Source organism: Pinus tabuliformis, chromosome 9, assembly GCF_031772625.1.
Source record: "Pinus tabuliformis cultivar Carrire ecotype Pingquan chromosome 9, CPIR1, whole genome shotgun sequence".
NCBI classification, from domain to species: Eukaryota; Viridiplantae; Streptophyta; class Pinopsida; order Pinales; family Pinaceae; genus Pinus; species Pinus tabuliformis.
In genome coordinates, this window is record NC_142307.1 from 1,248,253,613 (window position 1) to 1,248,325,701 (window position 72,089).

The 72,089-nt window shown below is 37.2% G+C and overlaps 1 pseudogene; it reads right to left on the reverse strand.

The window, feature by feature from the left end:
- Positions 1-8,740: 8,740 nt before the first annotated feature.
- LOC149153096 (cysteine-rich receptor-like protein kinase 15) lies at positions 8,741-43,735 on the reverse strand (annotated as a pseudogene).
- Between the last annotated feature and the right edge of the window lie 28,354 nt (positions 43,736-72,089).

The following is a 72,089-nucleotide window of genomic DNA, read 5'->3' on the forward strand; positions in this document are numbered from 1 at the left end:
CATTGTTTTTTTAGAGCAGTCTCTAATTTCCAGGTCCAGATTGCTGATGGGGGGACAATGAAATGTGAAGGCCGTTGTGAAAATGTCAAACTTCAAATGGGGGATTATCACCTAAAGACCCACATGTTTTCCATCAACATGGGTGGGTGTGACATTGTCTTGGGTGCTGAATGGCTCCGCACACTCGGCCCAATCACAATGGATTTCTAGGAGTTATATATGAGCTTTAAGCAGAATAACCACACACATACCCTCTGTGGACTCCAGGCAGGTGCTCCTTCTATCATCAGCTCGCATAGGATGGAAAAATTGTTAAAAAAGGGCCACCATGGAGTTATAACCCAATTTAATGCCATCCAAGCCTTCGAACCCACTTCTCTTCATATTCATCCTGAGATGCAACAGGTCTTAAACAACCATATGTAGGTCTTTGACAAGCCTCATGAGCTTCCACCCTCAAGAGGGGACCATGATCGTAGCATTACATTGGTCCCAGGGGCACAACCACCAAATGTGTGCCCATATAGATATCCTTTCACCCAAAATAATGAAATTGAAAAAATCATCAAGGAACTCCTGGAAGCCGGTGTCATTCATCCTAGCATTAGTCCTTATTCATCACCTGTGGTCATGGTGCTCAAGAAAGATGGGGAATGACATATGTGTCTAGACTTCAGGGCCCTCAACAAGTTGACGGTCAAAGATAAATTTCCCATCCCAGTTGTTGATGATTTGCTGGATGAACTAAATGGGGCTCAATTCTTTACTAAGCTCGACCTTCACTCGGGCTATCACCAAATTCGCATGAAAGAAGTAGACATTCCAAAGACTGCTTTTCGAACTCATGAAGGCCATTATGAATTCCTGGTCATTCCATTTGGTCTTTGTAATGCCCCCTCCACTTTTCAGAGCCCCATGAATCACCTGCTCAAACCATATCTCATAAAATTTGTCCTTGTTTTCTTTGATGAAATCCTCATCTACAGCCTCACTTGGGAAGAACATCTTTAGCATGTAGATCTGCTCTTGCAACTACTCCGGAAGCATAAATTATCTGTCAAATTGTCCAAATGCTCTTTTGGCATGGAAGAAGTTGAGTATTTGGGCCAAATTGTGGGGCGTGAAGGTGTCAGGGTGGATCCCAAAAAGATCCAAGCAATGTAGGATTGGCCTCAGCCAAAGACCTTGAAGATTTTGAGAGGATTTTTGGGTCTCACTGGCTACTATCACAAATTTGTCTGCAATTGTGGTCGCATTGCTATACCCCTCACTCACCTTCTCAAGAAAAATTCATTCCTCTAGAATGATGAAGTGCAACAGGCATTTATAGCTCTCAAACATGCCATGTGTTCCACTCCCGTATTGGCACTACCCGACTTCACCAAATCATTTGTGATTGAATGTGATGCTTCAAGTACAAGTATTGGGGTTGTCTTAATGCAGGAAGGTTGACCCTTGGCCTTCACTAGCCAACAACTAAGTGGGACAAATCTGGGACAATCTACCTATGAGAAGGATATGATGGCCATCTTACAGGAAATGGATACTTGGCGACCATACTTATTGAGGCGGCGTTTCCAAATCTGCATAGACCATCAAAGCCTTAAATATTTTTGGGAGCAACGCCTTTCCTCGCCACAACAAAATAAATGGCTAGCCAAAATGTTGGGATATGATTATGAGATAATTCACAAGAAAGGGCGCCAAAATGTCATAGCGGATGCTTTATCACGCCAACTTGAGGAGGAAAGCACCCTGCTAGCAATCTCTCTTCCCATTCCAGAGTGGATTGAAGAGGCTCGCAAGGAATGGTTTTCACATCCTTCGCTCTCCCAACTCATTAATAAATTACAGGCAGATCCAAATTCCACAGCGGGCTACTCTTGGTAGGATGAGATTCTTTGCTACAAGGACAAAGTAGTGATATCACCAACATCCACCCTCAAAAGTTGCATTTTGGCAGAGTTGCACTCATCTCCCACTGCAGGCCATTCAGGCTTTCAGAAGACTTATGCTCGCACTCGACGTTCATTCTTTTGGACAAGCATGAAAAAGGACATTCTTACTTTTGTAGCTGAGTGTGATGTGTGTTAGCACCATAAAGGAGAAACAGTCAAATCCCTAGGCACATTACAGCCATTTCCCATCCATGCCTCAATCTGGACAGAGGTTTCTATGGATTTCATTACTGGTCTTCCGAAGTCAGGCAACAAGTCAGTCATCATGGTGGTTGTGGACAGACTTTCTAAGTATGCTCATTTTTGCGCCCTACCCCACCCTTTTACACCAGCTTTGGTGGCTCAATCTTTCATGGACCAGATCTTCAAATTGCATGGCATGCCCACTTCCATTGTGTCTGATCATGACCCAATCTTCACTAGTAACTTTTGGCAGGAACTCTTCAGGCTACAAGGTACCCAACTACAACTCAGTACTTCCTATCATCCCCAAACTGATGGTCAAACTGAAGCAGTCAACAAATGTTGGGAGACCTACCTCATGTGTCTCACTTCAGAAAAGCGACATCTATGGGTACAGTGGTTACCTCAAGCCGAGCGGTGGTATAATACTAACTATCATGCCACCACCAAAATGACTCCATATGAAGCCGTTTATGGTCAACTCCCTCCTTCACCTACTTCTTATATCCAGGGATGCTTGAAGGTACAAGTAGTGGATCAACTCTTACAGAACCGTGAAACCATGCTGGTCTACCTCAAAGAGAATCTCCATCAAGTTCAAAATCGCATGAAGCAACAGGCAGCCCAACATCGTTTAGAGTGAAAATTTCAAGAAGGGGATTAGGTATTCTTGAGGTTGCAACCATATAAGCAAACATCACTCAAATATAAGGGTTGTTAGAAATTATCTCCAAAATTCTACAGACCGTATCAAATACTTCAACACATCGGAGAAGTAGCCTACAAGCTAGCCTTGCCACCCACTGCAAAAATCCATCCCGTCTTCCATGTCTCATGCCTCAAGAAAGTGGTTGGGAACCATTGCAGAATTCAAACCAGTCTATCGGAATTGGATGAAGAAGGTTTAATCTGGCTCCAACCTGAATAGGTTCTTGACACACGAGAACAGCACCTACGCGGCCACACGATCAAGGAAGTCCTCATCAAGTGGAAAGACACCTCTCCAGAAGATGCGACCTGGGAACCAACCACTGTTCTTTAGTAGTTTCTGCAGCTTCAGCCTTGAGGACAAGGCTATTTTTATGGGGGAGGGCATGTTAGGGTCCAACCTTAACCCCCTTGTTTATGTAATAGGGTCGAGTCATAGTTATAGTTAGTTAAAGAGTCAATAAAGCCCATATTAATAATTGTAAGTGGTTGACTCGCATTTAAAGAAGGGACCACAATTAGTTTCAAATGGGCCATGGTATTAGATAGATGGTATTAATAAGAACCATGGTACTGACCCATGGTATTGCATGTATGAATCCTATATAAAGCATAGAGACTCCCCTTAAGGAGTGTCGTGTCTTATTTTGTAATTGAGCCCAGCACTATTGGAGGTTTCCCCCTCGAAGAGGCAAGTGAACATTGCTTTCCTTTCTGAATAATAAAATACATGCTGTTATTTCTTATTGTTCTGTGTTCTGGGTATATTTCTTCACATATTTGGTATTCTGGGATCTTCTCGCAGGTCAAGAGCATAACATTATGAACATATAAGCAAACAATCAAAATCTGTCCATGCTCATTTACCTTTGTGTACAAGGTAGGCTCAATGTTGCTTCTGCAAAATCCATTCTTAATCATGTAGGTGTCAATTCTACTATACCAAGCTCTAGGTGCTTGCTTCAGTCCATAGAGCACTTACTTCAACCTGTAAAAATTTTCTTCGTTACTTTCAACTTCATATCCTGGAGGCTGCTGCACATAATTTATTCTTCTAGAATTCCATTCAAGAAGGCTGATTTCACATACATCTGATGTACTTTCCACTAGTTCTGAGCTGTTGTGTCTAGAACTGCTCTTACAGTATCCAATCTCACTATCAGAGGAAACATTTCTCCAAATTCTATTCCCAGTTGCTGCGAGAATCCTTTTGCTACAAGTCTTGCTTTAAATCTGTCAATTTCACCTTTCTCATTCAACTTTGTCTTGTACACCCACTTCACACCAATGAGATTTTTTTCCTTTAGTAAATCAACCAAATCCCATGTGTCATTCTTTTCAATAGCTTCAATTTCTTCATCCATGGCTTGCACCCAATTTTGATCTTTGATTGCTTCTTCAAATGAAGAAGATTGGAATGACAACAATGCAAAATTTGAACCAACATCCAAATCATCATAAATATCTTTCAAACTTCTCATATTTCTCTTACCATGCTTGATTCATCACCTGATTGATTGTTGGGAGAATCTTGATCTGTTGATCTGCTTGAGGATCCATGCTGCTCTGAAAATCTTGGAGTCCTTGTTGGTGTGTCTATGTTTGGTGTCTTCACCTGTGATTCTTGCTACTCCTTTTCTGCTACATCATCTTCTTCCATCAGTGACACTTGTGCATCAACTATTTTGTCTATAGTTCCATTCCATGACTCTTGTTCCTTGAACACAACATCTCTACTAATTATGGTCTTCTTTGTGACAAGGTTATACAATTTGTAAGCTTTTGATTGCTCACTATAACCAATGAATATGCATTTTTCACTTTTATCATCCAATTTGCCTCTTCATTTCTTAGGCACATGTGCATAAGCTACACATCCAAATACTCTGAGATGAGATACACTGCAATACATACCTGACCATGCTTGTTCTAGTACTCTGTTCATCACACTCTTTGTAGGAGATTTGTTGATCACATAAATAACACATGCAACTGCTTCTGCCCAATACTCATTAGACAAGTTTTTGCCTTTCAACATGCTTCTTACCATGTTCATAATTGTCCTGTTCTTTCTCTCTGCTACACCATTCTATTGTAGTGTGTACTTGGTTGTAAACTGTCTTCTGATCCCATGTTGTTTGCAGTAATCATGGAATGCCTTTGAATCATATTCTCCACTATGATCTAACCTCAATACCTTGATCTATCAATCACTTTGGTTCTCTACGAAGGTTTTGAATTCTTTGAAATTTGCAAAAGTTTCAGACTTCTACATCAAAAAGTAAACCCAAGTGTTTCTGCTGTAGTCATCAATGAAAGTGAGGAAGTAGCAACTTCCACTAATCGACTGTGTCCTCATAGGTCCACACAAGTATGTATGCACTAGCTCAAGAGGTTGCTTTGCTCTGTATGAAACTCCCTTTGGAAAACTTTCATGGTGTTGTTTTCCCAAGATGCAACACTCACAAGTACTAGCAGGCTCTTTGATGGGAGGTAATCCTATGACCATTTGTTTCTGTTGCAACAATCTTAAACTAGAAAAGTGGAAGTGTCCAAATCAAAAGTGCCATAACCAATAATCATCAGAACATGCAACTGTAAAAGAACTCACCTGACCACTGTAATTCAAAATGAGAGGAAAGAGTCTGTTCCTCGTCATCTGCACCTTTGTTATCAGTTACTTGCTTGGGGGCTTGTCATATATAACAACTTCTTGACCTTGAAAGATAACTTTGTATCCTTTTTGTGTTAATTGACCAACACTTAACAAATTATGTTTGAGACTAGGAACATAATATACCTCTGAGATTGTCTTCGTCTCCCCCTGCTTGGTCAGAATGTTGACCACTCCTTTGCCATCTACTTCCATAGTCTTGTTAGTCCCCAACTTTACCTTTGTTTTCATAGATTGATCGAAATTTGCAACCAAATCCTTGTTGCTTGTCATGTGGTTACTGCAACCACTATCTAACAACCACACATTAGCAAAAGATTCATGCATGGTATGGCAAGCTAGGAACATAGAGTTAGTACTCTCTGTAGTGACATTAGCTCTCTGGTTCACTTGATCAACTATTTTCTTCCTCCAATCATGAGCAAAATGACCAAATTTATTGCAGTAATAAAATCTCACCTTTGATTTGTCAACTCTTTGATTATTGTTGAAGCTTTTGTAGTTTCTTCCATTTGCATGTTCATGATCTTCTCGATCATCGCTTTGACCACCATATCTTCTGCTTCATCCTCTGCCTCTCATTCTACTTCTGCCTCGACATTTGTCTCTTGAAATAGAAACCTGACTTTTAAAAGCGGTCTCTAAAGTGGAATCCTTATTTCTGTCTATCCTTGCCTCATGCGATAGAAGTAATCCCATAAGCTCATCAGTTGTCAATGATGTCAAATCCTTGGCTTCTTCTATGGTTGCTACCACAACATCAAATTTGGTAGACAAAGATCGAAGGACCTTCTCAACCACTCTTTGATCTTTTATATCTTCACCATAAATCTTTAATTGATTTACAACAGTTTTGACCCGATTCATTAAAGAATTGATGTTCTCTATCTCTTTCATCTGCAGACTTTCAAAATCTCTCCTAGTATTCTGTACTTAACAATATTGACTTTGGCCATACCTTTATAGTTTGTTGCCAAAGTATCCCATGCTACTTTTGCTGAAAACGTGGTCATAATCTTCTGGAACATTGCTAGGTCCACTCCCTGTTGAATAAGCTGCAAAGCATGTGCATTCTTCTTCTTGTCGTTCTTTCATTGTTCCCTCTCTGCATTAGTGAGAGCTTGTTCTTCTTTTTCATTCATAGGTTTTGAAAACCCAAACTTCACATAATCCCAAACATCATGTGCCTACAACGTGGTCGCCATCTTAATGGCCCACACATCATAATATTTCCCTGTAAACCGAGGGAATAGGGGCTGCAAATTTTAAAAAGCCATCTTTCTCCAAAAATTTCTCTTTTTAAAAAAATACCCTAAATTTCTCCTTTGTAAAACTCTTTTTCAAAAAAATAATACTTCTTTCCATAAAACCCTAAATTTTTTATTTAAAAAAACAAACTTAAAAAAAATTGTTTTCAAAAAACCCTTTTCAAAAACTCTTTATATTAATTTTTATATATATATATATATATAAAAAAAAAAAAAAAAAAAAAAAAAAAAAAAAAAAAAAAATCTTTACGGATCACCAGCGGGTTATTTCAGGTGGCGTGGTTTTCCTTGATAACAGTGATGTGTCAACTGACATTTGCGGATAGCAGCCAGAGATGGCTGTCCTCACTGTTGGTTTGACAAACTGAGTTTGATAGGTTTTTCCACCTTTTGAAAAAAAGAAAAAGAAAAAGAGTCAACCAAAAAACTTCAATTTTTAACGATTTCCACTCAATGTATTAAAAGAACTACCCACTCCACTTATAAAATTTAACGGACTTAGGTTTTTTCAAAAACTCTTGATATTAATTTATATATATAAAAAAAATAAAAATAAAAAATCTTTATATATAAAAAATCAACCAAAAAAAACTTCAATTTTTAACGATTCCCACTCAATGTATTATAAAAGAACTTCCCACTCCACTTATAAAATTTAACGGACTTGGCCTATTCAGCATTAAACGCCGTGAGCTTTTAAACAGGTTATACAAACCGCGTTAAAAATTCTGCTCTCGTCGTGAGGCCACGTGACCAGCAATAGTATTGACTTTTTCAAATTGCATTACCGTTTCAGCTGGCGGCGTTTAGGGCTGCGAACCTCTGATACCAAAATAATTCGGAGACTGATTTCTCAACAACCGACAAGCTACCGCTTATCGCTCAACAGGCGACCCTTGAATCTGGAGGCTGTCGTTACAGAATTTTTGATATCTATTTATTTGTTAGAAAGGAAAAAAAAAAAAAAAAAAAGACAAAACACAATTCACATATAAAATATATGAGTTGTTGTTATTTTATTGATCACACAAAATATAATTATTACAATGAATTTAGTGAAGAGTATTTAAATCTTTTCTAACTAGCTAATTGTCTAAAATATCTTGTCATACAACCATATGCAATTACACACTTAAAGTCATTTATCACTTAACTCAACACTCAAACACTCAATCATATAGTCACTCAGTTAATCAACTCTCTAATTTTATCTATAGTCACTCAATTAATCAACTCTCTAATTTTATCTAACTCCTCATACACGAGTACTTAAAAGGAGTACTTATCTTATTTTAAGAAACATTAATATAAAATTCAATGAACGAGCAATTCAGTCCAGACAAATATTCATTGAATATGACGGTTTAACTTAATAATTTAGTGCATAAGAAATTGATTAAAAAAATAAGATATTTGTAGATAAATATAACAGTTTTTGCAGAGCGATGATGGAAAGGCAATAGAGAATATTAATATAAAATTGAATGCACAAGCAATTCAGTCCATAAAAATATTTATTGAATATGACGGTTTAACTAAATAATTTAGTGCATAAGCAATTCATTAAAAAAATAAGATATTGGAAACCACGGTTCAACTTAGAAGTCATCTGCTTCTCCTACAGACCCACGCTAACAATTAACATATGAATGTGGTTTGTTTTTTTCTGGAGAAAAAGTGATGTTAAGTACGATACGTAGTACACGAGAAGATAAATAAGTTGCAGGATGTTCCAAAAATGAAGAACCATTGGTACGAAAAGGAAGGTCCAACTTAAACAAATTTAAACAAAGTTAATGTAATTTTCTTTTTACAAAGATACATGAAAGGAATGAACACTAATTTCATCTTTCCGTGGAAATTCAACCATCTTTAGATACTAAAGCTTCAAGGTTTAAAAGAATGCATATGAAGGTAGCTAAGGCCCACCTCAATTCTAACTCATAGCATTATCTGGGTTCCAACTCAGTAATTGAAGCGTCCGCTTTGGATGGAGGAGCCACCAAAGGAATGTGACATGACAGAGAAGAAGATGTGATCGCAGATGAAAGCGACAAGCCAGAGCCGGTGGAATTGGCGCTCTGGGAAGCATGAGACCTCACAAAAGCAGGCTTTGTTGGATCCAGTAGCGTCACAGAATGAGATGAAAGCATCAAATTCACCATGAACATCTGTGGTCGAAGTGGAGGGTCGGCTTGCGTACACAAAAGACCAACATGAATGCATCTGCACGCTTGCTCCTCATTGCACCTTTCAATTATCAATAGATCGACCATATGCAGAATATCACCTTGTTTGTATAATCTCCATGCCTGCATATCACAACGGATTGTCATATACTTACATTGCAGAGATCGTTCATATCAGTTTCTCTTCAATTGTATCGTGAACAAGTTGAGAAGAGAATAGATATAAGAACTTCACATAAAAATGGATAAGTAATAAAAATCCTACAATCATACTTAGCTAAACTGTTTACAGCTGAACTAAATAATATGCGGTTTACAGATGCACTAAATAAGATGGCAAGGATAACATAGAACACTGGTAACACTAGTAAGATTTATAACCATTCTTGCAAATCGATTTCAAATATTAAAACTTTAAAAGCCAGAGTTGGTGATGGGACTTGCTTTCTTATTGCTTGTATCTTCCTACACTACATGCTTATGGATAAAGTCTCCAGAAATTTGAAAATCAGTAAATTTTTTGCAAATCTATTCCAAACACCAAGATTCCAGAAACTGAAATTGGTGATGGAACTTGCTTTCTAATTGGTGATGGAACTTGCTTTCTTTAGTGATAAGACATAAAGCATTTAGAAATACAATGAGAAAATTATCATGAGTATCTCACCCATCCTAAAAGCATTTGCATTTCAGGTGCCAAGTTCTAATCCACGTTCTTTCTTCCTTTGATAAGTTCCAGAAGAACAACACCAAAGCTATAGACATCAACCTTTACAGATAACTGTCCCTGCAAAGCATATTCTGGTGCCATATACTCGCTGCGCCATATCCAAATTACAATGCCAAAGATTATATAGTGTAGCAAAAAGTAAGAATTCAATAATGATAAATTGAATGCTTTCTGCAAAGGAAACTTAATGCAGGATCCTAGAATTGTCATAAAGTGAAAGATTTCCGCGAAGGAAACTTAATCCTGGATTGCCGTTACACCAAAACCCACAGGTGTCAGTAAATAAACACATCACTAGTGTTAAGCACATGCCACGAAACACACGAGAGCATTGGATCAACACCACCATTAACGGGGAGCGCAAAAATCCCCTCCCTCAACGTGAGTCAGGTGTGTTTCAAACTCAAGACCTTTAGCTTTGATACCACTTGTTGGAGTCACGATTGCCGTTACACCAAAACCCACAAGTGTTAGTACACAGACACATCGCTAGTGTTAAGCACATGCCATGAAACACACGGGAGCGTTGGATCAACACCACCATTAACGAGGAGCGCAATAGGTAAATACGCAAATGCATAGATTTTCAAAAACGAAAGCTATAATACTGTCATTCCTTTTGGAATCAGATGAGAATGAGCATAGAGTAAAACATAGACATCCTAGTTGTTAGTAGATTTTGATAGTGTGCCAGAGCGATGACAATAGTATTTTCGAAGCTTACTATGTTCCAGCAACTCCTGTGCTGACGTGACTTTCATCTTTAGGGAAAAGTCTTGCTAGGCCAAAATCTGCTATCTTAGGATTCAGTGGCTCGTCCAACAAAATATTGCTCACCTTAATATCCCGATGAATAATCCTCAGTCACGAATCCTCGTGCAAATAGAGAAGCCTGCGAGCCACCCCGAGTATGATGTTGTACCGCTTGTGCCAATCAAGATGGTTTTGTTTGTTTGGATCTGTATTCATGCATGGAAGATCCACTAACTAAATATGTACAAACAATGATGTTTTTCTATCGAGGATTGACACACGTAATAAAAATGGAAGTCATGACTCACCGAACAGCATTTTATGGAGGCTGTTATTTGGTAAGTACTCATAAAGCTGTTGGAACTACTACACACCTACATGCAGACTCTTAGTTAGAGCATGGGACTACATGCAAGATTCCTTCTGCATGATTTACTCCTTGATTTGCTCCTTCTTTAACTCCACAATTGGTTAGTTCTTCTGCATGATTTACTCCCTGATTTGCTCATTCTTTAACTTCGTAATTGGTTAGTTCTTCTGCATGATTTACTCCCTGATTTGCTCCTTCTTTCACTCTACAACTGGTTGGTTCTCTCTAGAACTTGTTGTAGGTGTTGAGTCTTCTCATTGATCACCACTATGGTGTCTTAATTTGGGATCTTCACCGAGTAATGCTATATCATGAGCATTGTAACCTATTTTCTAATGAATCATTCTTTTGTTCTTTCAATTTTCTTTTAGTGTTTTTTCTCTGCAAAGCTGTGTGTTCAACCTTTACTAGCTAGATTCATATTTGTAGGTTTTCTAACACATTTACATGGTATCAAAGCCCACAGGTTGCTAGATAAAAGGTGCACCAATACTTTATTTTGCACGTATTACAGCTTGGAGATCGAAGATCGACAGAAAATGGAGTTTCCCAAAGCATCGATCCTAACACCGTACAACTATCATGAATGGAAGGACCAAATGGCTCGATACCTTCATAAAAAAGGGTTGTACAATATTACCGTGGCTGCAGAAGTGGAACCCACTTCAGCCATAGAGAAATCCAAGTACCTCAACCGTATGGATGAGGCCCACGGATCCATATGCATGTGCATCTCTCCAGAGTTGCAGTTTCATCTATCTGCCTGCAATACTCCCAATGAGATTTGGAAAAATGTTGAAGAACTCTACGGGAAACAGGATGAGATGAAAGGACATTTGCTTGAAGTGGAGCTGATGTCATTGGATCCACGGAACTATGACAGAATTCAATATTTCTTCACCAAATATAATGATCTATTGTTGCAACTCAAGGGTTGTGGAATTGACAAATCCAAGGAGGAGAGTCACCAAATTCTCTCTATTATGTCAAAACTCGGACAGGAATACTCCTTCTTTGCATCTACATTTCATTCAGTAAGGCTCACAACAGGTAAATCCTACACTATGCCTTCTCTCAAGGAGTTCATGGAGTCCCTTACTTTTGAGCAAGATAAACTCATTGGCATGGGGAAAATCAAACCTCCAAAAGCACATGGACTTGCTGTGCATGATGGCAGCCATAATAAAAATCATAGATCTGATTCAAATCAGAAAAATAACCAACAAAAAGACAAGGGAAAAGCGCATTCCCATCCAAAAAAGGAAGGGTACACCAAGCCCTTCAATGATTCCTCCGGCTCAAGAAATGAGAAAGGGAAGAAAGGAAACAGATGCACCTGCTATCAAAGAGGATTCCATCCAGAATCCTCTTGCATGAAGAAAAAAATTGACCAAATGGCAGAATCCTTCAAAAGTGCAACCTTGGGGACCACATCCCTCAGGGCGCCAAGAAGAAAACTGAGGATCCGCCACACAGGAAAGGTAACAATTTTCATGCTTTAGTTGCAATTAATTCTTCCCCTGATGCATGGATTATAAATTATGGTGCATCACATCATATGGCTGCTGCAAAGGAAGTCTATTCCTCTTTGGATGCATGCAAAGGACCTCCCATCCTCATGGGAGATGGCTCACCTATAGAGGTCATCGGAAAAGGTAGAGTGAAACTTTTACATGGAAGTTTTGAAGATGTGCTTAATGTTCCAAAACTTTCGATAAACCTGCTTTCAGTTTATTAGATCACTCATTCCGGCACCGGAAAGAGAGTGGAATTCACTCCAGATGCAGTGAACATATATGACCTACATAGTAGCTCCAAAATTGCAACCGATGAGGTAAAAAATGGAGCCAGACTTTATACATTTTCTGAATTTATTGAATCTGAATCCTCCTTATTGCTTACACATGCTAATGATAGTAGTAGGCTTTGGCACGAGAGGTTTGGTTCCTTAAATTACAGGTATATGCAGCAGCTAAGCAAGCATGAGATGGTGGAAGGCTTGCCAAATATCAGTTTCTCTAAAGGAGTTTGTGAAGGGTGTGTCCTTGGCAAACATCCTAGAGAAAAGTTTGACACTGGCAAGACTCACAGAGCATCCTCTCCTCTAGATCTGATCCATAGTGATCTCATGGGGCCTTTTCCTCATCCTTCCATCAACAAAGCAAGGTATGTGCTTACATTTATTGATGATTTCTCACGATATACTTGGGTGTATCTTCTCAAGAACAAATCTAAAGTTTTTGCGCACTTTGAAGATTTCAAAGCACTAGTTGAGACACAGTCAGAGAGAAAGATCAAAGCCCTCCGTACAGACAATGGGGGGGAATATGTTAACACAACACTTTAGAACCTTTTCCTTCAGTCTGACATACAGTTGCAGTACACAGTTCCATACACTCTGTAGCAAAATGGAGTTGCTGAGAGAAAGAACTGATCTCTCAAAGAGATGGCTTCCTGCATGTTGCATGCTAAGTCACTACCTCATAAGCTATGGGCTGAAGCACTTAATTGTGCTAACTACATCTAGAACAGATCTCCTCATAGGTCTGTCAAGGATCAGACCCCCTTTGAGGCTTGGAGCGGCACTAAACCAGAGGTCACCCACTTCCGTGTTTTCGGCTCCCAAGCATGGGCCAGGATCCCCTCTGAAAAGAGGAAAGCTCTTGATCCACAGAGCATTGAGTGCATCTTTGTTGGATACCCTGATGGTGTGAAGGGATACCGACTCCTGATTTCCTCTACGGACAAGCTCATCATTGAGCGAAGTGTCAAATTTGAGGAAAGTCTCTCGCATGCACCTCAATTTCCGCATGCAAACACCTTTTATCTACCTCATGTCCGAGATGATGACTCAATACACTCAGATGCAGATACAGAGCATGCAGATGCTGCGATAGAGCATGCAGATTCAGAGACAGATTCTTCAGATACAAATCCAATGCATGCATATGATGATCCACATCCAAGCCCAGATCGAGCTTCTAGCAGTGAATCAAATTCCCCTGTCATAAATTAGAGAACAAGGAGTTTATGTGAGATATATGCACAAGACCACCTAGCTGCTAGAAATGGTCTTGTGGGGGATAATTCTGATCTGCAGAGGACTAGCTCAGAATTCATTGAGCCTCCTCTTGTCCTCACTGCCACTGAACCATCGCCATCCTGGCATTGTCATTTGGTTTAATCTTCTGATCCATAGTCTTAAGCTGAGGATGCTGGGCATCCATCTTGGGAGTCCGCCATGGAGGAGGAGTATAACTCCCTCCTTGAGAACCAGACTTGGGATCTGGTCCCCCTTCCTTCAGGAAGGAAACTTGTCTGATGCAAATGGGTCTACACGACCAAGAGTGCTGCAGATGGGCAAATCACCATATGGAAAGGAAGGCTAGTAGCTAAAGGCTTCCAACAAGCGCATGGCATTGATTATGATGAGACGTTTGCTCCAATAGCAAAGATGGATTCCATACGCCTTACACTTGCCATTGCGGCTGCCCAGGGATGGGAAGTACATCAGATGGATGTGAAGAATGCCTTTCTTCATGGAGACCTATCAGAGGAGATTTATATGGAGCAGCCACATGGTTTCATTTAGGATTCATTTTTGGTCTGCAGACTGAAGAAATCTCTCTACAGCCTTAAGTAGGCCCCGGGAGCTTGGTATGCGAAGATGGATTCTTTTCTCTTATCAGAAAAATTTGAAAGATGTAAGTCTAATCTGAATGTTTACATGCTCAGGACACATGATTCTCTTCTTATCTTAGTTTTGTATGTCGATGATCTCCTGATCACCAGCAGCTCGGCTTCAGCCATTGCTGCCGTCAAGAGGGCCTTGCATGATAAGTTCTTGATGACGGACATGGGTCCATTACACTTCTTTCTTGGTCTTTAGATTAGCCAAGATGCCACAAGCATCAAACTCTCTCAGGCTAAGTATGCACAGGATCTCCTCGAGAGATTTCACATGACTGACTGCAAGCCAACACCAACTCCTTTTCTTTCTGGGGTCTGCCTTGAGGATGGAGGTGACACTCCATTAGTTGACAACACTCTCTACTGACAGCTAGTGGGGTGCTTATTGTACCTCACCCACTCCAAACCAAATCTCTCATATGCAGTAGGGGCAGTTTCCGGATACATGCAGGAGCCACATTAGCTACACTGGAATGCTGCCAAGCACATCCTCCGATATGTGCAAGGCACCATCACCTTTGGGATTCACTATGCAGCAGGCATTGCATTGAATCTCCTTGGCTTCACTGATTCTGATTGGGTGGGTGACAGTATTGATCACAAGTCCACCTCTGGATATTCACTCAGTCTAGGGTCTGGCCCTATCTGTTGGTCGAGCAAGAAGCAGGTTGTTATTGCTCTCTCTTCAGCCGAGGCTGAGTACAGAGGAGTAGTCAACATCACCATTCAGGCTCTGTGGCTACAACACTTCCTCACTGAGTTGGGCGTCCAGTTCCACTAGCCCATTGTCATCTGGGCTGACAACCAGAGCACTCCCAATTTTGCAGGGATCCAGTACAGCGACAACGGACGAAGCACATAGAGATCCATATGCACTAAATCAGAGACTTAGTACATGATTGGGTCATTGATTTGCAGTTCTGTCCTTCAGCAGAACAAATTGCAGACATCTTCACCAAGACATTCATTGAGCAAAAGTTTCGCTCTCTGTGCAATCATCTTGGAGTGAAGGACACAGTTGCTTAGCAACTGTCTTTTCTTCCTCTTTTCTTTTGATTACATTGTATTTTGATGGGGGGGGGGGGGGGGTTCCCACGAGGTTTTCCATCTTTTCTCAATTTTAGTACAAGTTGCACTGTGTTTTGGGTGACCTTTGGCCTTCATTGCTAGGGCCCATTTTCCCACTATCTCTCTCTCTGATTGCACCCTATAGGAATCTCAGTTGGCCACTCAATTTTTTCCCTTTCAGGCTATTGATTTAATGGAAGAATTAAAATATTTGGGCTTTAGACTAAAACTAGATGGTTACAAGATTGAAAATTGGACCTGGCTCATCACAAAAGTGGAGAAGAGAATTAGCTGTTGGTGCCATAAGTTCCTGTCTAGGGTAGGCAGACTTGTCCTTATCAAAACAATCCTTGAAGCCACCCCGGTGTACTCGATGTCACTCACCTGGATTCCTAGAGGAATACTTCACAGAATTCAACAAATCTGTTGTAGATTCCTTTGGAATGGTAGCAAGGAGGGCATACCTTTTGCCTTGGTTAAATGGACAAGAATTGCTACTCCGAAGCAGTGGGGAGGCTAGGGACTAAAACTTCTTCCAGCATTTGTTCAAGCCTTGGCAGCCAAACAAAGTTGGCTCCTCCTCAAACAAAACAGCCTCTGGGCTGAGGTTGTTCAACATAAATACATCTGGCCGTTATCTATCATAGACTGGATCAGAAGCCCATCTTGGCACAGGAAAGGCATATCGGTGATTTGGAGAGCCATTCTGAATTCTATTTCTATCATTAAGGATGGCTTAATATGGAAGATTGGCAATGGTGCTTCTATCCGCATTGGCATTGATCCTTGGATTGGATGTGGTAACTCCCATATACTACCTGATGGACTGATCCAGCTCCTAAACAACAGAGGTATCAAGTATCTGGGACAGATTGGGGACCAGCATAATACCACTTTCCATACTCAAGCCTAGCTGACTGATCCGCACTAGCACATTCCAGATGATTGGAGTAGAATTTGGCATCACTACCTTCAGGCTCTCACAGAAACTCATGTTAGATTAAGAAATGCTGAAGATGAACTAATCTGGGCACGCTCTAAAACTGGGAAATACACACCAAAACAAGGGTATAACATAATCATAGCAGACAAGAAACTGGAGATCATCAGAAGCTGGTGGATTAATCTTTGGAAATTATAAGCTCCTCCACGTACCAGACTGCTGATGTGGAATATTTTAGAAGATAAGATCCCCACGGGCTCCTATCTGAAAAGGAGGGTGTTTATGGGGCCTACCCGATGTGTACTCTACGTCCAAGAAGAAGAAACAACCCAACAACTTTTTCTCACCTGCCCTACCACCAAAAGCATATGGACTCAAGTTCTTCTATCTCTAAATATGACTAGAAACTGGCAGGGGGTTGATATAATATCGGCTTGGGAGAACTGGTGGTGTACATCAGCTGTCACCAAATCAAGAAACCTGCCTCTCCTCGTTTCTTGGTATATTTGGCTCAAAAGAAATAAAAAGATTTTTGATGATATTTTGGTTAACTAGAATCTTCTCCCCCCACAGATATGTGCTGCATACGAAGAGCTTCCAAATGATGACAGCCAAAAAAGACAAAGAACTATACAACAGGAACAGATCAACAAAGCAATCTTGTGGGCCTATTATGATGGGGCTGCCCAAAAACATGGCTGTGGGGGCGGCATCTGCCTCTACCTTTCTGAAACACACTACTTCTAGATCTGTTTGGGCCTGGGACCCGGCACCAAAAATCATGCTGAATTGATTACACTCCGCCATTTGCTATACTTTGCTATCCTGAAACATTGCCGAAATATACAAATTTTTGGTGATTTAAAGATAGTGACTGATTGGTTTAACAATACAGCTGTTTGCACTGCATACACTCTGAGATCTATATTAGAAGAAATTGTTTTTTTCAAAACATTCTTTGATCAGATTTCTGTTTCTCACATATACAGGGAAAGAAATGAAAATGTTGATAGGCTATCGAAAGAAGAAATGCATCGTCCTCTAGGGGAGTGGATGATCGTAGAACATACTCCTGCAAGGATCTATCATTATTTCCATAGACCATACATAGAAGAAGAACTACTGAGGGGCAACAACCTCTAATTATACAGCTATATGAATCTGAACCTTTTTAGTTTTTGCTCTATACATAAAACGTATAGCTTATATGATTATCAACCCTTGCATGGGTTATACTTGGGTTTTATACATAGCGGATATGCATCAAAACAGTACACCCTCTGGGTTTCCTATATATTTATTTTTGATTTTTGACAGTGGACTTCATAGCCACGTTTACAGCATATGCCTTTAGGCATCCACAACATGTAATTTCTATTTATGAAATTATGAATTTTTCTTTCCCCAGAAAAAATAAAGTAACCTTAAAACATAAGTTACATGAAAAAGTAGCTCAAAAAAAAGGACTTGAACCGAAGACCTCTTTTCCCATAAAGTAACTTTGGACAAATGAGCTAGTTTAAAATGTTAGTAACTTCTGGAAAAAAGGAAGCAGTTTTTTTCATTTTGTTTTGTTTTGTTTGTTTTTTTTTTTATTCATTGAAGCTTTGGAGTGCGTGCTTACTAGAGAAATCCATTTCTGCCTACAAAACAAAAAACTACACAACCCAAAACGGACATGCAAAAAAAACCAAAACCTTACGGATTGAAGTTAGATTTCACCGTAAACTAAATATTTTCCTCAATGTTTATGATTTTCCGAGATCACACTAAGGCGCGGCAAAAAAGAGCATACACATGAAAAAAATCATTCCTTTTTGTTTCTGATTTTCCCAGATCACACATTGTTGCAAGACAAAGATCATACATAGAAATGAAAGGTATAGATCTAGTAATAAAAAACAAAGAGATAAATAACTAAAACTGCAAATAAATGTTGTATACCTCTAGATCTTAAAAATGACATATCCAGTGCTACAGGAAACCTCTTCGCGTGAAACGAAATGGGTTCCTAACTGGAACAGATGCTTCTAACACAATAGAGCAGTCATCTCGTCTCGAAAGTGGTTAGAAACAATAGATCTAGGAAACGAAAGTCGGATGCAATGCAGTTGTACCAACTTCAGATTTGGATCACCAATGGATGCGGCCATCAAATAGCTCTGATACCATGTAGGAATTTAAAGGGTAAGTTCCTTAGATAGAACACCAAGGGACACCACTCACAAAAAAATCACAGATCAGTACACCAGTATTCTTGACGTGGTTAAAACACTCAAAGAGGGAAATAGTCCACAGCCTGAGCCAACACGACTACTTCAGGAAATTTATTGATGTAAAAGAAAGAAAATTTACATAAGCTTATCTCGTGAACAATCACCTTACAAATGACCCTCCATGCTATTTAAATAGAGATCATGGACCAATCGGGTGTTAAGCCACGGATCAAGTGTCGGTAATACCGAGGAGAGAATGAACCGTCACATCACTTCATGCCTAAAACATATAGTGACTGTTAGATTTTAAGTTACAAAAGTACATAGTAAAGAAAAACACTTTACCTAACTCTACACCAGACCAAGTTATACTTAACTATTTCCTATGTGTCGGAATATCCTAACATATATATGCCAATAAATACTAAAACCACTCCATAAGTATTTAGATTGGTTGTCAGTTCATAATAAATATATCCAATACATAAATAATTAGAGTTCATGTGTGTGAATTAGCATTATACATAGTTAAATGAGAGGAAATTAATCATTCATTCAAGGAATCACAATGCAACACAAGATGTAATATATTATACTCAAAATGAGATTTACATGACATAGGTCATCGTAATGAATCTAGATATTATCTTTTTACATTAATAAAAATATTTTCCACTAACCATGTAGGTATGCACACATGCATCCCCAAAATCCTTTAGATTATAGGGAAAAAACTTAATTTTAATTCTTTGTAAATTTAATTCCTTAGATGATCCGTAAAGTGCCGTGGATATTCCACTAGACAGTTTGTCATAACAAATCTGATTATATTATATTAAAAATCTGTGATTCTACACTATTACATTTTCATTTAATTTCTAGATCGTAAAATTAACTATAATTAGTGCATGCATGTAAAAGTAAATCAATTGGAAAAGTAGAGAATGAAAAAATAAGCTCTCACACACATAATACACAAGATATTCTCTCTGGGAAACCCTTTCGGGATAAAGCCCAGCTAGAAGGTGAGGCCGCTTCATTCTCTTTCTTTGTCTGGAAATGTGGCTACAGATAAAAAGAATTAATGTATGTAGCCCGTGGGATGCTACAGTGCATAGATCCTCTCTGTGTTCTCTACCTCCTATCTCTCCTAACTATCTTTTCTCAACTATGGAACAAAATTCTCTTGAAAGAATGGAATGCCTCTTCCTTCTAGTGGCCTGATTATAACACAACCCGATAGCCTACTAGTGGTTAAGTTTTAGTACATCAACTCTTAACTAGAGTTACAAAATAGACTCTTCTATATTCTTTTACATCAAAAACACATGGCTAGCTCCTATTCCATGAATAATGGAGGTTGATGTGACATCCTCCTGAACTATAGGTGTGAAAATAGGAAGGCCAACTTCAGAGTGGCATAACTTTTGCATACAGACGTTGATTGATGCGATTCTTGCGCCGTTGGAAAGAATTTTATGTGTAGAATAAAATTAGAAGGTGAAAGAAAGAGGGGACAAAGTTTTACCCCAAAGAAACATTGTTTGATGCCTCAAAATGCTCCCAGAAGGTTTCAGACCCTGTTTCGCCAAATTGGGTCTCGTAGGTAAAAATGGTCTCGTGAGTTAATTCCTCCACTTTTTCCACTCCAAATGCATTGAGATGGATGAAAAGGAATATAATAATCCAATTTGGATCACACCTCCCCATTTTGGGTGGCTTTTGGTCCCCAAAAGCTTTTACTAAATGAGGTGAGGAATTTTTTCCTCCACCTTCTCTCTGATGTACCATTTAGCTTTGCTTGGAAGTTGTCCCTTCAACCTAATATGCCAAAGGTATTGTTTCCCTTGTCTTGTAGTTCTTGACCTTTTCTGCAAAAATGTATCTGTCAACTCTGCTTGAGTGTTAGGTGCCAAATTCTTCGTAGAAGGTAGGATCTGTTCCTCTTCCCGATCTAGCATGGAAGGCTCATAGAGTTTCAAATTCTCCACATTTACAACTGTTTAAATGCTCATATATGGTGGAAAATGAGTTGATAGGCATTATCACCCACCTTTTCTAGTATCTCAAAGGGACCATACCTTATAGCCTTAATTTTCTTACCAGACCCCTATAGCCTATCCTTGTTTAACTGTAGTCGTACTCTGTCTCCCACTTTGAATGATTTCTCTATTCTGTGCTAATCATGCCTAACCTTATACCTCACCTGCGACTTCTGTAGTGTTTCCTGTACCTATCAATGGATCTCCCTAATCTTCTCTGTAAATTTTTCATCCCTCAAAGCATCTCCTATAATGTATTCCTTCACTCCTCCTTGCTGCCCATATGCAATATCGAAAGGTGAAGGTGGAAAATATCCAAAAAAAGTTTCAAATGGGGACTTTCCTATAGAAGTGTGGACTGCCCTATTATAAAAATGTTGTATATATACTAGATTTTCATCCCAGGTCTTCAGATGATTCTGGTTGTAAGCCCTCAGAAGCTACACCAAATTCCTATTGAATACTTCTATCTACTCATTTGTCTGTGGATAGAATGTTATAGATCTCTTCAACTTCGTTTCCATATTCTCCTACAATGTAGTCTAGATTGCACTGAGAAATCTTGTATCCTTGTCTGAAATGATGCCCCATGGTATCCCAAAGTGTACCCAGACCTATCTAAAGAACAAGTTTGTTGCTTCTTGTCTGTTGATGGTATTTTTACATTGCATCAGAACACACATCTCATTGAACCTGTCAACTACCACGAACAGGTAGTCATGTCCCTTCCTATTTGTTGGTAAAACTCTCACAAATTCCATGGAAATTATTTCCCAAGGATGAGTAGGTATAGGTAAGGGATGATACAAACCTTTTTTGTTGTTTCTAGGCTTGTTGGTACAACAAAGCATGCATCCTTGTATGAACCTAGCTACTCATTCTTACAGCTTGGGCCAATACATATACCTCTGCAAGTTAGCCATGGTCTTCCCTACACCAAAGTTCCTTGCAACCTTGGAGGTGTGAGCCTATCTAATAAGCTGTAAACACTCACCTTTAGGAACACATAGATTATCCAGTCTGTAGAGTAACTCATCCCAGATATGATAGTCAATAGTGTTGCCACCATCGTGCACATGAATATGACTCTGCAACTTCTGATACACCTCCTTGAAGTCCTTATCTTCTGAATGTGCCTCTTTGTATCCATCATGGGTGAATGACTTGATTTGCATAAGAGTCCCCAAATTTGTAATCTTTTATGTGGGTGGCCTTGAAATCATATTGGCCAAATTGTTTGTGCTACCCTTATTATATTTGATCACCAAATGAAACTACTATAAAAGCCCCATCCACTTGTAATGCCTAGTCTGTTGTAGCTTATTCTCGGCATGCAGGTACTATAATGGCCGATAATCCATGTGGATTATTGTCTCTTTTCCCAGAAGACAATGCTTCCACTTCTTCATAACTTGCACAATGACATAGAGCTCCTTATCGTAGGTAGGGTAATTCAGAACTGCCCAATGAAATACTTCAGAATGGTAGAAAATCGGCCCTCCTCCTTGCATCAAGACAACTCCTATAGCATACCCACTCACATCTGTCTCCACTTCAAAGGGCCATTGCAAGTTTGGTAATGCCAAAAATGGTGCTTCACTAATATTCATCTTTAAATCATCGAAAGCCTTTTGTTGCCCTTTTCCCCACTAGAAACTCTTGCCACTTACTGTTATGGCGTGGAGCGGTGCTGCTACCACTGAAAACGAGGTTATGAATTTCCTTAGGTACTGTGTTGCTTCAATGGAACTATTAACCTCAACAAAAATAGTAGGCAACTGCCATTTCATGATGGCCTCCATCTTGGAAGGATCTATCTTCAAATCTCCTCCACTAATCACCTATCCAAAATACACCAACGACTATTGCACAAACTTGCACTTCTTAAGATTTGCTAGCAGTTGGTGCTTCTTCAATGTTTCCAGCACCTACGTCAAATGTGAAATATGCTCCTCCCAGGTAGCACTATATACCAATATATCATCCAAATAGACAATCACAAATGAATCTATAAAATGGAACATTACATCATTCATTAATATCATAAATGTAGTTGGTGCATGACTTAGGCCAAATGGAATAACTAACCATTCATACAAACCTTGTCTAGTTTTGAAGGCAGTCTTCCATGTATCTTCTTCTTTGACTCGAACCTGGTGATATCTAGACTTCAAGTCTAGCTTTTTGAAATACTTTTCTTGTTGCAACTAATCTAACAGATCTTCTATCCTGGGCAGGGGGTATCTGTTCTTGAGCGTGATTTTGTTCAATGCCCTGCAATCTATACAGATCTGCCAAGTCCCATCCTTCTTTGGCGCAATGGTGATGTGTGACCCACATGGTGATGTACTCGGTCGAATGACACCCTGTTCCAACAACTGCTACAACTATTTTTTTATCTCACTTGCTTCTATAACCAACTCCCTATACAACCCAATATTTGGTAATGGGGAGTCTGGCAATAGATAGATCTTGTGCTCCACTTCTCTCTTACGGGGTAAACCTCTAGGCTCTCAGAACGCGTCCGTGTATGCCTGTAAAAACTCCTCCAATTGTTGTTTTTGTTTCTTAGTACACCCCTCTAGGGATGCCTTGCCTCTTATTAACTCCTCTACAAATAGATTTTCTCTTAAAAACAATAAAACATACTTCTTGTTGGAACTGATCTATTTCTTAGCTTGGTTGGCACTTATCACTGAAATTTTCGACTTTCCTTTGTGCACGTTGATGATGAATGATTTTCCATCCTTGATGAGTTGGTACTGGTTAGCTCTCCTCATGAATATTGCATCACACATGTACATGTATGGGCTCCCAAATGTGACTCTCCATACATCAAGGGGAACTAGATCCAGATCTACTTCATCAATAAAATCAACACTGATAGCAAATCTAATTTTACATTGTTTTGTTACCTTGATCTTTGCATCCTTATGTACCCATCCCATTGGAATTAACTTCTAGCCCCAATTTCTTGACCGGATTTGCTGCAATGAGATTTTCCTGTGATCCAGAGTCAATAGAGCATCAGTATTCATCTTCTTGACCTGTATCTTTACATGGAAGAGTTTGGTCATTTATTTCTCTTCCTGTTGTTGAAGGCTACTCAGATTCACCTCATTTTGCACTGATGTACAGACGATATTCTCATCCACATCTGAGCTGATTTCAACTTGGTTGCTCGTATCAGTGGCCATGAGATTATTGTTCTTATTATATTTCTTCTTTTTCTTTGGGTTTAGCTCTATATGCAACTTCTAGTACTTCTCCTCTTTATGGCCATCAATGTTCTAGTGGTTACAATGGTTTATAGGATCTTTGCACTAGTGTGATGTGACTGTCGTCTTTTTATATTTTCGCCCTTTTTGCTTCTTCTTCCCATCCTTAGAAGTGTCTTATTTATCCTTTTGCTTCGATCCAATTGATTGCACTCTCTTCAGGCCTATGTTCTCCAAGTACTGTGCCTATACATAAGCCTCATCCACCATTTTGGGCTTGAACAACATCACTTGCTCATGCAAATGGTAGTGCAGACCCCACAAATACTTCAGGAGTACATCTGGGTTCTTTAGAGAGATACCCAACATTATACCCATCTTTTTGAATTCTGTGCTATACTTTTGCACTCTTTGGCCTGAATATTTCCTAAGGTAATGCCACAAGATACATTGATCTTCCACGTACCCAATGGGATAAAACTGTGACTTAATGAGGGTTTTGAAATTCTTCCACTTAGTCACTGGAGGTTCTCTCTCTAACCTCAGGGTTTCTATGTGGCTCTCCCACCAAGTTAGTGCACGACCCTCCAATTTCAGCCACACGAATGAGATCTTCTGCCCTTCCTCGATTTGATGGACATTGAAATAAACTTCCAGTTGTTGTAACCAATGGTTCAACTTCAGAGCATCGATCTCGTCATGGCATGGCTTGATATCAACTTTTTCTTCCACATTAACATAGGGATTGGTTCATGACACTCGAACTGGGTTAATATTTTCTGGGTTCTTTCTTTGGCTAATTATCTGCGTCTTCCCGATCTCTCAATCCCCTTTCTTATTTGTGCTCTGCATTTGAACCACCTTCTTCTCTAGATATCCCCAACTCATTGCTTAGGGCTGCCATGAGGAGGTTGACATTGCGTTTTATATCCGTGACTTGTTCTTCAAGTTGCGAAAACCTCACCTCTGTCGGATCATGAGGTTCATTTACAGATTCATTGCCCATGATCAGTGTTTTACGATTTTCGGCCTCGCCGATCTAGATCCCTACAATCTCCACAAATACCCATATAAACTCACTCTGATACCAGAAGATCTGTAAATTGCCATGGATATTACACTAGATAGTTCATCACAATAGATCTAATAATAATATTATATTAAAAATATGAGATTCTACACTATTACAGTTTCATTTAATTTCTGGATCTGTAAAATTAACTGTAATTAGTGCATGCATGTCAAAGTAAATTAAGCAAAAAAGTAGAGAATGAAAAAATAAGCTCACACACATATAATACACAAGATATGCTCTCTAGGAAACCCTTTCAGGAGAAAACCCAGTTGGAAGGTGAGGTCCTTTCACTCTGTTTCTCTGTCTGGAAATATGGCTACAGATACAACGAAGTAATTTTTATGGCTAATGGGCTGCTACAATGCACATATCCTCTCTGCGTGCTCTACCTCCTATCTCTCTTGGTTATTTTTTCTCAACTATGGAACAAAATGCTATTGAAAGAATGGAATGCCTCTTCCTCCTAGTGACCCAGTTATAACACAACCCAATAACCTACTAGTGGTTAAGTTTGACTACATCAACTCTTAATTAGAGTTACAAAATAGACTCTTCTAGAATATTTGACATCACAAACACATGGCTAGCTCCTTTTCCATGAATAATGGGGGTTGATGTGGCATCCTCTTGAGCTATAGGTGTGAAAACAGGAAGGTCAACTTCGAAGTGGCATAACTTTTGCATACAGGCGCCGATTGACACGATTATTGTGCTGTTGGAAAGATTTATTTGTGTAGAATAGCATGAAAATGTGCAGCGCTTAAGTGGTAATTTTTTACCACAAAAAATGTTGTTTGATCTCTCAAAACACTCCAAGAAGGTTTCGGATCCTATTTCGTCAAACTGGGTCCCATCGATAAACATGGTCCTGTGATTTGATTCCTCTACTTTTTCCGCTCCAAATTCATCGATATGGATGAAAAACAATATAATGATCAAATTCGCATCATTACAATGTTGCTCCATACATTTCACTGATACTCATCTTTCACTTTGTTCTCCTTTAGTCATTATCCATATGTTTCACTCATACTTAGATTCATATTTGGTCTCCTTAGGAATTTCTTGGACTTAGCTTCAAATTTTCTCTCCTTTAAGCATTCCAAGGAATCAAATTCATAGTACCTAGGGAACCTAAGTACCATTCCTTGATTTATTTTCCATGGAAGGAAAATACGATGACATACCAAAAAAATATCTAGTATAAATTTGAGAGTAGTGATTCTTTAAGGAGAAATATAGGTATCACCTTCTAGAAAAGGAGATATGTTACCCATAGCTAGATGAATGAGAAGGTTTTTTTATTTACAAAAGTATAGTAAGAAAGACATATTTGTACCATCTATTCTAGAATACTGTATAAATTATAACCTGGGAGGATCATATTATTCCCTTAAGTCTTAAACATTCTAACTTGAAATTTGAGGCCATGAAATTCATACAATTTGGTAGTAATTGGCTCAACTCATGTGTGCCAAATATGTTCCTTAGCCATTGCAAAGATCACTTCTTTGAACTTTCCAAGCCCTATGTATTGAGTTCCTTAATGAAAATTCTTTGATACTCTAAGTAAGAAACTCAAATCTACTGACTCAGTTTCACTTATTACACAAGAAGGCCTTTTAATGAATCTCTTGTAAGTGCTTGGACCGGTTAGTAGTTGAAATAAAAAACATTTAAACCAAAAAATAATTGAACTAACAAATAAATTATTGAATGCCACACTTCAACTCAAGAAACTAACCCCCTCTTGCAAGTTGTTTATTAAGCAACAAAACTATGATAACAAATAGAGAAAGAATGTGATTTTTTTCTTAAATGGGAAAAATGGTGTGATGTATTTATGATGTATTGAATATGACGGTTTAACTTAATAATTTAGTGCATAAGCAATTAATTAAAAAAATAGCATTATCTGGGTTCCAACTCAGTAATTGAAGCGTCCGCGTTGGATGGAGGAATCACCAAAGGAGTGTGACATGACAGAGAAGAAGATGTGGTCGCAGATGAATGCGACAAGCCAGAGCCGGTGGAATTGGCGCTCTGGGAAGCACGAGACCTCACAAAAGCAGGCTTTGTTGGATCCAGTAGCGTCACAGAATGAGATGAAAGCATCAAATTCACCGTGGACATCTGTGGTCGAAGTGAAGGGTCGGCTTGCGTACACAAAAGACCAACATGAATGCATCTGCACGCTTGCTCCTCATTGCACCTTTCAATTATCAATGGATCGACCATATGCAGAATATCACCTCATTTGTATAATCTCCATGCCTGCATATCACAACGGATTGTCATATACTTACATTGCAGAGATCGTTCATATCAGTTTCTCTTCAATTTTATCGTGAACAAGTTGAGAAGAGAATAGATATAATAAATTCACATAAAAATGGATAAGTAATAAAAGTCCTACAATCATACTTAGCTAAACGGTTCACAGATGAACTAAATAATATGGCAAGGATAACATAGAATATTGGTAAGATTCTCGCAAATTTATTTTATACATTAAAATTTTAGAAACCAGAGTTGGTGATGGGATTTGTTTTCTTATTGCTTGTATCTTCTTACATTGCAGGTTTATGGGTAATGTCTCCGGATATTAGACCTATGAATAACATCTCCAAAAATTTGAACACATTGAAATTTTTACAAATCTATCCCAAACACCAAAATTCCAAAAACTGAAATTAGTGATGGAACTTGCTTTCTTTAGTGATAAGAAATATAACAATGAGAAATGCAATGAGAAAATTATCATGAGTATCTCACCCATCCTAAAAGCGTTTGCATTTTAGGTCCCAAGTTGTAATCCACGTTCTTTCTTCCTGTGATAAGTTCCAGAAGAACAACGCCAAAGCTATAGACATCAGCTTTTACAGATAATTGTCCCTGCAGAGCATACTCTGGTGCCATATACCCGCTGCATATCCAAATTACAATGTCAAAGATTATATAGTGTAGCAAAAAGTAAGAATTCAATAATGATAAACTGAATGCTTTCTGCGAAGGAAACTTAATGCAGGATCCTAGAATTGTCATCAAGTGAAAGATTTCCGCGAAGGAAACTTAATCCTGAATCCTAGAAATTATAACCAAGAAGGTAAATACGAAAATGCATAAATTTTCAAAAACGAAAGCTATAATACTGTGATTCCTTTTGAAATCAGATGAGATGAGCATAGAATAAAACATAGAGATCCTAATTGTGAGTAGATTTTGACAGTGTGCCAGAGCGATGACAATAGTATTTTCGAATCTTACTATGTTCCAGCAACTCTTGTGCTGACGTGACTTTCATCTTCAGGGAAAAGTCTTGCTAGGCCAAAATCTGCTATCTTAGGATTCAGTCGCTCGTCCAACAAAATATTGCTCGCCTTAATATCCCGATGAACAATCCTCAGTCGCGAATCCTCGTGCAAATAGAGAAGCCCGCGAGCCACTCCCAGTATGATGTTGTAGCGCTTGTGCCAATCAAGCTGGTTGTGTTTGTTTGGATCTGTATCCATGCATGGAAGATCCACTAACTAAATATGTACAAACAATGATGTTGTTGAAGTCATAATTCCAACTGCGCAGCCGTACATAACTCCAAAACCGCCAGAATGAAACCACAAACCCGCTTGAGGCATATCGCACCGCTTTTGCGTGAAAGTGGTTTCCGTATTTTTGACTCCGATACGATTTGGTGCAGACACGTGGCTCTCCCCATACGTCATCATCTCTGACATATCGGGACGTAAAGTTCAACCCAAAATTGGCTTCCGATATTCTCCTCCACCGTCAGATCTGCTCCCGAGCTCTCCGTCGTCGATTGCCTGAAGATGCATACGAGCCAGCATTTAATATTTACGTGGATTTGAAGATTGGTTGACCGCGGTAAAATAATTAACGAATTAAATGTTCCCGTAGAAGTATTGGTAGGGGCTTTAAATTTTAATTTTTTTTATACGCACGAAGGTATGGTGAATTTAAAAGAGGCATGGTCATTTTGTTATTATATTCACGCAATATCCAAAAAATATAGAAGCTCGTACATTATGTAATTTTGTTTGGTTGACTTTTTTTTTTGTGAAATGACTCGAGGTTTACATAGTAGTGAATATGAAACTGTTGATGTATTGTAATGTAAGTTGTAATATGTGAGAGCTCGGGGGCAGCGAAAGAGAATAGAGAGAATTTGCACAGCAGTGCATGAAGAAAAGAACAGAGAGGAGCGCATTTGTTTTGTAAGCCTGTGTAAGTTTTTTTTTTACAACGGTATGTGTAAAAATTAGTTTTACAGCAGTAATGTAAAAAGGGATTTACAGCAGTAAACCCAGCTCAGTAAACTCTCATGTGGAGACAGAGTAAATGTTTTATTTGAATATTTTTTTGGTGAATCCCTCTCAGCAAAGAGGATGAAGTTTGTATCAGACATTTTGTTTTAATGAATAGAAATGTTTTTATGGTGATGTAATACTCTGTTCCTCAGTAAAAAAATTTAAAGCTTCCCTGTGCACAAAAGATTCTGGAGCAAAGGAAACAGAGCATTGCCTCTGTGGAGTTTATTTTGTTTGTTTTTGGGATTTTCCCATTAAAAATACCCAACAGTGGTATCAGAGCAGGTTTAAGCTCTTTGAAGGTGACAAAGAAGCTGAAGGGAGGAGTTGTTGCAGCAGTAGATCTTCTCCAGCAAAGTAAAGTCTCAGGCAAAGGATTCAGGTATTCCAAAAGTTTTTTTTATGTGTTGCTGAAGAAGCAGTGAGTTGTTTTAAACATACAGTCAAGGATTTAGAGGCATAGATCAGAATGCAAGGAATGGCCAGCACAAGCACTGGTATGGGTATGTTTAACACCCAGCTCCCACAGTTTAATGGGAAGAACTATGACTACTGGTCAATAACTATGAAAGCCTTGTTTGCTTCCCAAGACTTATGGGAAATAGTTGAGGAAGGTTTTGAAGAACCAGCAGATGAAACTGAGTTCAATGCATTAACTCAGGGAGAGACAGATCTACTGAAGAGCAATAGGAAGAAGGATTCAAAAGCCTGTGTGTTGTTGTATCTAGCAGTAGACCAGAGTGTGTTTCCAAGATTAGCAGCAGCTAAGACAACCAATGAAGCATGGCAAACCCTCAAGACAGCCTATCAAGGCATGGAGAGAGTGAAGACAGCAAAACTACAATTGCTGAGAAAGGATTTTGAGAATCTGTGCATGAAGGAGTCAGACAACATTGACTCATTCTTCACACATGTAATTGGTTTGGTCACACAGATAAGGACTCATGGAGAAACCCTTGAAGATAGGAGGATTGTGGAGAAAATATTGAGGGTCTTACCCTCAAAGTTTGATGCGATTGTCACCACCATTGAAGAGACAAAGGATCTCTCAAAATTTTCAGTTGATGAGCTTCATGCATCACTGATAACACATGAGCAGAGGTTGAGTAGAAATGAAAACTCATCTCTAGAGCAAGCCTTCAAGACCCAGATGTCCTTTGGAAGAGGAAGAGGTCAAGGCAGAGGAAACAAAAGAGGAAGAGGCAGAAGCCAAAACAGAGGTGGAAGGAACAGTCCAGCAAATGCTCAAGGAAGAGGCAGCAATCCAAATCAGAACCAAGGCCAAGGCAGCAGCCAACAAAGAGGACAACATCATGCTCAAGGACAAAGGTATGAAAAATCCGATGTCCAATGCTATTATTGTAAAAAGTATGGGCACTATGCCAGTGAATGTAGGAAGAAACAACATGATATGAGTAATAGACAAAATGCAAATGTCACTAGAGAAAACATCAGCCAAAATAATGTGTTGTTAGCTTGTAACATGGCTGAAACAAACAGTGAAGACATATGGTTTTTAGACTCAGGTTGCAACAACCATATGACAGGGAACATAGCCTTCTTTTCTGCCCTAGATAAAAATGTTAAATCTGAAGTCACACTAGGAACTGATAGCAAAATCTCTGTTATGGGAAAAGGGGAGGTAAAAATATTTACAAAGCAAGGAGAAAGGAAAACCATAGCAGATGTCTACTATGTCCCTGGAATGAGATGTAACCTCTTGAGTATTGGACAGCTTGTCCATAAGGGGTACAATGTTTTCTTTAAAAATGATGTATGCACCATCATGGATATAGCACCCAGCAAAAGATGCATTGCTGAAGTAAAAATGACAAGGAACAGGATGTTCCCTCTCCGAATAAGGGCAGATTTGAAAAACAAAGGAGAAATTGCAGCAGTCACCCAAGAGGCTTTCCAAAGTGTGCCAAAGGATGAGAATTGGTTGTGGCACTTGAGATTTGGACATCTCAATTTTGGAGGTCTAAACTTGTTAAGCAGAAAAGGAATGGTAAGAAGACTACCATTGATAGAGAAACCAGACAGCCTATGTGAAGGTTGCATTTTGGGGAAACAACATAGAGAAAGTTTTCCATCAGGGAAGAGCATAAGGGCAAAGGCACCCTTAGAGATCATCCACTCAGATTTATGTGGACCAATGCAAGCTCCATCATTAGCAGGCAGCCAATATTTCCTAACATTCATTGATGACTTTACAAGAAAGACTTGGGTATATTTCCTTAAAAACAAAAGTGAAGTGTTTGAGAAATTCCAAAATTTCAAGGCATTTGTGGAAAATCAAAGCGGGCTGCACATTAAAGTTTTGAGAACTGACAGAGGAGGTGAGTACATCTCCAAGGAATTCCTAAGATTTTGTAGAGAAAATGGAATTCACAAACAGTTTACAGCAAGGTACACTCCGCAGCAAAATGGAGTTGCTGAAAGGAAGAACAGGACCATCATGGATATGGCGAGGAGCATGTTGAAGGCAAAGCATTTGCCAAATGATTATTGGGCTGAAGCTGTAAATTGTGTAGTGTATATTTTGAACAGGTGTCCTACAAAAGTAGTGATGAACAAAGTGCCGGAAGAGGCATGGAGTGGGAGAAAGCAAGGAGTCACCCACATGAGAGTTTTTGGATGTGTGGCCTATGCACACATACCAGATCAGCTAAGGAGGAAGTTGGACAGCAAAGGGGAGAAATGTCTCTTCATTGGATACAGTGAGGAATCCAAAGCTTACAGGTTGTATATCCCATCTACCAAGAAGTTTTTCGTCAGCAGAGATGTTCAATTCATTGAGGAGGAAGCTTGGGATGGAAGCATAGAGAAAACAGTGAATGTTAAAAACTGTTTGTCTCATGATGAAGATGATGAGGAAGTGGCTGAAATGGATCCCCAAACAGCAGCGCCAACACAAGGACAACAAGGGACACCATTAAGGATAAATGAGAGTGCTTCTCCAAGCACACCACAAGGAGGAAACTCAAGTGCATCATCAAGCACTTGCACACCAAATGAAAGAGGTAAGAAGTTTAGAAATCTAAGTGATATTTATGATGAAGGAATGAATTCCTTATTTGCCTTGTATTGTCATGTTGATGATCCTATCCATTTCGAGGATGCAATTAAAGATAGGAAATTGATAGAAGCTATGGATGAGGAGATGAATGCCATAGAGAGAAACAAAACATGGTATTTAGTTGAGCTACCAAAAGGCAAAGAAGTCATTGGAGTGAAATGGGTCTACAAAACCAAGAGCAATGCTGAAGGCAAGATAGAAAGGCACAAGGCAAGGCTGGTTGTCAAAGGGTACAAGCAGCAGTATGGGAGAGATTATGAGGAGACTTTCGCCCCGGTTGCAAGAATGGAAACCGTGAGAGCAGTGTTGTCCATAGCAGCACAAAACAAATGGAAAGTCTACCAAATGGACGTGAAGTCAGCATTCCTAAATGGAGTGTTAAAAGAAGAGGTGTACATTGAACAGCCTCTCGGCTATGAGAAGAAAGGTGAAGAGCACAAAGTGTGCAGATTGAAGAAAGCTCTTTATGGGCTGAAGCAAGCGCCAAGAGCATGGTACAGCAGGATAGATTCTTATCTATTGGATAATGAATTCGAAAAGTGTGAAGGAGAACCCATCGTCTACATCAAAGAAAAATATGGTAAAATCTTAATTGTTGTCTTATATGTTGATGATGTTATTTTCACAAGTAATGATGATCAGCTCATTGAGAATTTTAAATCAGTCATGAAAGAGGAATTTGAAATGACTGATATGGGTTTCTTGAGATACTTCTTAGGCATAGAAGTAGATCAAAATGAAAAAGGAATTTTTATCTCACAAACTAGATATGTAAATCAAGTATTGAGCAGATTTAACATGCAAGAATGCAAGGCAGCAATCACTCCCACAGTAATGGGATTAAAACTCAGCAGAGAGGACAGCAGCAAGGATTTTGATCCTAGTTTGTACAAAAGTATTGTTGGCAGCCTTATGTATTTAACAGCTACTAGGCCTGACATTATGTTTGCTGTTAGTTTAATTTCCAGATTCATGGAGAGGCCAAAGGAGGCACATTGGCAGGCAGCAAAAAGAATTTTGAGGTATGTCAAAGGTACCAAAAGGTTTGGAATTTTATATAATGTCTCAGAACATTTAGATTTGGTTGGATACACTGATAGTGATTGGGCTGGAAGTGTAGATGATCGGAAAAACACTTCCGGTTATGTTTTTCATATGGGTTCAGGAGCCATTTCATGGGCTTCTAAGAAGCAGTCCATTGTAGCATTGTCTACAGCAGAGGCTGAATATGTGGCAGCTACAGCAGCAGTATGTCAAGCAGTGTGGATGAGAAGGATGCTAAGAAGCTTAGGCCAAGAGCAGGCAAAAGCGACAGTGATTTTTTGTGACAATAGCTCAGCTATTGCATTGTCAAAGAATTCAGTGTTTCATAAGAGAACGAAGCACATTGATACAAGGTTTCACTACATCAGAGAATTGGTGAACAATGGAGAAATTGTCCTAGAACATTGCAGGACTCAAGAACGAGTAGCAGACATCTTGACAAAGCCTTTGGATCAGAAAAGCTTTGAATTTTTAAGGAAGTGTCTGGGTATGACCGAATGCCCAGCAGTTGAAATTAAAGGGGAGTGTTGAAGTCATAATTCCAACTGCGCAGCCGTACATAACTCCAAAACCGCCAGAATGAAACCACAAACCCGCTTGAGGCATATCGCACTGCTTTTGCGTGAAAGTGGTTTTCGTATTTTTGACTCCGATACGATTTGGTGCAGACACGTGGCTCTCCCCATACGTCATCATCTCTGACATATCGGGACGTAAAGTTCAACCCAAAATTGGCTTCCGATATTCTCCTCCACCGTCAGATCTGCTCCCGAGCTCTCCGTTGTCGATTGCCTGAAGATGCATACGAGCCAGCATTTAATATTTATGTGGATTTGAAGATTGGTTGACTGCGGTAAAATAATTAACGAATTAAATGTTCCCGTAGAAGTATTGGTAGGGGCTTTAAATTAGAGGCATGGTCATTTTGTTATTATATTCACGCAATATCCAAAAAATATAGAAGCTCGTAGATTATGTAATTTTGTTTGGTTGACTTTTTTTTTTTTGTGAAATGACTCGAGGTTTACATAGTAGTGAATATGAAACTGTTGATGTATTGTAATGTAAATAGTAATATGAGAGGGCTCAGGGGCACCGAAAGAGAATAGAGAGAATTTGCACAGCAGTGCATGAAGAAAAGAACAGAGAGGAGCGCATTTGTTTTGTAAGCCTGTGTAAGTTTTTTTTTACAACGGTATGTGTAAAAATTAGTTTTACAGCAGTAATGTAAAAAGAGTTTTTTTTTACAACGGTATGTGTAAAAATTAGTTTTACAGCAGTGATGTAAAAAGGGATTTACAGCAGTAAACCCAGCTCAGTAAACTCTCATGTGGAGACAGAGTAAATGTTTTATTTGAATATTTTTTTGGTGAATCTCTCTCAGCAAAGAGGATGAAGTTTGTATGAGACATTTTGTTTTAATGAATAGAAATGTTTTTATGGTGATGTAATACTCTGTTCCTCAGTAAAAAATTTTAAAGCTTCCCTGTGCACAAAAGATTCTGGAGCAAAGGAAACAGAGCATTGCCTCTGTGGAGTTTATTTTGTTTGTTTTTGGGATTTTCCCATTAAAAATACCCCACAGATGTTTTTTTTAATCGAGAATGGACACACGTAATAAAAATGGAAGTCATGACTCACCGAACAGCATTTTATCGAGGCTGTTATTCGGTAAGTACTCATAAACCAGCAATCTTTCTAATCCCTCCGCGCAACACCCGAGCAGGTTTACGAGATTTCGATGTTGAATTTTAGCCATTAGCCTAACTTCATTCAGAAATTCTTTTTTTCCTTGCATAGATCTTAAGGATAACTTCTTGACAGCTATTTCTTTTCCATCTTCAGTGGTTCCCTGATAGACTCAGACAAAATATCGGAGTGAAAATTGTGTAAGGATGCATGAAAGCAGCCAGCGGAGTACTACAAACTATTAGCATCTTTGTTGCCCAGGTTACCTTACCTTATAAACAGTGCCAAATCCACCTTCTCCAAGCTTGTTATTATCATGAAAGTTTTCCGTAGCAGCCAACAATGCTTCCATGTTAAACACAATCTGCCGATCCTCAGAGATTTGTGTGTCTTCGTCGACGGACTCATGACCTATAAGAGAAACACATACAACTTTATTAGACAATATGGGGGCTAAAATTCAATGATGTCTAATTTTGGTGCCGATCCTCAGAGATTTGTGTGTCTTCGTCGACGGACTCGTGACCTATAAGAGAAACACATACAACTTTATTAGACAATATGGGGGCTAAAATTCAATGATGTCTAATTTTGGTTCTACTCATGATTTTGTAAGTTTGTTTAATGGGGAGTTGTTTTCAGTGTGATTTTTTGACGGAAAATTTTGAGGTGAAATCTTGATTTGTGTTATTGAAATTGTTTTTCTCACTGTATATATGGATTCAGCACCCTGGAAAATCAAATTTAACCATCAAACTTGTGATTTCAATAAATTCTTGTTGAATTTTATAGAAATTAGACCAAAAAAACCCACAAAAAAAACTTCCAAAAAATCACACTACACTAAATTTAACAATAAATGTGAAATAGCTTTAATAAATTAATATTGCCAATTGTGTACAAAGCCCAACACACAGAGTTTGATGGATCACCCAAGTCCTTGGGGCGCTGGCAGTTTTCTCTGTTAGAGTATTGCCAAGATTCTACCGCAGAGAAAACTGTCCCAGCCGCAAGGACTTGGGTGCAGACTGGTAAATTACCTGTCATGGAGTGATTTTCCCTTCAAATACAGATTAAAAAATTACAAAACAGTCCAAAATCTACCTTGAAACTATAAAAACATGTTCAGAAACTCTGAAAAACGGACTGGAAATTCCAACCCTGCTGGGGTGATCCGTCAAACTCTGTGTGTGTTGGATTTTTTACGGAAATGTGTAGTAAATCTAAAAGTGTATTGACTATAGTAACCAGCACCTACCTCTAGCGCAAACAAATTTATTAAATACCTTCGTATCGGCTTCTAAATAGAGTAGATTTTAATCTTCCCCAAGTTGCAAACAGGCATAAGAAAAGCATGACAAGCGAACCACTAACAACGCCTGAAATTAATGGTATCTTGTTTGAAGACTTGTGTGACTGGTCGTTTGGTATGCTAAATGGTGTGATCTGCTTCGCTGGTGCATTAGCCTCCGTATTAGCTGGTTGAATTAAAGAAGGGATATGTTTCATAAATAACTATGCAGCTTCCTATCTGGCCCTCAACCCCTGGCTTTCCACTAAGAAACGTGAAAATATAATTGATTGTATTTGTCAGACACGTTGTGCAGTCGTCACTGGATATATCTCTCCAGCACTGGACCAGACCGTAAATCTTTTGAAACATGGAGTCTGTGGTTGTTCCGGAAGCATAAAAGTTAGAGCTAGATGCTGCCTGAGCTGATAAATTGGTGAATAAGTTCCCCAGAGCCGTCATAAAGACATTAGGGCTGGAAACATTACTTTGAATGTAAATATAATATGCATCGCCATTATCCAGATTTCCGACGAAACTGTGATTTTCATAACGTAAGAAACAGTGGTCAAACCAAATTACACCACCGCTGGCATTCCCACAGAGTTGTCGAAGGGAAGTGGTTGCTTGTTGGGAACAGTTGTAGCACTGTTCGGTTGTTGTGTCTCCCCTGCACTGGAGGAGGCCATATACTTGGTCAGGACTTTGGCCATACACAGAAGTGTTAAACCCAGTTTGGGAGGTTTGTTGAACAAGATTATTCAAGACTGCATTCCGTTACTCTCAAACTTGCTGCCATTTCTGTAGGTGACGTTGGCGCGGCAAATATGCTGTGCGTGACAAATATGTGCAGGGAGAGTAACGAGGATCAAGAGAGATATAATCATGTCGAATGGCTTAAGAGTTTGCCCCATCGGGAGAGTAGAGCGGGAAACTGTTCCAATGAAGTTGGTATAATTCCTTACGAGTCTCATACACCATGGAGAACCTACAGTGCAAGGACGTGCCATTACTGGCGCACCCCAAAATTCTGTCTATTCTGCACAGATAACAATATCCTTACTGCTGCTCCCCAAGATTCTGTCTATTCTTTCTCTTACGGGTGCTCCCTTATATTCCTTCTATTCTGGTTAACCAATAGACTTACAGACATCATATGGTATAAACAAAATTTTTCATCTATAAATTAAATATTATATATATAATTAATTTGATTTAAATTTCAATAAAATTAATTAATATTAATATTAAATTTTAAAATATATAATTCAAATTTATTTATATATGTAGAATATAAATTAATATCATCAAAAGTTATATCACATGATTACACACAACGCAACACGAAGAACGAGAAAAAAAACCCTTAAAACAATTAAATTATACTATACCAGAATCATAAATCGAATATATCCATTCCTACCATCGCTTAATTGGAATGATAATGCAGCATTTGACTTTCATTTATTTTTACCAACGAACGCAAGATTCGTCTCTCTCATCATTTTTTATACGAATTAACGCAAGATTTGACTTTATCTTCTTTTTTAATTGTGGAATTGAAATTTTTTTAGTTTTTTTTTTTAATAGGTGGGAAAATCTATCATAAGTCAGTGTTAAAATTGTGGAATTGAAATTTTTTTAGTTATTTTTTTTTATAGGTGGGAAAATCTATCAAAGTCAGTTCTCAAACCAGTAGTGACCACAATTATCTCTGGCTGCTAACAGCGAATACATGCTGATTCATCTCTCTTAATCAACGAAAACATTTTAGTTACTTTTTTCAGTTATTTTTTTTAGTTTAAAAAGATTAAATTGATTTCTTTTAGTAAATTTATTTTATATGTGAAAAAATCTATCATAACTCAGTCGTCAAGTTAGTAGTAAAGACAGTCATCTCTAAAGGCTAACAAAAAATACAAGCTAACTCATCACTTTAATAAAAAAAAAACTTTTTAGTCATTTTTTCATAAAAAAATAAATTTAATCTATCTTTTAACATTTTATATAAATAATACAACATTTAACTAATATGTTTTTTTACCAACTAAAAAAGATTCGCCTTTATTATTATTTTTTATACGAGCTAAATTATATATAATCAATTCTTTCGTGCAAAGCTGGGCACCTGCGCTAGGCTTCAAATCCAGGAGCATAGCTAAATCTGAGCTATGCCTGAATTGGGCCAAAAATCAAAGAAAAGGCATTCGCATTCAAAGACTTTGACTTAGCATGTCCTGATATTCAGAGTGGTCTAGTTAGTTGAGCCACTAATGAAGATAAAGTGAAAACAACTTTCAAGTAAAACATAAATCAAAATTCTACCTGATTTAACAAGATGATATATAATTACTGGTGTTGTCTAAAGAGGTGAGGGTGATTAAGGTGATCAAAAAATTTAATTATAAAAATGTTTCATCAATTAAAAAAAAAAATCTAGATACTTAAAATTCTAAAGTTTAAAAGAGACGATAAAGATTTCCAAAATTTTCCATTAAATTTATCAAAATCATACTATATTTTCTATTATATTTGAAGCAAAAAAGTTGCATTGTTAAGCTTATATGCGCCACGCTATGGAATGGGTCATTTTAATCATTTTCCTATTTAATTTTTTTGATGGGATGGTCTAAATTGAAAGATGTCGTGGTGGCAAGTCCATCAACTAATAGAATTAAATGTGATAACTTCCTTGCATATCTAGATCATATGTTTAAACCATACATGCACTCCAAGGTGGTTTGATTTTGAAACTTATAATTGTTCACAAAGTCCATCAACTAATAGAATTAAATGTGATAACTTCCATGCATTTCTAAATCATATGTTTAAACCATACATGCACTCCAAGGTGGTTTGATTTTGAAACTTATAATTGTTCACAAAGTCCATCAACTAATAGAATTAAATGTGATAACTTCTTTGCATATCTAAATCATATGTTTAAACCATACATGCACTCCAAGGTGGTTTGATTTTGAAACTTATAATTGTTCACAAAGTCCATCAACTAATAGAATTAAATGTGATAACTTCCTTGCATATCTAAATCATATGTTTAAACCATACATGCACTCCAAGGTGGTTTGATTTTGAAACTTATAATTGTTCACAAAGTCTATCAACTAATAGAATTAAATGTGATAACTTCCATGCATTTCTAAATCATATGTTTAAACCATACATGCACTCCAAGGTGGTTTGATTTTGAAACTTATAATTGTTCACAAAGTCCATCAACTAATAGAATTAAATGTGATAACTTCTTTGCATATCTCAATCATATGTTTAAACCATACATGCACTCCAAGGTGGTTTGATTTTGAAACTTATAATTGTTCACAAAGTCCATCAACTAATAGAATTAAATGTGATAACTTCCTTGCATATCTAAATCATATGTTTAAACCATACATGCACTCCAAGGTGGTTTGATTTTGAAACTTATAATTCTTCACAAAGTCCATCAACTAATAGAATTAAATGTGATAACTTCTTTGCATTTCTAAATCATATGTTTAAACCATACATGCACTCCAAGATGGTTTGATTTTGAAACTTATAATTGTTCACGCTCTCAAACTTATGTTTGTTCAAAAGGTTGTCAAGAGTTTTGTTATTTTTATTCACTCCATTACCTGAGTCATTGTCTATGCATGCCATGCTAAGGTATGGCCACTTGAGAGGTAGCTATAGTGGATGGAATATGATTTTATTAAATTATCCATACTTTAATTATTATTGCTAAAAAACACACAAGTGTTGTTGCATCCCACCAATTTGGACTCCGTTTGTAAAGTATCCCCTTAACAAACAAATGTCCATGATTAATCAATAATAAGTAGAATTTCATTATTATTTAAATAGTATGATGAATAAGTATTAAATAGTAATGTTGAATTATAATATTGTACTTACGTGTAAAGTGACGCTAAGAAATCATATATCACTGTACTAAATTATAAATCTATGTAGAGATCAACCTAATTCAACCAATGTGTATTGAATACTTTATCTTAACCACAGTCTTATTAGAATTTTTATATAATAATACAAAGTTTAGGTTTTTATTATACAACTAACGATATAAGGAATAAAGGGTTATCAAATTATTTTAATATAGTGATTATTATATTAAATTATTAATAATTTAATAATTATTAATTGCTGGTTAAGTCACATATAGCTTTGTAGTTATTACTTCAATCCTCCGACATTCTCCGGTGCTACAGGTCGTATGATCAACCCGAGTTCAAGTCTCTCAGCTCTGAGCGAACACAGTGGATGATCTATGTTGTAAAGTATCGAAGGCGGTGTGGTCTACAAAAATGGCAGATCCATCTCCTCCCATGGCGCCGTAGATCCGTCTCTCCTCAGTGTCGTATATCGCCAGAGCAGCAGGGAGATACTCATACAACTCGCGAATCTGAGCACTGGTAGATCCATCTCCCCTCAATGCCGTAAAGGATCCTTGAATAATAAAGGATCAGTATATCACCAGAGCAGCAGGGAGATACTCATACAACTCGCGAATCTGAGCACTGGTAGATCCATCTCCCCTGAGCCATGTCACTGGAAATTGACGGTTGATTGCCTGTCATTTGCTCATTTTGGCTGCACCACGCCAACCCAAATCGCATCTTCCTGCAGGTTTTTCTCATGCGCACTCGCATGTTTAATAATTCTGATCTGCACTCGCTGTTTAGGTGAGATCTGGTTAGTCACCGGTATCTGAAAATTTTGAGTGAATAAGTTTGTTTGTACATTTTGGGTTCTAGATCTAATCTTCTGCAGCTAGATCTAGATCTAGGCGGCTAGGTTCTAGATCTAATCTTCTGCAGCTAGATCTAGATCTAATCTTATCTTTTGCCTTATTTCTCTGCGGCTGGGTTTTACGGGCAAGTAAAATATGGCTCTTAGCTTCGCGAAAATAGCTGCTAGCTCATCCGCTTCTGGAGGGAAAGCTCCTGCCCATATCGTCAGTGAAGCCCCAGCTCCCACTGTCCAAGTGGTCCAAGCCTCACTCGATGAGGCTTTGAAGTTTTCCGAAAGTGCCCTAATCTGTCGGTTCAATGGTTTTTGGCTGTGGTTGGCAGCTCTCCACAATTGGATCTCGGAGGTATGGAAGCCTGTCATTTCCGATGAAATTAATATCTACCCCTGTGCTAGGGGTTTCTTTATAGTAGATTTTGAAAATCCTGAAAGCAGACAATGTATTCTAGATTCCGACCCTTGGTTTTGGGAAAAAACAGGGCTATTCATGAAGCCATGGAACCCATCATTCGATCCCTCTACAACAGTCATAACCTCAGCACCAGTTTGGGTGAGATTTCCAAGCCTACCCTTGCATCTCTGGAATCTCTCTTCGCTAAAAGCCATTGGAAATGCAATTGGGAAATTTTACTGTAGGTGCCTAGAAACAGAGGAATATGCCAGAACCACCTATGCATGCATCTGTGTGGAAATGGACTTCAACGCCGGATTCCCAGCTAAAATAAACCTAACAAGTAACGACTATGTGTGGAACTAGAAACTCGATTATGAAAGTGTCCTCTTCAGATGTCGATCCTACTTTGAGACAGGCCATCTAGCAAAAAATTGCCCAAAAGCCTCCCAGAAAAATTCTGCTAGAAAAAACCATCATAGATCTACATGGTGGGAAGGAGCACAAAAAGAACACTACACTGTCATCAAAGAAGAATACTCTAAAGAAAGCTCTGAATCACAAGAAATCGGGCAAGGAAGAAACAACTCTCAAGACAAGCAGGGAGAAAGTCCCGCCCAACAAATCAACAGTTATGAGGATTCGAATACTGCACAAAATAAATCTTCATTTAATAGCAAAGTAGATCTCCTAGACCAAACTTCTTCTTCGACTATCTTCAAAAGGACGAACACAATAGATCGCGAAGCTAAGACACCAATGTCCCAAGAACCAGAAGAGATGAAGGAGATGCAAGATAAAGGAAGTTGGAAGACTGTAGAGAAAAAAAAGAAAGCTACAGCACCAATCTCGCCAAGAAAGACGAGGAGCCAAATAATTAAAAACTAAGAAAATTGTAGGTCCGATAGACCAATTTGGTCTCAGTGGACGTTAACCACCACCACCACCATCATCATCAGAATAAAATTATTTTATTAATTAAGACATTTGAGAAAATATTAATTAAAACATTTATGGAAAAAAAATTAAATTAATATATTAATATTCATTAATAATAATATTATGAACTTATTTATTTATTAACATTTATATAGTAATATATTAATTAATGTAATAATACATAATTAAAAAGTACTTAATATATAATTAGTATAGTCAACCACATTAGTCAAATATAATCAAATATGAGGGCATTCACACTTGGTCAACCTATGTTTATCTTATTTGACAATAGACAACCTTAATTCTCCCAAAGTTAAAAACATTAATTAAAATATTAAAAAATTACTTAAAACATTAATTAAAATATGAGTGTTAATTAATATAATAAATATAAGTGCTAATATATTAAATATCAGTGACTACAACTTTTATGATATGCTTTGGTGATATGTTTCGGTGGCTTCTACGGTGCGCCATCTAAATACAGACTTCTTCCATGAATGTGCGACTTTAGTGATATGATTCGATGGTATGTCTTTGTAGCAGAACTCTTCATATATATGAGATTATGTTTGTGCAATGATATGTCTCATCGGTGACTCTGTGACTATGATGATATGCTTTGGTGATATATATATATATATATATATATATATATATATATATATATATATATATGAGTTGGTTGCTCCGTTATTTGAACCAAATTATGTCTTTACGATGATATGTCTCTGCAACAGAACTCTTCATATATGTGAGATTATGTCTCTGCAGTGATATGTCTCGACGGTGACTCTGTGAATTTGGTGATATATATATATATATATATATACCATATAAAGGGAGGCAGGGGACTATACAGTATATGTTGCAACATAATTCGTTTTTCATATATATATATATATATATATAAGTTGGTTTCCCGTTGTTTGAACCGGATATCATAGATCTTGTCCGGCTCTCAACAAGATCCTTGAAGTCCAGCTCTCCATAAGATAGTAGAATTATCCACGCCATGTCTCTCTTGAGAACCCTTACATAGATTGAATCTTCTGACTCCCATAACGAGTTGGGGTTATCATTACCCATAGGCACTCGTAAAATTGCACACGCCATAGAAGAAAAGTATAAGCATAACACAAGCCGCAAATTCTATAAACTATATTCTGTGGGACTTGGGATTCGCTGTTAGAATCGAGGGTGCAAAGACTTTCCAGAATTACTAACAAACTCGTTTGATCATTGTCACCAGACTCTACTGTGAGAAAACGAGCAGGAGTCTGATACAGAAATAAAGGGAAGGTACAACAAGCAGAGTCACACGACGAGTGGGACGTATAAGAACATATTTTGGGTAGTGGGTAATAGTACATGATATGAATCTAGGATTTTGGGCAATATGTAACAGTACATCACCTTCCATCAGAAGAATTAAATTTGGAAAAGCAGCACAGAAATAAGATCTGCAAGAGACTTGGGGTTTCTGCAAATTTTTGGAATATCTGTTGAAGTGGATTGAAGAGGACTACAACGAACATTCCACCCAATTAAATCTGAGTTACAAACATGATAAATCTGACAAGTGCATACATTCCCACTCACTCTCGTCTTGTTGTGTTTTTCCTATTTCCACTATGAGTATTTCTCCTCACCTTTCTAAACCCCCCTCTAGCAAAGGGAGACCAAGTATGATTACCCTAGAGAGTCTTTATGAGTACATTGAATATTTAGAAAGATGAAGGGAAGAAATAGAAAACCATTTTAAACTAGAATTAAGTACAATGCTTGACAATAACCACAAGTTGTTAGAAAATGAAATACTCTCACTCGAGACTGTACTCCAAGGAATGAAATTAGAATTCAAGAATTTGAACATAGAAAACAAGTAATGGTTAATGAAAATGACACTTTGAAAAGAGAGATTAAAAATCTAAAAGAAAAACTACATAATAACTTAGCCCTAAATAACACAGAGAATAAAGTAGCTATTAAATCCATGAAATAATAAATTAATAAACTAATTGTACTCGACCATGAGCACCACAAAAGAGCCTTACACCTTATAATTGCTGGTATAAAAGAAAAAAAAAGGAGACAAATTAGAACTAGTTAAAGAACAATTAAATACAAATATCAAATTCAAACAACTTATCTCACTGAAGCAGTAAGGGTAGGAAAGATACTTGAGCATAAACATAGACTAATTTGTGTCAAAGTTAGTTGTAATGACCATAAATTAGATATACTTAGGAAAACCCCAAGCCTAAAAGGAACGAGAATCTTTATAAATGAATATCTCATTCCAGAAGACCAAGCTAAACTTAGGAAAGAAATACGAAAGGTCAAGGAGGCAAGAAAGGAAGGGAAATGACCAATCATTAGGAATAGAAAAGATATTATTAGAGATAGAGTCCCAAACACAACTGATGAATGGGGAATAACATCACTCTATATCCTCTTCTAGAATTACCATGGTTTCCCATGGTGTAAAGGTCCTATGTTAAGTTGGATCCCGAGTGATATTGATCATATTCTTTTAGTTGAAACTTGGGAGCATGGCGAATCTAGGGTCCCTTACCTTGACGAGTTCACTCTTTGTTCTGCTTGGAATAAGAAATCCTCCAGGAGAGGTTTTTGTGGTATAGCCTACTATATTAGGGACAATATTTTGTCTCACATCCGACTTCATAAAACTGACCTCTTCAATCAGTACATTTGGATCAAGATCTCTGATTCTACAACTAATAGGATCTTTCTTGCAATCTTCTATTTCGCCCCTATCAACTCTACATCCTATAAGAAAAACAACCTGGATAAGAATTGTCCTTTAAATACCTTATAAAAATAAATATGCAACCTAAGGAATGAATGCAATATCCTTTTTCTTGGGGACTTTAATGCTCGAACTGCTACTAACCAAGCTATTATGTTAAGTAACAACTCTAACCCCGACCCAATTAGGTCTTGGGATTATGCGATTTCTCATATCCATGTCCTCAACCATATTACAAACTTTCAGCTTCTTAACAGGTATGAGCTTGAACACGAACACAGACCTTTGTCTTTATCCCTCAATCTTGTTATACATACCACCCACATGTAGGAAAACAGGGAAAGAAAAAGTCACATTCACTTCGATAGAAATAATGTCAACTTTTTCTTAAGGGATTTGGAAAGAGATTTAGGCTCCCTGACTTATAAAAACAACATTGATAAAAAATATTACCATTTTACTACTACTCTTTCCACCACCATTAGCCAATTCTCTTTTAAGACTTTGTATAAGAAAAATAATAGAACTTCCAATCCTTGGTATGGCAAAGACAATAAAATATCTAGGAAAGCAATTAGAGATGCCCCTAATGAAAGCATTAACCTCTAGAATATAAGTATATACAAAGCTATAATTAAGAGGAAGAAGAGGTCATATATTAATAAGAGACAAGAGCATCTTCTCAACCTTTGTAAAGTTGCACCCATAAAGTTTTGGCATAATGTGCTTGTTTGTAAAACTAAAGATAATCATTTTATCCCCCTAGAAAATTTGGATAACTATATTAAGAAATTGTATGACTCTCCTGACACCATGGGCACCATCTTAAAACTCCTATTAAGGATGATATTTTTTCTCTGGAAGACATTGAGTCTAGGATTAATAAGCTCACTAATGGGAAAGCTAAAGATATTGAAGGTTACCAAGATGAGATCTTTAAAATTGGAAAATATATCCTCATTCCTCATTGCCACAAGATTCTAAATTTGGTTGTAAAGCATGGTTTCCCTATGCTTTCGACACAAAGCCTTATTGTGCCTATCTTTAGAAATGGGGACAAAAGCGGTCCCAGTAACTACAGGACCATTATGATTAGCCACATCCTAGCTAAGCTTTATGGGCTCATTCTGGAAAAAAAACTTAGCCTTTGGCTTGAGAACCAGGGTAAAAGAGCTAAAGGGAAAGCTGGTTTTAGGAGACATCACTTGATCATAGACCACCTTGTCACCCTTAGGATCATCGCAGAGGAATGTCGCAATAGTAAAACTGATATCTTTTGTTGTTTTGTGGACTTTAGAAAAGCTTTCAACATTGTCCCTCGAGATAAGCTCTAGGAGAGGCTTAAAGAGAACATGGTTCCTCCTGAATTGAGGATTGTTGTGATCTGCCTTTATGAGGTTGTCATTGCCAAGCTTAAGACCAATGAAGTGTGGTCTAATGATATTAAATGTAATATCGGGGTTAAGCAAGGTTGTCCCCTTCCCCTACCCATTTTGGTATTTACATCGATAAGCTAGAGGAGTGTCTGGAAACTGTGGGTTGCAAAGGCACCGAGCTCGCTGATATTATCATTACTCTTCTCCTTTATGTTGATGTTATCATTCTTCTTGCAAGGAGCCATGACAACCCAGACAAGTAGCTTAAGATTCTTCATATCTATTGTTCTAAGATGGGTATGATAGTTAATACTGACAAGACTAAAGTCATCATCATTAAATCCAAAAAGATCACCCATGGTAGTTTCATCTATGATAACCATTGTCTTGAGCATGTTTCTTCTTATAAATATTTATGTATTGACTTTCCTCATCAGCTCAACTAGAATTATAGCATCGAGAAAATGAATATTGGAGGTTGGAAAGCTTATTATGAGCTTGAAAACAATTGTAAGTCACCCGATCTTTACATTTGGAATTGGAAAAGGTTCCTCTTTGAGACTCTCATCACTTGTGCTATCTTATACGAACATGAAGTTTGGGAGTGTAGTATATCTAGGGAGTCATGGAGAAATATTGACATGATCCAAAATAAATTCATAATCTATAACCTCAATATCAAGGGAAATACTCCCTATCCTATCCTCTTGATCAAGGTTGGCCTATCCCCCATTAAAAGTGCGGCTATGTTTAGATATCTGATGTATAAGAAGAACCTTCACAATATGGAATCCAAGAGGCTCCCAAAAATTGCTTCTAACTTGAGTCAAAACCCCTACCTATGCCTCAAGTGCGGGTGGCATGAGGATGCTCAGTCTTGGCTCAAACTTTGGGTGATTAAGGAGGAGATCATCATGGGAGGAAAGGATAGTATCAAAGATACTCTTACCTCCATTTTTAAGGACAAGATGTGGGATGCTAAGGAGTTGGAGGGTAAAAGGAAGCTAAGGTACTATAAGGAGGTGATCAACCCCACCCTTGATAACCAAAATTATCTCTCTATGCTTACTAGCACTAAGAAGAAAATGAACATCGCTAGTATTAGAACTAACTCTCATGAGCTTCGGAGTGAGACCGGGTGGTGGTCTACTCCCAAGACTCCCTCAGATGATAAAAATTGTCAGATTTGTGATACTAAGAAGGTGGACAATGAAAAACACTTCCTTTTAGACTGTCTGGATCTTGCCCACATCCACTCTCATTTCCCTATCATTAGCCACACCTCCGATCTTCTTGACTTATTAAGCGAGCCCAACTATAGCGATCTTGGAACGCTTTTTTCTCTGTTCCTTGATCACATAAACAAGATTTTGAAGAATGACAATTAAACTCCCTTCTCTCGAGGTTTGATAGACCACATTGGTCTTACGGGACGTTAATCATCATCATCATTAACACTAATATTTTAATTAATTCAAATATAAAAAAATTAACTAAAACATTAAAAAATTACTTAAAACATTAATTAATATGAATCACAAAAGTTTGAGATCAAAAAATATTATTAATAAATTTTAATATATTAATATGGTTTATTATTATTATTATTTGAATTTATTAATATATTTTTTTATTATTTTATTTTATTAAATTATTTTAGTATTAAATTATTTTATTAATTAAAACATTTGAAAATATATTAATATTTTCAATTAAAATATTTATTGAAAATTATTTAAATTAATATACCAATACTCATTAATAATAATATTAACTTATTTATTTATTAGCATTTATGTATTGATATATTAATTAAAGTAATAATACATAATTAAAAATATTTAATACATAGTTAGTATACTTAACTATACTAGTGAAACATAGTTAAATATGAGCACATTTACATTTGGTCAGCCTATGTCTATCTTATTTCACAATAGCCAACCTCATTTCACTCAAAATTGTCTTCAATCACTATAAAATTAATTAAAAACATTAATTAAAATATTAAAAATTTACTTAAAACAATAACTGAATTATTAGTGTTAATAAATTTATTTATTTATTAATAATTAATTTATTAGTGTTAATAAATTTATTAAATATCAATGTTAATTAATTAAAACATTTTATAATATATTAATTGAAATATTTATTAACAACATTAATTAAAAACTTTAAATAAATATATTAATATTAATTCATAATAATAAAAAGTTATTAACATTGATATATTAATTAAAGTATTAATACATAATTAAAAGAAAAATCACTGAGTATATAATTAATATAGTCAACTACATTAGTCAAACATAGCCAAGTATGACAACATTCGGATTTGGTCAGCCTTATATTTACCACAATAATCAACCTTGTTCACTCAATATAGTCTTTAGTTAATTTAATATTAATTAATTAAAACATTAATTAACCGTAATTAATCAAAATATTAACATTAATAAGATTAATTGAAACATTAAAATGTTTAATAACATTATTTATAATATTAATTATATTATTGGTTAATCCCAACAATTTATAATACTCATACCATGGGTTTCTTTTAGAAAAATAATATTAGTAATTTTTTTATTTGTAAGCTTGGCAATACCTTTCTTTTCTATTAATCATATGTAAGACATGTTACAAAATATATGTCTAGTGTCCTCAACTTGCCCGAAGGAAACTAGGTATGTTGGCCAACGATCACCATCATATGCCATTCAAAACATAAATAGTTTGAGCATGTCCATTCAGGGTATATAAGCTGCTATGTCTACTATATGTTTAAACTTACTACTAACAATCTAAATGTTATCTGACCAAATCATTGTAACAAAAACATCAAAAAACTTTCAGGAGGTTCATAACTTCTCGACAGTCAGTCATCTGATGATTCTATGGGAGTTGGGTCCTTTGCACTCAACCTTGGCATTTCGTTCTGCTCCAGACTTTCTAGTTGTTTTTCCATGCGGCCAAGGTGAACATTCTAGTGGTATTGTTGCACTTGTATTGCGTGGATCTCCTGGTGAATATATTTTAGGCTATGCCCCTCTTACTGGGTTTGCAGTGGCTCCTCCAAATTCCTAGTAGTTGTCATTGCTTTTCCAGTAAATTCTTCATGACCCAGTAGAGTTGGGTTTACCGTTTGAAGAGAGTATGCCTATCTCAGGTGTGTCCAGGGTCTAGAAGCAGGGGTTCCCAATCCTCCATTGGAGGTGACTCTGTCATAGCCTTGGTGTTCAATTTCGCCTCCCATGAGGAAATTATGGACATCTCTTGTGCTAGGGTTCCCCCACTGTAAGCATGCATGAGGTTTTACATGTTCCCCTACCCGATTTTCCTGCCTCTCTTACACTGGGTCTTTCTGGTCGAGGCTAGTGACGTTTTTCTTTGGTTGTTGTTCTATTTACAGTTGTGGCGGCACCCTTTTTTCCCGACCCCACCTCTCCCTTCACCATGCTACCTTCAACCATAATTTCCTGAGACCACGGAACCTCCCGATCTCTTGCCTTGGCATGGAGCAGGAGTGTCGGAGTCAGAGGGAGAAGTAATTTAGACAAACCTGAAACAATAATGTATGAAAAATAATTAAAAACAAACATCCAAACATTGGTCTTTTCATCCATCCATTCCCTGTGGAACACAGTTAATGTATCGTGTTTACTCGTCTGAGTGAAACCCAATTTCCCCCCCAACCCCCTCATCATTTTCCTTCATCCGCTCGGTGCCCAAACTTAGGTGAATTCCATCCCTCTAACTCTCTATTCTCTCGCAAGTCCATCCAGCCATCTGGCTCTAATAATTAAGCTCTACCATAACAGAATTGACACACACACAGGTGTTGGGATACTTTGAGTCCCCATTCATCCCCCTATGGGCTATGGTTTTTCCTGGATACCAAACCTTGTGTAAATTGACAAACCCGCTAGTGTTTGGTGACCTCGACTCCCCATTCATGCCCCTCTGAACCAGAAAATTGCCAAAAGACCTGACCATGACGGTATTGATGGACATAATGGTAAAGTGTGTGCCCAGACTTGATTGCATTCCATCCCTTTGGCTCTCTATTCTACCCCAGGCCTGATCAGGCCTCTGGCTCCAAGAATTAAATCACATTGTAATGGAATTGGCAGAAACATAGGTATTAGGGTCCCTCAAGTCTCCATTCATGCCCCAATGGGCCAAGGGTTTGCTAGGAGACCAAGTTATGGCAGAATTGCCAGACACACCAGTTTTTGGGGGCCTCGACTCCCCATTCTTACCCTGCTAGACCAAAAGTTTACCCGAAGACAAAAATATAACAGACTGAACAAACATACTGGTAATATGAATGCTAGACTCCCCATTCTTTCTTCTTTGGCCCAGAATTTTTCCGGGCCCTAAAGAATCTCTTTTTCTTTTCATGGTATGATTCCATCTATAATAAGGATCCTCACGTCAGATTAACCGGGATGATTGAGGATTTCCTAAAATAAGAGGAAGTTGTAAAAAATATTGCAGGCTCTCAGAACTGCCTCGGTCCCATCTAGGTCTCAGACACCTAGATTTAAAGGGTACAGGAACAAAATTTGCAACCTAAATCCCAACCAATGAGCCACTCAATGAGAATGAGAAGAGAAGGATACATTTAGTGCATAACTAGACCGAGATGCTTAACAACCACATGCAGAAAGTGTTATTCCTGAAGATGAAGTTGAAGTTGAAGAGTGCTCCAAATGGATGTTATGCTTCTTCATTGCTTCTTCCAAGGCTTCCATCTTCTTAAATCATTTGGATTCTAAGTGGTCATCTCGATTTTTTTTTTTTTTTTGCAATGTCTATTAGTATTCTTCCCTTTGTTTTTATTTTCCTTATCATTTTGTTGAATTGATTTTTCATTTTGTTGAGACTGAAAGTGCTTAGAACCCTTGTTTGTTTTAGGACCATTCTTTTTAGGATATTGCTTCTTAGGATTCTTTGAATTTGGTTGTTGCTGGGTTGCTAAAGCTTTCTTAGAAGAGTTTCTAGTATTAAGAAGACCAATATGTAAGAGTTTTTCTTGTTCTCTTGTTAAAGAATCACAAAAGGCATCAAAAGAGGGGGACTTGTAGGCTTGTCCTTGAGAAATAAAGGCTTCTCTAGTAGAATGGAAGGTGGAAACAAACACAGAGTAGATTGATCCTAACTTAGTAAGAATGGAATATATAAGGCTACCATCTTCTTTCATAACCTTAACACCTTCCAAGAGAAGTCTAAGGGTTTTGAACTTGGACACAAATTCTTCAATGGAAGAAAAAAAATTGGGGACCAACATAAGCAACTCATTTTTGAGTTGATGGGATCTAATTTCATTTTTAATTCCAAAAACTTTATTGAGTTGTTTCTTTGCTTCATCAGGGGTATCAAGTTCTGCAGTATGGAATCTAAGGTCTAAAGAAATAGACATCCCTATCAACCCACGTGCTTGATATTTCTTATTTTCCAATTTGACAGTGTTATCTTCATCTTTAGGTTTAGATTCTTGGCCTGTGACTATTCTATAAATACCTTTACTTCTAAGTAAATCATCCATGTAGGACGCCCATTGGAAGTAGTTGGTGCTGTCAAGAATAACTTGGTATGGAAATTACATTTTAAAAGAAACTGAAGCTGTAGATGCTGAAACTAAGTGTTCCAATGAAAATATCTCGAAAAATTAGGCTGATTGAAAAAAACGGCTTTGAAAACAGCGTCCGGATGAAGAAGTTATGGTTTTTTGAAGAAAATTTGTTGAAGATGCCGACAAAGTACGTGAAAGTGCAGAAGTGAATGATAATGTTATATTTAAAAAAAGAAATCTCCCTCTTTCCAAACTTAATCTAATTAGCTCACTTTAAAAAAAAATTGTATGACCCACTTTTATAAATAAGTGAAAGTCACTTTTACAATGGTACTTTATGAGTTACCCACTAAATTGTAACTTAAATAAAAGATAAAGAGACTTTATAATTATAAGTGACTCACTTTTTATAATGGGTGAGAACACTTTTACATAAAGTAACTTTAAAACATAAGTTACATGTGTTTTTTGAAAAAGTAGCTCAAAAAAATAAAGACTTGAACCCAAGACCTCTATTCTCATAAAGTAACTTTGAACAAGTGAGCTAGTTTAAAAGGTTAGTAACTTTTGGAAAAAAGTTAGCGGTTTTTTTTGTTTTGTTTTGTTTTGTTTGTTTGTTTTTTTAGTCACTGAAGCTTTGGAGTGCGTGCTTACTTGAGAAATCCATTTTTGCCTACAAAACAAAAAACTACACAACCCAAAACGGACATGCTAAAAAAAATAAAAATCTCACGGATTGAAGTTAGATTTCACTGTAAACTAAATATTTTCCTCAATGTTTATGATTTTCCGAGATCACAATAATGTGCGGCAAAAAAGAGCATACACATGAGAAAAATCATTCCTTTTTGTTTCTGATTTACCCAGATCACACAGAGTTGCGAGACAAATATCGTACGCAGAAATGAAAGGTATAGATCCGGTAATAAAAAACAGAGAGATAAATAACTAAAACTGCAAATAAAGGTTGTATACCTCCAGATCTTAAAAATGACATATCTAGGGCTACAGGAAACCTTTTCGCGTGAAACAAAAGGGGTTCCTAATTGGAACAGATGCTCCTAACACAATAGAGCATTCATCTCGTCCCGAAAGTGGTCAGAAACAATAGATCTAGGAAACGAAAGTCGGATGCAGTTGTACCGACTTCAGATTTGGATCACTAATGGATGCGACCATCAAATAGCTCTGATACCATATAAGAATTTAAAGGGTACGTTCCTTAGATAGAACACCAAGGGACACCACTCACAAAAAAATCACAGATCAGTACATGGGTATTCTTGACATGGTTAAAACACTCAAAGAGGGAAACAGTCCACGGCCTGAGCCAACGCGACTACTTTAGGAAATTTATTAATGTAAAAGAAAGAAAATTTACATAAGCTTCTCTCGTGAATGGTCACCTTACCAATGACCCTCCATGCTCTTTAAATAGAGATCATGGACCAATCGAGTGTTAAGTCACAGATCAAGTGTCGGTAATACCGAGGAGAGAATGAACCGTCAGATCACTTCATGCCTAGAACATATCGTGACCGTCATATTGTAAGTTACAAAAGTACATAGTAAAGAAAAACACTTTACCTAACTCTACACTAGACCAAGTTATACTTAACTATTTCCTATGTGTCGGAATATACTAAAACCACTCCATAAGTATTTAGATTGGTTGTCAGTCCATAATAAATATATCCAATACATAAATAATTAGAGCTCATGTGTGTGAATTAGCATTAGACATAGTTAAAAGAGAGGAAATTAATCATTCATTCAAGGAATCACAATGCAACACAAGATGTAATATATTATACTCAAAATGAGATTTACATGATGGAGGTCATCATAATGAATCTAGATCTTACTTTTTTACATTAATAAAAATATTTTCCACTAACCATGTAGGTATGCACACATGCATGCCCAAAATCCTTTAGATTATAGGGAAAAAACTTAATTTTAATTCTTTGTAAATTTAATACCTTACATGATCTGTAAACTGCCGTGGATATTCCACTAGACAGTTTGTCATAACAAATCTAGTAATATTATATTAAAAATCTGTGATTCTACACTATTACATTTTCATTTAATTTCTAGATCGTAAAATTAAATGTAATTAGTGCATGCATGTAAAAGTAAATCAATTGGAAAAGTAGAGAATGAAAAAATAAGCTCTCACACACATAATACACAAGATATTCTCTCTGGGAAACCCTTTCGGGATAAAGACCAGCTAGAAGGTGAGGCCACTTCATTCTCTTTCGCTGTCTGGAAATGTGGCTGCAGATAAAAAGAATTAATGTATGTAGCCTGTGGGATGCTACAGTGCACAGATCCTCTCTGTGTTCTCTACCTCCTATCTCTCCTGACTATCTTTTCTCAACTATGGAACAAAATTCTCTTGAAAGAATGGAATGCCTCTTCCTTCTAGTTGCCCGATTATAACATAACCCGATAGCCTACTAGTGGTTAAGTTTTAGTACATCAACTCTTAACTAGAGTTACAAAATAGACTCTTCTATATTCTTTTACATCAAAAACACATGGCTAGCTCCTATTCCATGAATAATGGAGGTTGATGCGACATCCTCCTGAACTATAGGTGTGAAAACAGGAAGGCCAACTTCAGAGTGGCATAACTTTTGCATACAGACATTGATTGATGCGATTCTTGCGCCGTTGGAAAGATTTTTATGTGTAGAATAAACTTAGAAGGTGAAAGAAATAGGAGACAAAGTTTTACCCCAAAAAAACGTTGTTTGATGCCTCAAAATGCTCCTAGAAGGTTTCAGACCTTGTTTCGCCAAACTGGGTCCTGTAGGTAAAAATGGTCCCGTGAGTTAATTCCTCCACTTTTTCCACTCCAAATGCATTGAGATGGATGAAAAGGAATATAATAATCCAATTCGGATCAAACCTCCCCATTTTGGGTGGATTTTGGTCCCCAAAAGATTTTACTGAATGAGGTGAGGAATTTTTTCCTCCACCTTCTCTCTGATGTACCATTTAGCTTTGCCTGGAAGTTGTCCCTTCAACCCAATATGCCAAAGGTATTGTTGCCCTTGTGTTGTAGTTCTTGAAATTTTCTGCAAAAAAGTATTTGTCAACTCTGCTTGAGCGTCTGGTGCCAAATTCTCCGTAGAAGGTAGGACCTGTTCCTCTTCCTGATCTAGCATGGAAGGCTCATAGAGTTTCAAATTCTCCACATTTACAACTGTTTAAATGTTCATATATGGTAGTAAATGAGTTGATAGGCATTATCACCCACCTTTTCTAGTATCTCAAAGGGACCATACCTTATAGCCTTGATTTTCTTACCAGACCCCTATATCCTATCCTTGTTTAACTGTAGTCGTACTATGTCTCCCACCTTGAATGATTTCTCTATTATGCGCTGATCATGCCTAACCTTATACCTCACCTGCGACTTCTGTAGTGTTTCCTGTACCTGTCAATGGATCTGCCTAATCTTCTCTGTAAAATTTTCAGCCCTCAAAGCATCTCCTGTAATGTATTCCTTCACTCCGCCTTGCTACCCATATGCAATATCCAAAGGTGAAGGTGGAAAATATCCAAAACAAGTTTCAAATGGGGACTTTCCTATAGAAGTGTGGACTGCTTTGTTATAAAAATGTTGTATATATACCAGATTTTCATCCCATGTCTTCAGATACTTTTGGTTGTAAGCCCTCAGAAGCTGCACCAAATTCCTATTGAATACTTCTGTCTGCTCATCTGTCTGTGGATAGAATGTTGTAGATCTCTTCAACTTCGTTTCCATATTCTCCTACAATGGAGTCTAGATTGCACTGAGAAATCTTGTATCCTTGTCTGAAATGATGCCCCATGGTATCCCAAAGTGTACCCAGACTTATCTAAAGAACAAGTTTGTTGCTTCTTGTCTGCTGATGGTATTTTTACATTGCATCAGAACACACATCTCGCTGAACCTATTAACTACCACGAATAGGTAGTCATGTCCCTTCCTAGTTGTCGGTAAAACTCTCACAAATTCCATGGAAATTATTTCCCAAGGATGAGTAGGTATAGGTAAGGGATGATACAAACGTTGTTTGTTGTTGTTAGGCTTGTTGGTACAACAAAGCATGTATCCTCTTATGAACCTAGCTACTTTTCTTATAGCTTGGGCCAATACATATACCTCTGCAAGTTAGCCATGGTCTTCCCTACACCAAATTTCCCTGCAACCTTGGAGGTGTGAGCCTATCTAATCAGCTGCAAACACTCACCTTTAGGAACACATAGCTTATCCAATCTGTAGAGTAACTCATCCTGGATACGATAGTTAATAGTGTTGCCACCATCGTGCACATGAATATGACTCTGCAACTTCTGATACACCTCCTTGAAGTCCTTATCTTCTGAATATGCCTATTTGTATCCATCATGGGTGAATGATTTGATTTTCATAAGATTCCCCAAATTTTTAATCTTTTATGTGGGTGGCCTTGAAATCATATTGGCCAAATTGTTTGTGCTACCCTTATTATATTTGATCACCAAATGAAACTACTATAAAAACCCCATCCACTTGTAATGCCTAGTCTGTTGTAGCTTATTCTGGGCCTGCAGGTACTGTAATGGCTAGTAATCCATGTGGATTATTGTCTCCTTTCCCAGAAGACAATGCTTCCACTTCTTCATAACTTGCACAATGACATAGAGCTCCTTATCGTAGGTAGGGTAGTTTAGAACTGCCCAATGAAATACTTCAGAATGGTAGAAAACTGGCCCTCCTCCTTGCATCAAGACAACTCCTATAGCATACCCACTCACATCTGTCTCCACTTCAAAGGGCCATTGCAAGTTTGGTAATGCCAAAAATGGTGCTTCACTGATATTCTTCTTTAACTCATCAAAAGCCTTTTGCTGCCCTTTTCCCCACTGGAAACTCTTGCCACTTGCTATTATGGCATGAAGCGGTGCTACTACCACTGAAAATGAGATTATGAATTTCCTTAGGTACTGTGTTGCTCCAATGGAACTACTAACCTCAGTAAAATTAGTAGGCAACTGCCATTTCATGATGGCCTCCATCTTGGAAGGATATATCTTCAATTCTCCTCCACTAATCACTTATCCAAAATACACCAACGACTGTTGCACAAACTTGCACTTCTTGAGATTTGCTAGTAGCTAGTGCTTCTTAAATGTTTCCAGCACCTACGTCAAACGTGAAATATGCTCCTCCTAGGTAGCACTATATACCAGTATGTCATCCAAATAGACAATCACAAATGAATCTATAAAATGGCACAGTACATCATTCATTAATATCATAAATGTAATTGGTGCATGACATAGGCCAAATGGAATAACTAACCACTCATACAAACCTTGTCTAGTTTTGAAGGCAGTCTTCCATGTATCTTCTTCTTTGACTCGAACCTGGTGATATCTAGACTTCAAGTCTAGCTTGGTGAAATACTTTGCTTGTTGCAACTGATCTAGAAAATCTTCTATCCTGGGCAGGGGGTATCTGTTCTTGAGTGTGATTTTATTCAATGCCCTGCAATCTATATAGATCTGCCAAGTCCCATCCTTCTTTGGCACAATGATGATGTGTGACCCACATGGTGATGTACTTGGTCGAATGAAACCCTGTTCCAACAGCTGCTACAACTGTTTCTTTACCTCACTTGCTTCTATAACAAACTCCCTATACAACCCAATATTTGGCAATGGGGAGTCTAGCAATAGTTGGATCTTGTGCTCCACTTCTCTCTTACGGGGTAAACCTCTAGGCTCTCGGAACACGTCCTTGTATGCCTGTAAAAACTCCTCCAATTGTTGTTTTTGTTTCTTAGTACACCCCTCTAGGGATGTCTTGCCTCTTATTGACTCCTCTAAAGACCGATTTTCTCTTAAAAACAATAAAACATACTTCTTGCTAGAACTGATCAATTTCTTAGTTTGGTTGGCACTTGTCACTGAAAATTTCAACTTTCCTTTGTGCGCGTTGATGACAAATGATTTTCCATCCTTGATGAACCAGTACTGGTTAGCTCTCCTCATGAATATTTCATCACACATGTACATGTATGGACTCCCAAACATGACTCTGCATACATCAAGGGGAACTAGATCCAGATCTACTTCATCAATAAAATCAACACTGATAGAAATTATAATTTTACACTGTTTTGTTACCTTGAGCTCTGCATCCTTATGTACCCATCCCATTGGAATGAACTTCCAGCCCCAATTTCTTGACCGGATTTGCTGCAATGAGATTTTCCTGTGATCCAGACTCAATAGAGCATCAATATTCATCTTCTTGACCTGTATCTTTACATGGAAGAGTTTGGTCATTTCTTTCTCTTCCTGTTGTTGAAGGCTACTTAGATTCACCTCCTTCTGCATTGATGTACAGAAGATATTCTCATCCACATCTGAGCTGATTTCAACTTGGTTGCTTGAATCAATGGCCATGAGATTCTTGTTCTTATTATATTTCTTCTTTTTCTTTAGGTTTAGCTCTAGATGCAACTTCCAGTACTTCTCCTCTTTATGGCCATCAATGTTCCAGTGGTTACAGTGGTTTCTAGGATCTTTGCACTAGTGTGATGTGGATGTCGTCTTTTTATATTTTCGCCCTTTTTGCTTCTACTTCCCATCCTTAGAAGTGTCTTATTTATCCTTTTGCTTCAATCCACTTGATTGCGCTCTCTTCAGGCCTATATTCTCCAGGTACTGTGCCTATACACAAGCCTCGTCCACCGTTTTGGGCTTGAACAACATCACTTGCTCATGAAAATGGCAGTGCAGACCCCCCAAATACTTCAGGGGTTCATCTGGGTTCTTTAGAGAGATACCCAACATTATACCCATCTTTCTGAATTCTGTGGTGTACTCCTGCACTCTTTGGCCCAAATTTTTCCTAAGGTAATGCCACAAGATACATTGATCTTCCACGTACCCAATGGGATAAAACTGTGACTTAATGAGGGTTTTGAAATCCTCCCACTTAGTCACTAGAGGTTCTCTCTCCAACCTTAGGGTTTCTATGTGGCTCTCCCACCAAGTCAGTGCATGGCCCTCCAATTTCAGCCGCACGAATGAGATCTTCTTCCCTTCCTCAATTTGATGGACACTGAAATAAACCTCCAGTTGTTGTAACCAATGGTTCAGCTTCAGAGCATCGATATCATCATGGCATGGCTTCATATCAACTTTTTCTTACACATTAACACAAGGATTGGTTCATGACACTCGAATTGGGTTAATATTTCCTGGGTTCTTTCTTCGGCTAGTTATTTGCGTCTTCCCGATCTCTCGATCCCCTTTCTGATTTTTCCTATGCATTTGAACCCCCTTCTTCTCCAAATATCCCCAACTTATTGCTTAGGGCTGCCATGAGGAGGTTGACATTGCGGTTTATATCTATGACTTGTTCTTTGAGCCGCAAAAACCTCACCTCTACTGGATCATGAGGTTCATTTACAAATTCGTTGCCCATGAATAGCGTTTTACGATTTTTGGCCTCGTCGATCTAGATCCCTGCAATCTCCACAAAATACCCATATAAACTCACTCTGATACCAGAGGATCTGTAAATTGCCATGGATATTACACTAGATAGTTCATCACAATAGATCTAATAATATTATATTAAAAATATGAGATTCTACACTATTACAGTTTCATTTAATTTCTAGAACTATAAAATTAACTGTAATTAGTGCATGCATGTAAAAGTAAATCAAGCAAAAAAGTAGAGAATGAAAAAATAAGCTCAAACACATATAATACACAAGATATGCTCTCTAGGAAACCCTTTCAGGAGAAAACCCAATTGGAAGGTGAGGTCTTTTCACTCTGTTTCTCTATCTGGAAATATGGCTGTAGACACAAAGAAGCAATTTTTATGGCTAATGGGCTGCTACAATGCACATATCCTCTCTATGTGCTCTACCTCATATCTCTCCTGGTTATATTTTCTCAACTATGGAACAAAATGCTCTTGAAAGAATGGAATGCTCTTCCTCCTAGTGACTCGGTTATAATACAACCCAACAACCTACTAGTGGTTAAGTTTGACTACATCAGCTCTTAACTAGAGTTACAAAATAGACTGTCATAGAGTATTTTATATCACAAACACATGGATAGCTCCTTTTCCATGAATAATGGGGGTTGATGTGGCATCCTCCTGAACTATAGGTGTGAAAACAGGAAGGTCAACTTCTAAGTGACATAACTTTTGCATACGGGCGCCAATTGACACAATTCTTGTGCCGTTGGAAAGCTTTATCTGTGTAGAATAGCATGAAAATGTGTAGTTCTTAAGTGGTAAAGTTTTACCACAAAAAATGTTGTTTGATATCTCAAAACACTCCAAGAAGGTTTCGGATCCCATTTCGTCAAACTGGGTCCCGTCAATAAAAATGGTCCTGTGAGCTGATTCCTCCACTTTTTCTGCTCCAAATTCATCAATATGGATGAAAAACAATATAATGATCAAATTTAGATCATTACAATGTTGCTCCATACATTTCACTAATACTCATCTTTCAATTTGTTCTCCTTTAGTCATTATCCATATGTTTCACTCATACTTAGATTCAAATTTGGTCTCCTTAGGAATTTCTTGGACTTAGCTTCAAATTTTCTCTCCTTTAAGAATTCCAAGGAATCAAATTCATAGTACCTAGGGAAACTAAGTACCATTCCTTGATTTATTTTCCATGGAAGGAAAATACAATGACATACCAAAAAAATATCTAGTATAAATTTGAGAATAGTGATTCCTTTAAGGAGAAATATAGGTATCACCTTCTAGAAAAGGAGATATGTTACCCATAGCTAGATGAATGAGAAGGTTTTTTTTATTTATGAAAGTATAGTAAGAAAGACACATTTGTACCTTCTATTCTAGAATACTATATAAATTATAACCTGGGAGGATCATATTATTCCCTTAAGTCTTAAACATTCTAACTTGAAATTTGAGGCCATGAAATTCATACAATTTGGTAGTAATTGGCTCGACTCATGTGTGCCAAATATGTTCCTTAGACAATGCAAATATCACCTTCTTTGAACATGCTAAGCCCTATGTATTGAGGAATTGAGTTCCTCAATGAAAATTCTTTGATACTCTAAGTAAGAAACTCAAATCTACTGATTTAGTTTCACTCATTACACAAGAAGGCCTTTTAGTGAATCTCTTCTAAGTGCTTGGACCGGTTAGTAGTTGAAATAAAAAATATTTAAACCAAAAAATAATTGAACTAATAAAAAAATTATTGAATGCCACACTTCAACTCAAGAAACTAACCCCCTCTTGCAAGTTGTTTATTAAGCAACAAAACTAAGATAACAAATAGAGAAAGAATGTGATTTTTTTCTTAAATGGGAAAAATGGTGTGATTTATTTATGATGCATAACACACATTATAGATATAAATAAATAAATTTGGTGTTTAGATATAAACAAGTGTAATATGCAACATTGTTGCTTAGTACGCGCCTCTTATGTAAAAAGTAATTGATAACAAAATAATTATTAAGCAACAAAACTATTATAACAAATAGAGAAAGAATGTGATTTTTTTCTTAAATGGGAAAAATGGTGTGATGTATTTATGATGCATAACACACATTATAGATATAAATAAATAAATTTGGTGTTTAGATATAAACAAGTGTAATATGCAACATTATTGCATAGTACGTGCCTCTTATGTAAAAGGTAACTGATAACAGAATAATTCTACGTGAGAATAATTATAATAGTATGGTATAGAGTTATTATATTAAGGTTTTGAATACATATATGCTGAGATTTGTGTAGTCATACACGTGAATTAATGTAATGTTCACCCTAGTAATTTTTTTAAAAAATATATATTAAATTGAGGTCACTCTTACTCATCGTTTATCCAAAGACGCAAGACGCAGCACAGCTGAACATAGGTCAATGGCATATACAGGAATATAGTTTCTACAGTTACTATCATCGTCCTTTTATGGACATGATTGGTTCCTATCAGACTCATGGCTAAATCATTCAACATCTTTTCTTTTACTTTCTCCTTCTATGTATATAATTTACCAGTTTTCAGTGTATTTTTGGCCAAAATTCATATTCTCAGAAATTTACTAGACTTCTCAGAAGTTTATTATCAGTAAGCATCATAATAGTTTTTGTAAAGTTTATAATAGCTCTAAACAGTACTCCCTTTTCGCTAACAACAACAGTTCATATGTGGAGTATCATACAACATGTAATTTTCTTATCTTTTTAATGAAAATTACGCTTTTTCCAAGGAAAAAAGAATAATAATGAGTTTTACATTGTAAATGAAGAAATAAAAAAATTGAATTTGAGTAATAATCTACATTTTAAACTTTGATTTTAAATTCATGTCAATATTTGCATAAAACTAAACCATACATTCTAAATTTTAGTCTTTTAATAATCTCTATCCTTTATAGGTAAAACTATCCAACCTCCTTATGTTGTCACACAGATTCTTACAAAAGTTAAAAATGATAAGGTAAATGCACAACCTATGTATAAATCTTGTGTAGAAATCAACCTTTCTAAATATATTTTGAGAAACATAAGCACGTACATGAAACAATTTTTAAAATATGAATACTTTAATTTTTGTTATATATCTTACTCTGAGGTAACTCATACCAATTCTGTTAGACTTCTCGTTAAAACCTAGTCAAAAGCTTTGTGTAACCTACCTTAAAAATAGTTGTTGTTAATATTATTATTATTATCTATCTTAAATTTTTTTATTATTTTTATTATAAAATAAATTATGTAAAATTTACTTTATATAAATCAATAACCAAACAATGTTATAAAATTATTTTCAAATTAATAACCAAAAAAATGTTATAAAATTTGTTATAAAATTATTTTCAAATAAAATATAAAGTTTTAATGTAATTAAAAACTCACTATTTTAAAATGAATTAATTTAACCTATTTTTGAAATTTATTTTGTAATAAAAATAACTTTATTTGAAAACCAAATTTTACACATTTATAATTTTTATTATGATTTAAATTTATAAAAATAACATTTTGTTAAATTTTTGTTAATTTCTAATTATTCTTATTATAGAAAAAATACTTAAAACTCTATATAAATTCATATATTAAAAAAAAATTATAAAATTATTTTCAAGTCAAATTATAATGTTTATATATATTATTTTCAAATCAAATCGTAATATTTATACTGTAATCAAACCATACTCTTTAGTAAACTTTATTAACCCACTAGAGCATATCTATAATAACCATCAAAGTTTTGACTCTTTAGTAAACTTTATTAACCCAGGATATGTATAATAACGACATCAAACTCTTTTTTTCTTAGCATATTTCGGGAAAAACGAGGTTGAGAGTAATGTTAGCATTTTTTATTATTGTAAAAGAGGTAAAAATTACAATAATTATAATAAGCGTTAACTCTATGTAATTTTGCAAATTTATATTTTATATATATTTTTTATTTCTTACCTTTCAAAAATAAACCTCATAAAAATTTTAGTTTTAATCATTAAAAAAAAATTATATATTTTAAATTGAAAAATTTAAAGGTCAAATATTTTGACCATAAACTTTTATTTTTAATCCATAAAAGAAAGCTTTTTTAATTTCAAAAATTTTTAATTTAAAAAAAAACTATTTCAATATTTTTTATTTTTTAAAATTTTAATAAATTTTATAGAGTGATTGAAAAATTTAAGAGGGCAAATATTTTTTAACAATAAGTCTCACTTATGGGTGTATAATAAATGAATTTGGTGTTCCAAAAATGATAACCAAAGACATGAAAAATGAAGACCCAATTAATAGAAATGCAAACAAAGTTAATATTGTTTTAGTTTCAATAGGATGTTTTGAAAAGAATGATTATAAATGTTCATGTTAATCCACATATCTATTGAAGTTATTAATCTTTGTAATAGAGAATCCATAAATTTATTGGACTTTTCAATATTAATAGTTCAATTTGGTTAGCATAGATCCATCTTAACTACAGATCTAACATGAGTCAAGAGATCCATCTTAACTACAAATGTAGCATGAGATCTAACATGAGTCAAGAGATCCATCTTAACTACAGATCTAACATGAGTCAAGAGATCCATCTTAACTACAGATCTAACATGAGTCAAGTGGGATCAAATTTCTTCATGTGTAAACTTCTTTTCATTGTTTAAATTGTACTTTTAAATGATAAATAGAGTGTAAACTTCTTTACAGTGCAAAATACAATGTTATTTTTCATTGTTTAAATTGTATTTTTAAATAATAAATAGAGTATATGTAAGACTAAGTAAAAGTTTTAATCATAAAAACTTAACTTTTTCATCATATATACATAATTTTTTAAAAATGAGATATAATATATACATAATTGATAATAAAATATTTTACATAACATGTACATCCAAATTAAAATGGTTATTGAATTTTTTTATATACAACATTAAAATATTTTTTTTAACAATTATTTTCTAGATATATATGAAGTTGATATCAAATAAATTAGTTAACATAGATTATCAATTGTTGAAATATTTTTGAAAATTACAATGCAGAATTTTGGTATTGCTAGTGGAAATAAAGTCTCAGCTAACCAGAAGTCTTGGGTTCAAATCTTGTGTTATCCCTAAGATTGGGGTTAGAAGTTAGACATGATAACCCAAATCTTGTGTTATCCCTGATTGGGGTTAGAAGTTGGACATGATGAAGATGTAGTCCTACCAAGATTACAAAAAAAATTGCACATTTTTTTTACTTCCACAGTATACTCATTCTTATAGCTAAGATTATTTTTCTATTTACAACCTAGTTTTTATTTTTTTAATGAGAACATAGAAAAATTATCCATCGTCTCATGTTGGGCTGTAAAATAAACTTCTGAACTCAATCACCTAAATTTTGTAGATAAATATAACCATTTTTGCAGAATAAATTTTGTAAATAAATATCACAGTTTTTGCAAAGTAATGATGGAAAGGCGATACAGAATATTGTTAGAAAGGAAGATAAGACAAAACACAATTCACACATAAAACATGAGTTGCTGCTCTTCTATTGATCACACAAAACATAATGATTACAATGAACCTGGTGAAGGGTATTTAAACCTTTTCCAACTAGCTAACTGCCTAAAATATATTGACATGCAACTACATGCAATCACAAACTCAAAGTCGTTTATCACTTAACTCAACACTCAAACACTCAAACATGCAATCAACTCCTCATGTGGGAGTAATTATCTTATTTTAACACTCCCTCTTAATTACGACTGCTAAACTAAAACATAACTTATGACAACTCAAACATGCCTGTTGGTCTATGTCTCAACTAGGATTACAACACCCAAGTTTCTTCTATGAAACTCAAACACATCTTGTGCTAATGACTTAGTAAATATATCAGCCAATTGATCACTAGATTTACAAGGCTTCAAGTGAACTTCTCCATTGCTCACAAGTTCTCTAATAAAGTGATATCTAGTATCAATATGCTTTCTCTTCTGATGAAATACACTATTCTTGGATAGTGTAATCGCTGAGGTGTTGTCACAATATATTGTTGTTGATCCTTGTTGTTTCTGCTTGAGTCCATCAAGTACTCTTCTTAACCACACTGCTTGACATGCTGCTGATGTTGCTGCTACATATTCTGCTTCTGCTGACGAAAGTGTCATAATGGGCTGCTTCTTAGATGCCCATGAAATCACACCTGAACCAAGGTGGAACACAAAACCAGAAGTGCTCTTCCTATCATCCAAAATTCCTGCAAAATCACTATCTGTGTATCCAATCAATTCTTTCTTTTATGTGCTTGCATACATTATGCCACAATCTCTAGTTCCTGCTATGTATCTCAGAATTCGTTTTCCTGCACTCCAATGTGTGTCTTTTGGAGTCTCCATAAATCTGGAAATCAAACTCACTCCTTGCATGATATCTGGTCTTGTAGCTGTGAGATACATGAGGCTACCAACCAATCTTTTGAATAAAGTTGGATTGACATCTGATCCTTCATCATCCTTGCTTAACTTTGTACCTGTTGCAACTGGTGTAGGGACAGGTTTGCAATTTTCCATCCTGAATCTTTTCAACAAATCTTTGGAATATTTATTTTAACAAATAAAAATTCCTTTTTTCAGATTGCTTAACTTCTATGCCAAGAAAATATTTCATGAGACCAAGATCTGTCATCTCAAATTGTTTCATCATGACTACTTTAAATTCATCTATGTCAAAATCACCTGTAAAAATCATGTCATCTGTTAGGGTCCAACCCTAACCCCCTTATTTATGTAATAGGGTCGAGTCATAGTTATAGTTAGTTAAAAAGTCAATAAAGCCCATATTAATAATTGTAAGTGGTTGACCCGCATTTAAAGAAGGGACCACAGTTAGTTGCAAATGGACCATGGTATTAGATAGATGGTATTAATAAGAACCATGGTACTGACCCATGGTATTGCATGTATGAATCCTATATAAAGGATAGAGACTCCCCTTGAGGAGCGTCGTGTCTTATTTTGTAATTGAGCCCAGCTCTATTGGAGGTTTCCCCCTCGAAGAGGCAAGTGAACATTGCTTTCCTTTCTGAATAATAAAATACATACTGTTATTTCTTATTGTTCTATGTTCTGGGTATATTTCTTTGCATATTTGGTATTCTGGTATCTTCTTGCATGTCAATAGCATAACAAGTGGTATTAGAGCACTTTCCAGGGCCAGTGGGATGTCCATTTTTACCAGAATTTTTTTTTTGGCTAGAGACGTGTTCCGATGTCTTTAAACCATGGTATCTGTCGTTGAGCGCATAAACCTAAGATTTGGGGAGGCATGCACGCAGGAAATACAAGAGGTGGTCATGCTTGTTGGACTCCCTTGTAACCCCTGTGGATACCCCTTTGAATAGTAGCAAATTAGACAGAATCGTGCACGGACTGTCTTCCAAGTACCCTTTGGGTATATCGGAAGCCCCCTAGGCTCTCTTGAAACCTCGCCATAGATAAACCGTCGGCCGTCATGCTACTACTGTACACCGAGAACAACACTCGGGGAGATGACTCGCGCGTACGATAGGGTAGTCAGGTTGTAAGGCTAAGGGTACGGTTGATCCTCCTTGGTTAGTGCCCTGAAAGATTGGGCCAAGTACTACTGCCAAACCCTTATGTATATTGCAATCTGTAGCACATGACACTCCTTCAGACCACAGTTCCCTTAACTCTCTCTAGATCACGCATCATCTTTGCCAGATCAGATCTAGCAGGTTGGGTTCTATCGCAGCCGCAACAACCAGTTACGCCATTCAGATCTATCAAATCCACCATTCATATCTATCAAATCCACCAATCAGATCCATTAGATCTGCCATTCAAATCTAGCAGTTTGGGTTCTGTAGCAGTCGCAACAATCAAATCTGCCATTCAGATCTAGCAGCAGGGGTTCGATCACTACCACATTCCTACTCATACTCTACAGTTGAGGGTTTTGCCGATAGATTTGACTATTTGTGTGGCTCCTATACCTGGGCGTGATTCTCGCAGGACATTGGGCAGAATTAACTTTTCTGGGAATCGGCTATTGCAGTATTCCTAAGCGAGGAGTAAAACTCCTTTCGGAGTAAAAAAAAAAAAAAAGAGATCCTAAGCGAGGAGTAAAAATCCTTTCAGAGTAAAAAAAATAAAAAAGAGACCCTCCCGGGATGCTTATAGGAGACTTAGCCCATAAGAATCAGGTCGACGGGCTGAGCAAGGTGGTACCATTCACTTGTCAGCGTCAAAATTTCGGGTGGTCCCAAATTTTTTTTCACAGTAACGACAAGTGCACTAGATCTATGCATGGTACAAACCAAAGCTCAAGCTATGGCCAATGAGAAGATAGACACCCTTGAACAAAAGTTGGAGGCATTAACAAAGCAGATCCAGACCTTAAATGACACAATCACAAAGGGAAAATCGGGGGAACAATCGGAGGCATATGATTTTAATGAAAACCTTGAGGGCGAGTCTAGCCATTCTCTTCACTTCTATGGAAACCACCAACAGTCCCAACCTTGAAAACCCAAGCTGGACATGTATAAATTTGATGGCTCTCATCCGACCATATGTCTAGCACAAATGGAGCAATATTTCACATTGAATCACATCAGAAATGATGTGACTAAGCTAAGTGTGGGAAGCCTGTACTTGGACCAAGAAAGATGGCAATGGTGGTGGTGGCATCAATGCTGCTATGCAAGGCTAATGACTTGGTAGATATTCTCAAAATCCCTTTCTGATCGCTTTGACCATGAATCTAACTTTTTGACTCATCTTACTAAGCTCTGACAGACAAGAACAATTCAAGAATATATTAAAGCCTTTGAAGCATTAACCGTCCACACAGGAGGTCTAGCAGATGAATTCTACTTGGAATCTTTTATCAGTGGTCTCAAAGGCGCCATACAAGCCCACGTTCGACTGCAACACCTAGTCTCATGAATGGCAGCTTACAAGATAGCGCGTGAAGTAGAACGTGCGTTAGCGGCCCAGTCAACTCATCCAAATTTCATAGCCAAGGGATGCCCCACCTAGGCTCCGAGCACTACCCAAACACTTAAGGTTCAAAAGGTGTCACCAGCGGAAATGGTGGAAAGAAGAAAGTAAGGATTGTGTTACTACTATGATGAGAAATACTCCCTGGGGCATAAATGCAAGGAACCCAAATTCTTTCAAATTAATGCTACTGATCACAGTTCATCTGAGGAAGCCCCACCATTTGAGGGACCAGAGGAGGAAGATGAGGACAACCAACCGGACAATGAGCTCCCAGCTACACCTAAAGAACCAGTTATCTTGCTTCATGCTTTGGCAGGAATTTCTTCTCCCCAAACTCTCAAAATCAGAGGTTTTATTAAGCATCGCCCTATAGTAGTCTTGATTGATAATGGAAGTACGCATAACTTTATCCATCAAAGAGTCGTTGAAGCAGTGCATTGTTTTATTAGAGCAGTCTCTAATTTCCAGGTCTAGATTGCTAATGGGGGGACAATGAAATGTGAAGGCCGCCGTGAAAATGTCAAACTTCAAATGGGGGATTATCACCTAAAGACCCACATGTTTGCCATCAACATGGCTGGGTGTGACATTGTCTTGGGTGTTGAATGGCTCCGCACACTCGAACCAATCAAAATGGATTTTTAGGAGTTATATATGAGCTTTAAGCAGAATAACCACACACATACCCTTCGTAGACTCCAGGCAGGTGCTCCTTCTATCATCAGCTCGCATAGGATGGAAAAATTGTTTAAAAAGGGCCACCATGGAGTTATAACCCAATTTAATGCCATCTAGGCCTTCAAACCCACTTCTCTTCATATTCATCTTGAGATGAAACAGGTCTTAAACAATCATCTACAAGTCTTTGACAAGCCTCATGAGCTTCCACCCTCAAGAGGGGAACATGATCATAGCATTACCTTGGTCCCAGGGGCACAACCACCAAATGTGCACCCATATAGATATCCTTTCACCCAAAAGAATGAAATTGAAAAAATCATCAAGGAACTCCTGGAAGCTGGTGTCATTCATCCTAGCATTAGTCCTTATTCATTGCCTGTGGTCAAGGTGCTCAAGAAAGATGGGGAATGACGTATGTGTCTAGACTTCAGGGCCCTCAACAAGCTGATGGTCAAAGATAAATTTCCCATCCCGGTTGTTGATGATTTGTTGGATAAACTAAATGGGGCTCAATTCTTTACTAAGCTCGACCTTCGCTCGGGCTATCACTAAATTCGCATGAAAGAAGTAGACATTCCAAAGATTTCTTTCCGAACTCATGAAGGCCATTATGAATTCCTGGTCATGCCATTTGGTCTCTGTAATGCCCCATCCACTTTTAAGAGCCTCATGAATCACCTGCTCAAACCATATCTCAGAAAATTTGTCCTTGATTTCTTTGATGACATCCTCATCTACAGCCTCACCTGGGAAAAACATCTTCAGCATGTAGATCTACTCTTGCAACTGCTCCGGAAGCATAAATTATTTGTCAAATTGTCGAAGTGCTCTTTTGGCATGGAAGAAGTTGAGTATTTGGGCCACATTGTGGGGCGTGAAGGTGTCAGGGTGGATCCCAAAAAGATCCAGGCAATGCAGGATTGGCCTCAACCAAAGACCTTGAAGAGTTTGAGAGGATTTTTGGGTCTCACCGGCTACTATCACAAATTTGTCCGCAATTATGGTCGCATTGCTAGACCCCTCACTCACCTTCTCAAGAAAAAATCATTCCTCTAGAATGATGAAGCTCAACACGCATTTATAGCTCTCAAACATGCCATGTGTTCCACTCCTGTATTGGCACTACCTGACTTCACCAAATTTTTTGTGATTGAATGTGATGCTTCAGGTATGGGTATTGGGGCTGTCTTAATGCAGGAAGGTCGACCCTTGGCCTTCACTAGCCAACAACTAAGTGGGAAAAATCTGGGACAATCTACCTATGAGAAGGATATGATGGCCATCTTACATGCAGTGGATACCTGGTGACCATACTTATTGGGGCGGCGTTTCCAAATCTGCACAGGCCATCAAAGCCTTAAATATTTTTAGGAGTAACGCCTTTCCTTGCCACAACAAAATAAATGGCTAGCCAAAATGTTGGGATATGATTATGAGATAATTTACAAGAAAGGGTGCCAAAATGTCATAGCAGATGCTTTATCACGCCAATTTGAGGAGGAAAGCACCTTGCTAGCAATCTCTCTTTCCATTCTAGAGTGGATTGAAGAGGCTCGCAAGGAATGGTTTTCACATCCTTTGCTCTCCGAACTCATTAATAAATTGTAGGTAGATCCAAATTCCACAGTGGGCTACTCTTGGTAGGATGAGATTCTTCGCTACAAGGACAAAGTAGTGATATCACCAACATCCACCCTCAAAAGTTGCATTTTGGTAGAGTTGCACTCATCTCCCACTGCAGGCCATTCAGGCTTTCAGAAGACTTATGCTTGCACTCGATGTTCATTCTTTTGGACAGGCATGAAAAAGGACATTCTTACTTTTGTAGCTGAGTGTGATGTGTGTTAGTGCCACAAAGGAGAAACAATCAAATCCCTAGGCACATTACAGCCATTTCCCATCCCTGCCTCAATTTGGACAAAGGTTTCTATGGATTTCATTACTGGTCTTCCGAAGTCAAGCAGCGAGTCAGTCATCATGATGGTTGTGGACAAAATTTCTAAGTATGCTCGTTTTTGCGCCCTACCCCACCCTTTTACATTAGCTTTGGTGGCTCAATCGTTCATGGACCAGATCTTCAAATTGCATGGCATGCCCACTTCCATTGTGTCTGATCGTGACCCGATCTTCACCAGTAACTTTTGGTAGGAAATCTTCAGGCTACAAGGTACCCAACTACAACTCAGTACTTCCTATCATCCCCAAACTGATGGTCAAACTGAAGTAGTCAACAAATTTCTGGAGACCTACCTCAAGTGTTTCACTTCAGAAAAGCAACATCTATGGGTACAGTGGTTACCTCTAGCAGAATGGTGGTATAATACTAACTATCATGCCACCACCAAAATGACTCCATATGAAGCTGTTTATGGTCAACTCCCTCCTTCACCTACTTCTTATATCCAGGGATGCTCGAAGGCACAAATAGTGGATCAACTCCTACAAAACCGTGCAACCATGGTGGTCCACCTCAAAGAAAATC